General features: G+C 39.9%; 4 protein-coding genes across 6 annotated transcripts; 1 reads left to right on the top strand and 3 right to left on the bottom strand.

Annotated features, from left to right (window-relative positions):
• Positions 1–18,805: 18,805 nt before the first annotated feature.
• On the bottom strand, positions 18,806–31,268 carry parp14rs1 (poly(ADP-ribose) polymerase family member 14-related sequence 1). Its single transcript, XM_036139615.1, is given in 18 exon segments — positions 18,806–19,595; positions 21,263–21,437; positions 21,585–21,721; positions 21,912–22,526; positions 22,644–22,862; positions 23,256–23,432; positions 23,526–23,588; positions 23,797–23,943; positions 24,049–24,142; positions 24,617–24,838; positions 25,002–25,232; positions 25,782–28,030; positions 28,155–28,379; positions 28,460–28,744; positions 30,305–30,335; positions 30,901–30,969; positions 30,972–30,997; positions 31,078–31,268. Coding segments are annotated over 18 exon segments (5,421 nt in total). The 5' UTR covers positions 31,253–31,268; the 3' UTR covers positions 18,806–19,314.
• Positions 31,269–31,415: 147 nt separating this feature from the next.
• Positions 31,416–39,638, top strand: parp9 (poly(ADP-ribose) polymerase family member 9). 2 transcript variants are annotated; one of them, XM_012878234.3, is made up of 9 exons: positions 31,416–31,505; positions 33,405–34,313; positions 35,376–35,594; positions 35,687–35,902; positions 36,103–36,163; positions 36,382–36,459; positions 36,672–37,144; positions 37,338–37,497; positions 38,616–39,638. In XM_012878234.3, the coding sequence occupies exons 2-9, from the start codon at positions 33,420–33,422 to the stop codon at positions 38,924–38,926; spliced, it is 2,412 nt and encodes an 803-aa protein (XP_012733688.2). In that variant the 5' UTR covers positions 31,416–31,505; positions 33,405–33,419; the 3' UTR covers positions 38,927–39,638. The 2 variants fall into 2 exon arrangements, with proteins under 2 accessions (XP_012733688.2, XP_021180017.2); XM_021324342.2 differs by having other exon boundaries at positions 36,376–36,459.
• Positions 39,639–40,942: 1,304 nt separating this feature from the next.
• On the bottom strand, positions 40,943–50,764 carry faima (Fas apoptotic inhibitory molecule a). Of its 2 annotated transcripts, none has more exons than XM_012878253.3 (5): positions 50,629–50,764; positions 47,100–47,230; positions 43,797–44,025; positions 41,998–42,047; positions 40,943–41,891 (listed from the first exon to the last, which is right to left on the bottom strand). In XM_012878253.3, exons 2-5 carry the CDS (start codon positions 47,211–47,213, stop codon positions 41,742–41,744), a joined length of 543 nt encoding a protein of 180 aa, XP_012733707.1. In that variant the 5' UTR covers positions 47,214–47,230; positions 50,629–50,764; the 3' UTR covers positions 40,943–41,741. The 2 variants fall into 2 exon arrangements, with proteins under 2 accessions (XP_012733707.1, XP_021180028.2); XM_021324353.2 differs by lacking the exon at positions 50,629–50,764 and adding an exon at positions 50,509–50,618.
• A 977-nt stretch (positions 50,765–51,741) lies between these two features.
• cxcr2 (chemokine (C-X-C motif) receptor 2) lies at positions 51,742–59,297 on the bottom strand. Its single transcript, XM_012878198.3, has 3 exons — positions 59,170–59,297; positions 56,833–57,901; positions 51,742–52,084 (listed from the first exon to the last, which is right to left on the bottom strand). The coding sequence occupies exons 1-3, from the start codon at positions 59,239–59,241 to the stop codon at positions 52,062–52,064; spliced, it is 1,164 nt and encodes a 387-aa protein (XP_012733652.3). The 5' UTR covers positions 59,242–59,297; the 3' UTR covers positions 51,742–52,061.
• Positions 59,298–62,834: the final 3,537 nt, after the last annotated feature.

The following is a 62,834-nucleotide window of genomic DNA, read 5'->3' as shown; positions in this document are numbered from 1 at the left end:
TGTGGAGTGTTGTGTGTCTGTATCTCAATTTGTGTGTGTGCAGTGGGATTTGAAAATGTATAAATAAAACTGTAAATGTGTGAGGAGATTTGTGTGCCTGTACAACAATCTGTCCAGCACCCTGCTGTTCACTCTGATGACACACGACTGCGTCCCTTTGTACACCACCAATCACATCGTGAAGTTTGCAGATGACAACAGTGACGACAATGACCGGGACTACAGAGATGAGGTGGAGCAGGTGGTGGCCTGGTGCAGAGACAATAGCCTGATCCTGAACATGGAGAAGACGAAGGAGATCATCGTCAACTTCAGGAAGAACGTGCCTCGCCACGCTCCACTGCTCATCAACAGCTCAGCTGTGGAGGTGGTCAGCAGCACCAAATTCCTGGGGGTGCACATCACAGACAACCTCACCTGGTCTAAGTCTAAGAATGTGTAAAACTACTTGTGTGTAATCCGGTTTTCTAATGTGTAAAAATTCCATAAATCTGTGTTCAGATCAAAAAATGTGTGCTAACGTTTGTAAATGTGTACTAAGATTTGCAAATGTGTACTAAGATTTGTAAATGTGTAGATCAATATGTAAGCACACACAGAGAAACTTATGTCTGAAGTATTTTTACTTCAAGACCCAGAAATACAAAAAAAACATTGGTTACAAGTGTTGAAATAATTATGGGCCTGCTCCTACTTATTTCTGAAGGCCCGTCTTAGCCCGGTTTAGGATTTGGCAGTAAACGAGAAACAATTTATCAGAGACAAACATTTAAAATATGCATATTTATTTCATTTAGAATTCCAGGGACAGAGAAAAACTTACAAGCTTATTCTACCCACGTCCTTCTCCCAGGCATTGCAGCTTCTTTGTCTAATCAAAGGTTCGCAAAGACATCCTTTAATCACACTAACTAACCCCTCCCGATTAGGTGGGGGTTATGGGCGCAGACACTGTATCTCCAGGTTGTATCTCTTCTCAAAACAAAGAGGCTCTTCTCTCAAGGTTTCCATGCAGTACGGCTGATTTAGTACCCAAAATGTCCTATCAGGGGGCAAGCCAAATGACCTCGAGAACCATAAAATAGCTCTAAGACCTTAAAACAAACATCCTGTGAGCTGTGTGTTTTCTGCCTCAGAGGGGAGACATAGTTTAGAGGCCAGGAGTACCTTTTATTATTCTCCATACAAATGCCTTATTAATATAACAACTAATGATATTTTCCACAACAATTCCCTCTGTTTAATCTTTTAAAAAAAGATCAAATTTAAAACAAAGCTAAAACTAATTTAATTTCTTGAGCCCCTCAAGCAAACCGTAAATAATGAGATGGAAATTTCTAATTCACGCTCCCCTCTGTAAGTAATTAATAAAACCAGAACAGAACAGAGACCTACGGCCCAAATTAAACACTATGCATACTTTTTTACACCAAATTAAGTTTGAATTTTTCCCTTAAGTGTAAGATATCCGAACCTATAAACTGAAAAGTTACTGTGCTATTTGAATCCTAAAAATATACTAGAACCAATAAAAGAAAGCACCTTCATCAGTGTTGTGTTATCCCATTATATATGTGCAACTACTAAGAGACTGTTAATCTCATACCAGAACTGGAAGATTTCCTTCTGAATGTATGATCCACCATATAATTATGAATTCAGCTAACACGTCAAATGACTATAGGAGTCTTAAACCAGATAAACAAGGATGTCTTTTACAGATAAATTTAACCCGTTAGAATTACTACAATCCAATCAAACCACAGAATAAAGAGCAAATTATTATACAATGAACAACCATAATCCTGACATTACTGGTATTTAACATCTTAGGAATATTGAACTTATAAGAGCAATTGAGTGATTACAAAATTTTCCGTTTTTTTGTTACAATATGTTCAATTGTTGTCCTGATGTCTTCTTCTACTCCCAAAACGTCTTCTTCTTTTCCTTAAAAAGTAGTAGCTTATTAATAAAGTCACTTGGTGCAACTGCAATAAATCTTACGGATAAATCTTCAACACACACAGAGTGGACTATCTGTGGTGTCAAGAACCAGAGGATTTTATTCTGACCCTTCACCTGGTTCTGCTTATGGTTGACTGAGCGGAAACAACTGACGGCCTCATTTAGGCCCTCCTGCTCCTCCTTCAGCAACCTCTAGAATTCTGGTGCTGGCCCACACTGGCTCCTTTCAACCTGATACCAATCCTCCTTTTAACCTTAAGGCACACTCAGTCTGCGGCTGGGGTTGGTGCACCTCCTTCACATTCTTTGGGATCTTCTTGTACTCTGGTTTATGCCTCCAAGACAGTCTGCAACTAAAAGATAATCTTTATATGTCAAATTTTGCGAGTTACCTGTGGATCCTGGTGGTTGATGTCGCGCCTCGAAAAACTCCTTCCAGTAGTAGAGAATGTATCCTGTAGTGAGATTAACTGAACACTCCGATTTGACCTCCAAGCAAGAAACAAAACGTTAGCCCATTGTACTTTTCAGGTTCTTATTAATCCTTTCCACCTTCCCCTGTAACTGGGGATGAAACATCATAACAAACCTATATTTTAATCTTAAACTGGACACCACTCAATGCAGGTCCTGATTCTTAAAGTGGGTTCCATAGTCCATCTTCATCCTGTGTAGTGCTGTCACACCATGGCTAAATTGTGTTAACTGTGACATAGGAAAGGATTAAAATTGGTTTGTGAGCAGAAGATTTTCCAGGCAAGGACGGCCCCTCTCTCAGCAGGGTGCCTTCTGTAAACCATGTGATATTTTTATTCTTGGCCTAATCCTGCTTCGCTACTAAAGGCCCATTTTTACCCCGGTTTAAGATTTGACAATAAAATAAGGAATCATTGATCAGAGGTAGAACGGTTCAAATACATATTTAATTCTTAGAAATTAAATATGGAGACAGAGTACATACCATTACAAGATGTTATTCTCACCGGTGGATAAGTCTGTCTGTCTGAAGTAAGTTTTACCAAGACATTCCTTTTATTAACTTTAAACTCCTCCTGCATGGCTCAGAGGGAGGATGACTGACCCCCTCTCCTGCTGACCACCCCCTCAGGGCAATAAAACTCCATGTTTATCTTACGCTGGAGCAGGAAAGGACAGACCCCACTCTGCTTTACTCAGTAACCCCAACTAAGATATATTTTTAATTCTCAACAACCCCTCTGTTTTGATCCCTCAAGGATCAAACCAATAACTAGGCTAAACTAAGTCTATGTCTTGAAACCCTTAAACAAAATGTAAATAGTAAGATGTAATATTGTAACCCACTGTCCCCTCTGTTGGCGACTTATGAAATCAAATGAAGTTCAAATGTTCCCCTTAAATGTAAAATAACCCAAGTATAAGCTAAAAAGCTACTAAACCTATCTAAATCTCTAACCTACTAGAATTAAGAAAAGTAAGCACCTTTATCCGAGAGGTGCAAGGCTAAGATAAATGTGCAACTACCAGAAACTATTATATGATCTAACTATGACTTTAAGAGTCCTAACCTAGATTAACAAAATGTCTTCTTAGAAATAAAGATAACCCATGAAAGCACTACACTCAGATCAAACCACGGAATAAAAAACAGATTTTCATGCAATGCAAAACCAAGATTCTAACAATACTAATATTGAACACCTTATGAATATGGAACTTATAAGACATATGCAGTGGTTACAAAACTCTCATTTTCTTTTTTTTCTTTACACAATGCATTCAATTGTTGTCATGATGTCTTGCATCTCGGAGATGTCTTCTTCTCGCCTTTAAAGAAGATGGTTTAAAGAGTCAGTGTTCCAACCGCGGTCTCCACAGAACTGTATGTTAATCTTTATTAAAAATAAAAAACGAAAACAAAATAAAATTCCAGCTGCCCCTCCGTGGGTGGCTCTGCGAGATAAGTTGTTCCGGTGATGTCTCCCTGGAACCCTCTGGTGGCTGGTACACACGGCTCCTGGAGTCTGATGGGCCCCTGACCTCTGGCCCACCACATCTGCTTGTCGATAACCTTAGCGTGCACTCCGTCGAAGTCGGGGGTGAGTGGACTCCCGTCACATTTCTCCTAATTTTATGTCTCCTGAAACTTACACGACAACCGTTTAGATATCAAATGTTGTGTGCTACCTGTAATTCCGGAGGTTGACTTCGGTCCCGAAAAGCTCCTTTCAGTCATATGGAAACATATCCTGTAATGAAATTAACTGAACACTCCCAAAAGAAACACACTTCACATCTTTTCCACCCCAATTTCAATGTAGTCTGTGCACAGAACTTTAACCAATTGTGTTTAGAATTTTCCCCATTAATCTGAACCAACCTTCTTGTTGTTTCCCCTCCAGCCTATGAGAAACCTATTTTAGAAATGCAATAGTTAGTGAGACATTTTATTGCAATTCCTCTTTCCTCGTCCTTACGCTGTCCTGTAAGAAAATGCAACGACCACACAAATACGTTACTCTCTGGTGAAGATTCCCCTGTCTGTAAAATAAAAAATTAGTTAATGCAGTTGTGAAATCAAAGTATAGTAACGAGACGCATTTGGGGCCCGTTTGTGCTGGACCAACCTTTTGTCTAAGTTTCCTTGAGACAGTGAGTCTGCTGCCTAACCTTTGACCGTTAAATTTAATCTAGCTTGGTTCCTGGCTTGTTTCCTGGAAGTTAACTAAAACAATGAAAAGCCTCATGTAAGCATTTTTAACAGCGTTATCTGCTCACAAGACTGTCATATGGCCTCGGTGCATCCTGGGATGTACACATGCCCACTGAAGTGTGAATACACCCTTTGTTCTACATACATTCTCATCTGTTCAGGTCACTGGGTTAAGGTTAACATCTATATTACTTTAAACTACATTATTATATGTAAGTGATTATATTTCCATAACACTGTTATCCTGTAAGAATGTCAGAATGCTCTCTGAATTAAAGATTAAAGATTACCCTCTGTTTATCTCTGTTTTATCCAGTTTTTTGAGGTTTATGTAGTTTTTCTGTTTATCCTTCCCTTAAATTACTTGTGCCAAGGGTTGATATAAAGTTTAGGATCTGTATGGCTTTACAATATAGTGTTATCATATAAATGTTTATGTCATATCCCTCTGCTTGGAACAAAATTAATTTTGTTACAAAACATTAACAAAGAATAGTATTAGTCACCACAGGGAATCAATTAACTGCAAATAATTATCTGAATTGAAGTATGAAAAACACTGCCCTATATCCCGGATTCAGATCAAAACATAATGCAATTTCATAATCCCACAGATCTACAAGAAGTCCATCAAAAGTTCAGTGTACCCATTGAAATAATGATTATTCTAATGTGCTCACAGCAAGTTGATGGTATGAAAATGCTGAGTGTTCCAAGGTACTTACACACTGATAAAATATTGGGTTTTACCTGAATAAAACACCTGGTAACGGCAAAATCTGGTGAAAATCTGATAAGTTTTAGCATGCAACAGTTATATTGTACAATAGAAAAATCTCAATACTTGAGAGCTATTTAAGAAAGAACCTAACAGATCCGTTTAACCTATGTTGTTTAAAAACAGAATGTCCCAAGCAGGACACATCTGTGCTTACCGAGAGGCCCATGTAATAAACCTGTCCCCTCAGGACGTTGCAACCCCCCTTGTGAAAATTTATGACATGCAGTTGTCAACCAGAACTCACAGAGACCTAAGTATAAGTGTAGCACATAAAAGTATTCCCACCCCTGTGGATTGTCTGCTAATAATTGTGATGGTAAAATACACCTTCTGCTGTCAATTATGAGCAATACGGTCCTGGACATAATAGAATTAAAACTCATGTTTAAAAGGAACATATCAGTTATATAGTAAAAAAATTTAAGAGACAGTAGTATATTTTTCAAAACCGCAAACCTGTACTGCTGGTATCTGCCCAATTGGCTGCCTTAAGAATTTATCACCTGCACCAATCCATTTACCTGGAAGCTTAACAAAAAGTCTGTTATCAGTCTGTGGTCCTTGAGATGGACTGGACTGACATGTACAGCAGATCAGGCAGAAAAGAGATTGGAGTTTAGACGTCGCACTCACAGCTTCCATGTATGGAACTCCACATTTCGTCCCCCACGTGTTGCAGTGATTCGCTGTCGATGCACCTCAGTGACAAAGTTCTGGTCCACGACTCAGAAACTGGATGAGACATTCAACTCCAGTGTATGCAGACAGTCATTTTTCCTTGACAGCTTAGGATCTGTGCTGTTCATAGGCGTTGGCCATTGTTCCAGGGTGAGGAAACATTGTTCATGGGAGCGTTATCCCCTAGATGGGGCACTGACCTTCTTGAAGGTGAGGTGGTATTGGGACTTCTTGCCAGGATTTAGTGATGTGAAACAGTCCTTGGCCCAGTGTCCAGCGTAAGCAACTGTCCCAGATGTGATGGGTGCCCCACGACACACATATCGGCTGTAAATGCTCAGTTTTATTCTTCCAACCCCAAATCGGCACTGATCTGCGTCTCATGTCAGACGTGTCCATACTCCAGAACGAACAGACCTGTAACAAAATTAAGATAGAAAAAGGAAAACAGGGGGGAGGGAGCTCCCCCACCTTAAATTAAAATAGAGACAGTTCTCAATGGAATCAGCTGCTTACTCTCACTCCTTCCTATATTGTTTTCCAATAACTGTAATTTTACCAACTTTAGTAATTAACAAACTCAAGCATTGTGTATCACCCTTCCTTTGAGTCACAGGCAAATGGTGTATCAAATATTGTCTGAGCGAGCGTATCAAGATTGAAATTCATCAGCTGAGATATTGAAGAGGGCACGTTGTTTTTGTTGTTGTAACACTATTACTCTAAATAATTCCCCTAAATTGGACTGATTTATTTAGGATCCACACCTGTGTGTTAGATCCAGCCTACTGATTTTTTTTAGAAGATATCAAGAGTCCCAGTCAAACACAGGAACCTTCTGCTAAAGTGTATAAAGAAAATGCTGTGTAACTCCATCTATCAAGGAGAAAAAAAAAAGTATAAAAAACACCAAAAGTACATTTTAAAACAGCTCTAAAATCAGTTATGCGCCTGTGTTTAGTAAATTTTGAAGTCAAATTCTGCCGGCCACAAACAATCACCAGCAACTGATGTTGAAAAGTTTATTCACCAGAATTTGCACATTACCAAATGAACAAAGAAAAAAAGATTCCTCGGGCTCTAAATTACTGTGTAACAAGGGCATCTGCATTTTGTGGGACCATGAAAATGTGATTACATATAATGAATAATTTGGGGACCGTCCTGTGATGATCCCGTAATATTGTCTATTTGTACTAGGTTTTGGCGCTCTGCAATATCAGTATCTATAATAAAACAATGCAAACCAATAACATTAGTCATAAATTCCTCAATTTTAGCTGGTTCATTTAAGGATCACTTCAAAACTGACTCATGACTAAATGCAGTGTTAACAAAATCGATCAAATCAACCGCAATATCAGGTTGCACACACTATTAAGGTACAGTTTAACCCAACTTTTAACTCTGTTTAGTTCTGCTTAATGTGGTTTTCCCAGGCCTGCAAATGAGCAAAAGTTTATAGGGTGGCCATTTTCTGCTCCCTATTAATCAGCCAGATTTAAGTCTGATGAATTATATTTATTTATTTATCTATTATAACTAGGGCTATCAAACAATGAAAACCATTTAATCACTATTTAATCGCAAATTATATTTCATGTCTGAAAGTATATATATTCATTAGGCATTTTAAAATGCTATTTTGCAATAGATAATGCTAGTTAAAATTACACTCTAACAGAAGGCATTTTCCCTTTTTTGTGTTTTCCCAATTTATAATGCCTCAAACAGATGTTCAATGTTCAGCCAAATTTTCAACAACTTTTCCAAACTTCTAACCACTTTCTAACTTTTAGGCTACAGTTCAAAATAAAAATTTTCTCCAAAACTCACCAAGATGCAGCTGTTCATGCTCTCCAATGCAACTCACCCATACAGCTTGCAGCCAATCCCTCAAACGTTTTACTGCATTGAAAGTTCTTCTGCACTTTAACAAACATTATTAATGCATCAACCCTTTTTCCAATGATTTCCAAATTCCCCTTTAGTTTTTATTTTCACCCATATTTTTACTTATCACTTTTACTTAACAAAATTAAACTGCACCCCAGTCACTGCTCTTATCTTCAGGCCCATGCACGCGGAGAAATTCACACCCTCATGAAGACACACACACACATATACACACACACCCCCACTCTCCGCTGAGTTGCAGGGTTCAACCAATCTCTCCTTCTCTCAAAACCATGGATCCCATATTACCGAGACATTCAAAACATCAGACAAGACATAACAAATATAACATTTAAGACAGACAGCCTGGCGCGCGCAGAGGGTCTTCTCCTTTTAATACCCTTCCACTCGACGAAACGTTTCCTTATGTTAAAATCTCCTCGTCTAATCGTCGTGTTCTCGAAAAACCCCGTTTTTCTAAAACTAGAAAACAAACTTCTATTGCTTCCCTGGGATCCCTTTTTTAATCTCTTATCTTTCTATAACAGCTCACTCTTAAGGTCTTGCTGCTCTTAGCCTCAACTTAAAGATGTTACGTATCTCGGCCGTCCTATTCCCTGCTACTTTTTGAGTGTCCCTAGTTCTCAAGAGGCAGCGCACACCTCAGCCATAAAATTACCAGTTTGTCAGTCTGGTTGTCGTTTGGCCAATCCTAGAACATATCCCTTTTTTTTGTCTATGTTTTTATCTTTTTTATTTCGTTTTATTTTATTTTTCGCCTCACCATTTCAAGGCTTCTTGGCATTTAGGTTAATATCCAATTCTAAGTTTTTCTGACGTAAACAAACACATAAATCCCATTCAGTCATTTCTCGGTTTCAACATAAATTCCATTCAAACCTAGTTATACCGTTCAGCCTCTGATATTTTGAGAAGAAAGCTTCTCACTTACAGCAACACTTGATTTAGCCTACATCTAATCTTTAGCCAATAGGAGAATCAAAATCTCCTTACTTTTTTTCGGGTCGACCCTGTTTTGCTGTAAGTGATTACTTCTTCGTGCCCAAATTCAAAATGTTCCTCCATCTTAATGTCAAAATCCGGGTCACGGCTAACCAAATTGTGATATTTTTATTATTGGCCTAATCCTGCTTCGCTACTAAAGGCCCATTTTTACCCCGGTTTAAGATTTGACAATAAAATAAGGAATCATTGATCAGAGGTAGAACGGTTCAAATACATATTTAATTCTTAGAATTTAAATATGGAGACAGAGTACATACCATTACAAGATGTTATTCTCACCGGTGGATAAGTCTGTCTGTCTGAAGTAAGTTTTACCAAGACATTCCTTTTATTAACTTTAAACTCCTCCTGCATGGCTCAGAGGGAGGATGACTGACCCCCTCTCCTGCTGACCACCCCCTCAGGGCAATAAAACTCCATGTTTATCTTACGCTGGAGCAGGAAAGGACAGACCCCACTCTGCTTTACTCAGTAACCCCAACTAAGATATATTTTTAATTCTCAACAACCACCACCACAGAAAAAAGATCAGACCCTCACTTCTGACCAGACTCTGAGATGACCACTACTCCCTGGAGCAGTCCAGGACAAAGCTACTTCTTCTGCCTGGGTCAAAGAAGGAGAGAGGCTGGCTTGAGAACAGCCAGCACTATGCGGGCCTCAGGGCCCCAAAAGCCCACAAAGTGCACAGAGCAGCTGTTCTGTTCTGTGAAACTCATCTGCCTACTTTGATGGGGTGGCCCCCCCCCCCCCCCCCGGAGATTCATCACACCGATCGAAGCTAAGTTGCACCCAGACTTCTGCGCAAACCAGCCGCAAAGTACAGATTGCCGAAACAGCTTTGTTTATTTTTGTCAGCCTTTACAGGGAAGCGAACCCCAGACAGAGCTGGAAAGCCGACAAAGCAACCCGTTACCGCATGCTGAGGAGAACCTGCTTGAATCGGGACTGCAACCGGTCGGGGCTGTCTCTAGGACATCGTGCCTCCGATCCTGAACACATGTTGCTAGGCTACAGAGCTGCTAAGCCACTAGCCCGCCATGAACAGACCAACAACCTTTTCTGCTTTTCAGTGCTCTTTCCTTGGATGGCCAAAGTGGACAGAACTCACATGAGGCGCTGACAAGTTGGACAGAGAAACCAGAGAGAGAAGTTAAATGGTTCATCTGGAAATGTTTTGTAAATCGTTTTGCACATGGTGTCTTTGAACAAAGAGCTAACGGAGATAGCTCATTGCTAGCATTCGGTACCATGTCATTGTCAGGGGTGTTTTTTTGGTTATAACAAAGGGTTTCATACATTGATGGGACATTAATGTCAATGTTATCCGGCCCACTCATTATGACTAAAAGAAAACCGAAGCTTTTATTTGTTAGCGCCGAAAGTCCACTAGCCAAAATGCTATTAGCTTCTGGTTTCCGGACATTCAAAGGGGCTTGTCTTAAAGCATAACGCTTGTTTGTTTTCGCTCCGCCGTCGTTAGATAGAGCTATGAGCCTTATTCCCGCATTAATATTGAATATTAATGTCGGTTTAAAGGCAATTTTGATAACTTTAGGCTTTACCCGATTTAGCGACCGATCGCTACAGTGACCGCTAGCGCCCGGAGGTAGAATCGCATAAACAAAGGCAAGCGATCCTAAAAGTAAATGATTTTACTAGGCAAATCATTCCTGAAAATGTGTTTTCCTCAAATAATGTCTTGTGTAACTCAGGATTTGCATTGTGAATGGGTTGAAATACATTTCAAATGTTGTTTTAAATTACTAAAGCTAATTTAACCTCAATTCACATTCCTTAAGATGAACTTTGGTTCTTTGACAAACTAAATGTTATTTAATCAAATAATGTTTGTTTAACTCAGGATTCGCATTGTGAATAGATTAAAAACATGCCAAATGTTTTCCTAAATTAGTTAAACTAATTTAACTCCATTCCCTGCTCTTTGAATCAGATCTGCAGTGAACAGGATTCACTGAATTATTCTGATTATGATCAACCACTTTTGTTTTTTTGTCTGTTTTGCATGTAAATAGTTCCTTAGCTTAGTTCCCTTTTATCTTCATTTTGCTTAGTAGTTTAGTTAAGTTTCACTAGCCTAGTAGAGAGGATTTGTTAATCGAAATACAGCATTACATAGTGATGTTCTCTGGATGTTCATTTTATTTCTGTTATTCAATTTTTGAACTTGAAAAGAAGTTGTCACTCCTTTATTCTATGCGTGTGCAGAGTTTGCTGTTAAAACATCTGCATTGCTCGAATTCATCCCTTTCAACCACTGTCTTGATATCAGCTTAACAGCTGATTGTCACCAGACAATACAGACAGAGAGTTATTTATGAAACATTAAATAACTTTAAACAGTGTATAATTGCACAACACCTGTCAGGAAACCTATGCCTAAAAATGTAATAGTTAATTAGACATTTTATCACAGCCTTACTGTCCTCTCTTTCTGCAGGCCTCTGGTCGTCCTGTAAAAGCATCCACACACACACAAACAAATAAATACTTAAAAACCTCTGATGGGATCACCATGTCTGTGGAATCAAGAATTATTTAATTCGGGTTTGCAATCAAAGTACATTTTTCTTGTAACAATGTTAGAATCTTCTTTGGATTAAAGTAACTACACATCGCACCACTTTACACAAAACATTTCACCATGTTGGATCTAATTGTATGTCACCACTCCTTCAAATTCTGTAACATCTACTTAACCCCACATTTCCTACTCCGTGTGCTTCAGAAAAAAGTTCCTGTTTTAATCCTGGAGGTAACACAATCCTCCGTCAGGTCATTTACAGCAACCTTCCTACTCTAACGCTTCTCTGAAGCTGTTCTGCTCCACAACACCTTCACTCTTCCATAGACACCATCATCATGTGAAAAATCCTGCACTGACCCTTTAACATCATTTGACATGCACTGTTTTTTAAACAAATACTGAATCCATATACATATTCACTTACTTTTCTATCAACTTGTTACAAATCCTGATCCTGTTAGTTCCAACGCAATGTATTCGGCTTTTAATCCTTAACTGTCCTGTCTGAAATAACAACCATCTTTCTAAACTACTACCTCACCTGGGGGACTTCAATAGAGCTAGCTTCCAATTCTGGTCTCACCTTTTGCATCCTAGACACCAGATGCTTACGCTAATAGAATCCCACTTATCTGCACTATGGTCATGTTTTTCTATGTTATCTAACATTACTGTACTTTAACAACCTTCTCTCTCCCCCTTTTTCTGAAACAAAACTCCATTTGCTGCTAGTTTTGTTACAGAAACATCAACAGAAAACAGTAAAAAGTTGTCCGGGAGAGTCAAAACAGCTGCAAATGCTAATCTTTGAGTAGGAAAAACACTTCCTCCATTTCCTGAATCCAAATCAAAACATTATTGAATTTTATTATACCTTGTATATTCACGAGGTCCCTCAAAGGTTGTGTGTGATCAATGTACCCGGAATGTAGTTGCGACTGTAGCCTGTTAGTCTCTTTCCCACTCTGCAGTTCGGCTTTGTGAGGATGCTCTGTTTGTGACTAGAGTAAATACTGGGTGTTCCTGCGGAAATAACACAGCCCAGGAAGGACGCATTTTCTGGCAACTTACAATTCATCTGTACTGACCTTAAAACCATGTTGATGAAGATGTCTCAAAACTAACTCCGTGGCCTGAAGTGAGATCTCAGCAGTAGGAGAAGCCCAACACAGGCCATTACTATACTATATTAGGTTGGTGTTTCTGGGCGGAGGACATGTCTGTAAAACATCTGTTATAATCTGGTTAAAAAATACCTGGTGATAGAGCAAATTCTGGTGGCCGTCTGGTATATCGTAGCCGGCAACCTCTATAAGTACATAAAATATCTCTGCATTCTTCAGCTAATGAGAGATAGCATAACAGATTTGTCAAATCAATACATGTGTACCACTGATGTGAAGGCTCCAAACTGGAAATGGCCACTTATGGATTAAGCACAGAAATTGTAGATATTTTATTTAAAAACAGAATTTTTAGCTCTAAGACCATATGTAATGTGATATTTACCAACACCTTTTTTATTCACTGGAAGAATGAGTACATTCCAGACTAGGGCAGTGGGTCATAAAACTTCCGCTACAAGGAAGCCTGCACTGATATCAGCACCTCTGCTCAAGATTTATGGCTGCACAAGTTAACCCACAGCACAGACTCAATAGTGACCTTAAATGTAACTGGAGCACATGAAAGTAATCCCACTCCATTGGACTTTCTGCTCATAATTGTGATGGCAAAGTACACCTTCTGCCTAATGATGATCAGTATGTTCCCGTCCATAATAACGAATCAAAATTCATGTTTAAAAAGAAACCTATCAGTTACATCACAGACAATTTAATAGGTATTAGTATATTTTCAAAACAGCAAACCTGCACACTGGTAGGTGCTCAATCAGTTGCCTGAAGGGAACGTTTAACCATGCCCCTGATTCATTTGCCTGGTGCTCAAAACATGGAGAGAAAGAGAAATATGAGGAAACATTTCATCTAACACCACATACCATTATAGTTGTTCAGCAGTAGCAACCTCCACATGCTCGGGTGCCACATATATATTCATAGAAGTAATAAAGATTCTTATTACCAGTCTGTGTGGTTGCTGTCATAGAACAGAATAACGTGGCAGATCAGGTGAGGACAGGTAGGAACTTAAACTTTGCATTCAAGGCTTCCATGCCTGGAACACTGGGAGAACACCAGGTGCAGCGGACTCTGTTCACAGTCCCCACGTGTTGCAACGGCAGACACTGTTATTTCTCTGAGAAGCATCTCAGTGACAAAGTCTTAGTCCACAACCCAGAAGCTGATGAAATATGTGGCTCCGGTGTGTGCTGAAAGTTTATGCAGTAATTTCTCCTGACAGCACGGGGTCTGCAGTGCTCATGCTGCTCTGTCATCCTCATCAGGGGTGTGTCAATATTGTTAATGAGATGCAACTGCTGATACATTCATATATTCAATCTTTTGCTTTCTCTTACTCACTTTCTGTTTTGCTTCCAGTAATTGTAATTTTAGTAATTGAACTTGTAATTCCTCTACCTCTCACTTTTTCTTCCTCTCCTCCTTTTGAGCCACATGCAAATAGTATACCAAATGTTTTTCCCAGCGAGCATATTCACAACCATTCATATTAGGGTTTAAGTTCATCAACTGAGATACTGAAGAGGGTACACCTTTTAAAATTGCTTCTCTAAATAACTCACCCAGATTGGATAGATTTTTTTAGGATCCACACCTGAGTGTTTGATCCATTTTTCTGCGGCCTGATTTATGTATTCCTTTGGTTGCTGTTGTGGGTCCCAGTCAAACTTAGGAACCTCTGCGGATGTAGATAAGGAAAAATGCTCTGTAACTGCATCTTCCAGGGAAGAAAGTACTAAAGACAATAAAGTTTCATCTGGCATATGGAACTTTTGAGCATCATTTTCAAAAACAGCTGCAGCAGAAGCGAGCACACAACATCCTAAAATGGCTCTAAAATCACCCAGGGCCAGTTTTGTGCCTTTAGTGAAATGATCTAATTCAGCCAGCCACAATCTACCACTAGCAGCAATGCTGTGAAGTTTATGCACATCACCAAATGAATAAGAAACATACTTCTCTGCTCCTAAATTATTTTGTAACAAGGGCATCTGCATTTTAGTGGGACTTTGAGAACGTGTTTGCATATGATGATTAATTTGGGATTTGTCCTTTAATTTTCCCCTAATACTTTCTGTTCCTACTAATGTCTGCCGCTCTGCAATATCAATTACTGTAGCAAAACGAAGCAAGCAATTAACATTTGTCATTGATTCCTCAACATCAGCTGCTTCATTTGAGGATAACCCCAAAACTGATTCATGACTAGATGCAGCGTTAACAAAATCTATCAAATCAGCAGCGTTATCCTTTTGCCAAACACGATTAAGCTCCATTTTACCTTTTAACCTTTAATCTTTAACTTTTAGTTCTGCTGTCTGGTGATTCCTAGTCCTACAATCAGCAGAAGCTGTTAGTGGGCTATTTCCTGCTTCAATTTGACCAACCAGATTTAAGTCTGGTGTATTATATCTAAACTAGGGCTGTCAAACAATTAAAAATTTTAATCACAATTTAATCCTAAATTATGTTTTATTTCTGAAAGTGTAAAAGCTAATTTGGGGCATTTTAATATGCAATTTTTCAATAAATGACACTAGTTAAAATTATGCTTGTACAAAAGGTATCTTCCTATTTTCTTTTTCAGTTGTCTCAAACAAATTCTAATTTAATTAAAATTGTCTCCCAAATATCCAACAACCTTTTCCAACTTCTAACCTCTTTCTGACTTTTAGCCTACTGTTTTATAAAAAATTTGGCCAAGAACTCACCATGACCCAACCGTTTGTGGTGCCTCGACGAACTTTTGTTTACACTCAGACAGCTTTCCTCCATTCAAACTTTTGCTGCGCTTCAACAAAAATCATTAATGCATCGACCTGTTTTCCCAATGAGTTCCAAATTCTCGCTTCATGATGAACACTTTGTTACTTACTCCTCAACTCAAATGAAATCAAATCCACAGTAATTTTCCACCGTAAAGTCCACACACTCAGTTATGATACTCCGTGAGATATACGCATGCGTACATACACACACACACTCTCAGGAACCGCTGACTGCTGCAGGCTCTGCTTCTTCTAACTGAGACAAAATGGTGGTAAAGACATGACAAAAACAACATACAGACATACAGCTTGCGCGCCAAGGAGAGTCCTCAGCGACCCTTCCATTCGACGGAATCTCTATTTCTTTTAAATGCCTTCTGATCTAACCGCCGTGCCTTCATAACCCCGTTTTGGAGGCTGAGAGACAATCCAAATTATCTCTCTGGGATCCCTTTTTTTTATCTTTTCTCTTTTCTTTTCTCTCTCTTTTGGTTGAATACTGGGTCCAGCCCTTGTTCCTTACAAGGTATTTGCAATTTTTAATTTAATCTTAAATTGCAGCAAAAAGACTTTTAGTATTCAATATGCTGCATGAACCGTCTATTTTCCATCGCAAAATTTATTGCGACGGAATTAAATACTTTTGCATTTCCTGGCAATATCAAAAGTATTGCTGTTTTGTGAGGGAACGCAAAATAAAAAAATATATATATCCCACTTCCCGTTGGGGGTTCCATACTTCCATACTGAAAGTAGTAAATACATTATGTATTCACAAAAAGGAGGTTAAAAAAATAGTTATTTTGTGGGAGCTGCAGGCCTGTAGAAACTCTAACAACCCTTTGGTCCGAAGGGCATGGATTTGACAGTTTTGTTCCTGTCAAATCCATGCAGAGGTGAAGCTGTGTCTGCTGCTTGTGATGGTGAGAGGTGAATGGACTACAGGTGTTGAATTAATGTTTCTTGGTGTATTTGTACATTCTTGCCCAAAGTAACAAGGTTCACACCCACATAGAAAAAGCTATTGTGAGCCTTTTTTCTCAGTTTTCAAAGCATGCCTGTACTATTGGCCTCCAGAGGAGGTTTGGTTACAAATGTATTAGGACAGTTTCCTTCCTTGTAGACGGCAGATTTAATGCCTGCTGAGTGATGTTCCCATTGTTATTGACATATCACTGCCACTAGAAGTCTCTGTGACTCTAAAGAACAGGTAGGCGAGTCTATTTGTTGCTAAAAGACTTGCAGCTCCTCAACTCCTCCTGCAACAAGCTTTGCTTTTGTTACTAATCCCATGTTCACTTTCTTTCAGAGTGCACACCCAACGAGTGAGACACCTTTGTCCTAAACTCCTCCAAAAAGTTGTTTCTGCTTCCAGCTTTTTATTTCATCTTCCTTTGCTTCGTCAAGGCACACATCCTTATTCCCAAAAACATCCTCATGTACCTGTATCGGGAACTTTTGCCTGAACACGAAGGTCCTCCAGCTGTGACAGATCACCTGTTACCAGCCACCTCTGCAGGCTCAAGTAGCTCCAGGTTTTACCAATCCTTGTACTTTCCAGTGACTCTGCCAGCACGTCCCAACACTTTTGCTGTTTCTGAAACACCCTCTGCATTTCTGAATGTCATAGTTTGACCCGGCTTTATGTTGCTGTTTCCAATGTACTGTCTCTCTGCCTCTGTGTTTTCAAAACGAGTCTCTCTTCTCTTGACTGATGTCCGCTGTATCTTGTCCTTTATCGTTCTTATTGCAAATAATCTGTGGTTCCTCTTATTCTGAGTTAATGCACCCAGACACAGGTGCCTCCGTGTCCAACAAAAACACCCTCATCTTGACCTGTGACAACTCCTGCCTGGTCCTTTCCATTCTGGACAGGCCACTCATTTGTAAAATGCCTCGTCTCTGGTTTCATATCGCTCCACTGTGGGCCACAGCTGTCTCTTTAGTGCTCTGCTTATCCTTTCTGGATATTCTGCTTCTATAACATGTAGGGCTGAAATGTACTTTGAATTCACTCTTAGTGGTGAGGGCAGGTTGGGATTCTGGCTGAACACCAGCTGATGAGGGCTATGTCCATGGACACTTTGCACACAGTTTTTTACCTTTAAGGTCCATGGTCAGTGGACCTTTAAGGCATGGTCAGTCCATGACTCCAATCACATCCAGCTTTCACTTTCATTAGGATCTCAGTCAGATTATGACTCTTTAACAGTCCATTGCACCAGAGGATGTAAGCATGTGTTAGCTTCAATATTAAAGTTCTTAGCCATGTCTTTGACTTCCTTCTTATTAAAACTTTTAATAACTTTTGTGGTGGACCGTGCACATTGATCCAATCATAAATAAAATGTTTGACTATCTCAGAAGACCTCTGCACCCCCCCCCCCGCCCCCGCCATACATCCAATTTTTTCTGCCCCTGCCCATCATCATTACACCTCAACTACAGTAACAAATATTGCCTTTTGTGAATACTCGATTCTGATTGGCTGCAGGGTGTCCGTTAAAAAGTGTTTATAGGACACATAAAAAAGTTCTGGTCAAATAGCCTGATTGAAATTATTGCACTGACTCAAACGTTAATTGGTAACTGCAAGACAGTGGATGCTGGTTACCTTGGCAATGCGTCACGAGAGATATTAAATAGTTCTCAGCCTCTTTTTGTGAAAAACATACAATTTAGAATTTTTTTTCATAAGTAAACTTGGTATTAGCATGGTGTAAGCATCAGAAATGAATGGACTTTGTGGAAGCAACAGTTCACGCCTCAGTGTCGTCCATTATTTCTGATAATGGACACCTGGTCGGGCATTATCCCTTACTTAAACATCTGTTATCTAAACATCTGTTTAGTTATCTCCCCTCTCCTATACGGCCCTTAGATGCTGCACTAGTATCTGTACTGATCACTGCACTCTTCTATTCTAGCAATATACTTTACCTATGCAGTTGGATCAAATTCTGTTGTCATCTATAACTGTTGTTTTTATTGCAATGACAGTAAATCACTGATTTATTATATTGTATGTAAAACAAATCCAGTACTGTATGTATAAACTGGGACAGCATAGGGTACTCATTTGTTCTCAGCCCTTGTTAATAAAATGTTTTTCTTCATCTCATTGTTGTTGAACATGTGTAAAAAATACAGTTGTAAATCACTATCAATACTCTCATTTCATCAAGTAAAATTAATTCAATTAGATGGTGTTTCCATGGCGATGGGAACATCAGTAGTTCTTTTTGGGTTAAATTTACAATTGGGCCAACATGACAAGGACACAAGAGGAAAAATAATGGGAGAAAAGAGTCTTTAAAGAATGTTTTATTGATTTTTTTTTTTTTTTTAAGTGTAGAAGTTTTCTAGCAGCTTGTTCTGAAAAATCCCCCTGATTGTTCATTTCACTTTCAGGAAACACCCATCAAGTTTCATTTTCAATTTCTAGAATTAGGAATAAGCGTTATTCCTATAAAACACAGCGTTAAACTTCAACAATTACATGATTTCTAGAACAGAGCAGGTCCTTGTCAGTAGTCTCACATACTGATGCTCAGAAGATTGAGCTATTAAACAGCTCAAAGGCAACAACAAAGGTTTCTATAGCCCTTTTAATTGGATATTTCTATGGTTCCTGCTTTCAGGACCCAATTCTTGTGTATGTATGATACCTTAAGGCATCACATTGAGGCACTTAATCTTCCTTAATACAAACTACTAACCAAGTAAGATTAAAGCAAGTTCAAATAAGTATTTCAGGGAAACAAATGGTTATCAGATAACAATGCTGCAAATATATTTAACATTTTCTGGTTGCCTTACTTGAAAGTAATCAGATACTCAGGATAGGCCTGGGTGTCATGAAACACTATAAACATGCTTGGAGTGGTCATGTTGTCCACCACGCTGTCATACAGGTCAACGCCAGAGCCTTTGGATGGAGGAGCAATCATGTTCTGCTGTCCCAGGGCGTGGTCTCCTGTCAGCACCCTGCACAGGTACATGAACTTCTCTCCATTCTGGTTGGGCCTGGAGTAGGTGTCGCTGGAGGAGTAACTGGCATTAACAGCAAAATAGGCGCCTTTACCATAACAGGTAGCTGAAAAACAAATAACAGACGAATCAGTGTGTAAACTGGTGACATACTTATGAAAGGTCTTAATAATATTACTTATTTTCTTAACAAATACTTCAAAACCAAATAAAGAAGCACAGTGTTTCATAGATGTCCCGTGTCAGTCGATATTTAGTTAAAGCTTTTCTTGAAGGAGTCAGACATTTTTGTACATTTTTTTTAACTGATTTGAGTAATTTATAATAACGCAGTCCTCTTGTAGCCAGGCTTCTGTGAGACAAAATAAATCAATCTGATTATCGGAAATCAGTTCAATAACTAATAATGTCTCTGCAGGGAGAGACCTTATATTTAATGGACCACATTTAATTGTTTTATTTTTTTGGTACAAGTTGAGTCGTATTGATTTTTATGATTTGTTCCTTTTAGATCAGTTTTTGATCTGTTAAGTTTTGGCCGTGGGAAAGACACCGTCTCAAAAGGATAATGGGTGGGTAACAGTACAGAAGCTGCAGAGAGGTGTGTTAAACTACAGCTCTGCTTCCTGGTCTGGACCCTGGGTTGTCAGCATTTAGGAGAACTAATAAATCCGGCCAGATCCCTAGAAAGAAGAGCTGCACCATCCAAAGTGGGATGGATGCCGTCTCTCCAGATCAGGCCAGGTTTCTCCCAGAAAGTTCTCCAGTTATCAATGTAGCCCACGTCGTTTTCAGGACACCACCTAGACAACCAGCGGTTGAATGATGACATGCGGATAAACATGTCATCACTGGTCAAATCAGGCAGGGAACCAGAGAAAATTACGGAGTCCGACATTGTTTTAGCAAATTTACACACCGAAGCAACACTAACTTTAGTGACCTCCGATTGGTATAACTGGGTGTCATTACCACCAGCGTGAAAAACAATCTTACTGTATTTACGTCCCTGGTGTCTCTAGTGCCACGTTTCTGACTATAGAGCTTCCAATAATCAGGGTCGGCTTCTCAGCTGGTGTGTTGCTGAGTGGGGAAAATTTGTTAGAAACGCAGACGGGTTGGTGGTGACCTTAGGCAGCTTAGGCTGCTGGAGGACATCAAGATTCATTTTTCTCACTCTGCTGAGTTCTCCTACTGTTCTCCAATTTGCATTGTTTGTTGTTCTTTTAACTTTTTATTTTCTGTCATTTCTTTCTCTTCATAGAAGGAACACCTGGTCTGGCGTTCTATTAGCTGTGACATCATCCAGGGGAGTCAGATCATCTGCTACTACCATCTACCATAGAAAGTACTCCTGGGTCAATGTGAGCTTCTGTGCTTTCTGTGTCTCTGCTCTGTCTTCTCTAAGCCCCAGTGGGTCGAGGCAGATGAGCGTTCACACTGAGCCTGGTTCTGGTTCTGCTGGAGGTTCTCCTCCCTGTTAAAGGGGAGTTTTCCTCTCCACTGTCGCTTCATGCATGCTCAGTATGAGGGATTGCTGCAAAGCCATCAACAATGTAGACGACTGTCCACTGTTGCTCTATGGAGTGAATGCTGCATGTCAAGACTTGATGCAATCTGCTGGGTTTCCTTAGATAGGAAACTTTTTGATGATTTGATTGAATTTGACTTTGTAGACTAAGAGCCTTGAGATGACAAGTGTTGTGAATTGGCGCTATATAGATAAAATTGATTTGAATTTTGAAAATACAAAAAAATCCCTGAAAGTCTCACCGTTTTTTCCGGCGTAGCTTCTGTTGAAGCCGCGTTCATTGATGATGGGAACCGTGGTTTCACTGGTGCCGTGGAAGAGACGTTTCTCATTGTTCTGATGTTTATTTCTCACCTCCATCTCCTGTTTCTTGATCTGAAGACTTTTCCACAGTGCAGGGTTCTGGATCCTTTCAATCTAAGAGCAGAGATACATGAATTTTAGGCCATTATCCAACGTCTTTATAATCATCTGTTTTCTCATCTCTATTGTTAATTAACAAATAATGTTTCCTTTTTTTCAATCAAAGACAAAAATGCAGAACAACACAACTAATCATCTTACCTTTGCAACAGTACGATTACATGTGGCTTTGAAGAGATTGAGGACCTCTGCGTACTCTGATGACGTAGCCTGGATGGGGACAGCATGGCACGTTTGGCCAGCTGGCATGGTATCCCAAAACTCAGGAACATCATCAGCTATTTTCCCAAAGGGAAAAAAAACAAACAAATAACTGTTATTTCTCTAGACACTTCTGTAAATACAAAATTTTAGTAATTTGTGGCAGAAAAATTAAAGACCAGTAACATTAGTCAAGCCTGGCCTAAAGAAGGATTAAGAAGCTCTAAGGCAGAATGTGAAACAACTTCCTATTTAAGGCTGAAATACCTCTAAGTTTGTCAACTCTTCTTATCTGCAAGATGTTTCCCTTGCTGTCAGTGGCTGGTCCGTCAGGCATCTTCACAGTATAGCTGGAGCCCTGAATGGTAACCTTCACACTGGTTTTTGCCCTCTCCAACGCATGCTCAAGCTCGTAGTTTGTCAACTGATCAAAGCTCTGATAACTAAGCCCGTGCCGCTGGTACTGCCAATCAGCCACAGTGGCTGCCAGCTCCAACTTCTTCTTTAGCTCCTGGTCATCTCTCACCTTCCTCAGCATAACATCTATCTTTCGGTTAGCTTTGAGCACATCTCTACTGAGACCCTCAATGACGAGTGAGGTTTGGCCATTATTGGTGTCATGCTTGATGCTCACACCCAGGTCCTTTTGGATGTCAGCAATGCGCTGACAGTCTGCGGAAGAAAGGTTTAAGATGGCGTTGTCGGTTATTTTCATGCTGTCTTGTTCTTCTGATATCAGGGTATTTATCTTTTTCTTTGCAGCATCTACGTTGGCCTGAGTGTCACCACAGATGTGGAAAATAGCAGGGTCCGCCTTGATGGTCTCAAAATCAAACATCTCCTCTTCCTGGTTTTGTTCAGAACTGTCAGATATAAACAGTGCTGCAATAATAATCATAAATTAGAAAAATAAATGAGAATTGCAGATAAAAAACAGATCATTATTATTATAATATTGGCAAAAACCAAACTATCTCCCCACCCGACCCACATGATTACATTTGATCTTGTGTCCAACACTCATCCAGAATCCTCCTTTATCCTTTGGTTCGGCGGCTTCCCTTTCTTGCATGCTGCTGCAGAAATCTTTTAACATAGGTTGCTGGAAAATGACAATCCGGATTAAAGTCAGGGAGCTGGAGGGGTTCTGGTTCAAGACATCAATCACTGCGTCCAACATGGCGTCGGCCACCTGTTTCGCCTGCACGTTGCCCTGACCTGAAAAGTGACCATGCAAATGATAAATGATTAAAATCTGCAAACTCAAACAAGTTCTATTCCATCAAAAAAGTCTTGATTTAAAATGCATCCTTGGTTGCAGTAAAGGGGGAAAAATGATTACATGTTTATTCTATCCAACTCTATACAGTCAAATTCTTTGGATCCAAGTGAATGATAATCAGATCCATTGTAACGGCTAGTCCATTGACTGGTTGCTTCAAGAGTACAAATCTTTTAAATTCTGAATTATTTGGACTTTAAGTATTAAAACTGAAATAAGCTGCTTGTCTATGCATGCAGGCAACCTAAGATGAGCTCATTTTGGTATATGCAAAAAAAAAAGAAGAAAAAAAAAGAAACACCTTTCGGGAGTCTGTTAGTAAGCCTCACCTGTGCCAATGGCAGGAAATGAAACAGAGGTGTGGGAGTTCTTCAAACACATCTCAAGTGCTTCCTTTACGGCCTTTTGGATTTTTACTGGGTCCGTCTGGCCAACTAGGTGGAGAATCTTTCTGCACTGTAGGTTTCCTGGTACAGTCATTATCATGCCTGGATTGGGCTGGGCACCTGGTGGGGAGTTTCAAGCCCAGTCAGAACTGAGCTACCGAACTGAATTCACCATAAACTATGTTATAAACAAGCAAATGTTTCTGTACTCACCAAGGTATTGGCATTCTTCTAAAACAGCTACACCTGCTGCATCCATAATAGCCTTGGACACCCCTGGGAAGGTGAATAAAGTGAAAGTTAATTTCATTATTAGAAGGTTTCGATACTGGCAACCAATATTAATGGGTTTTGCATAATTCAGAATAACCACGTTTAACTAGACTAGATGTTACACTGATATTTAAGTTTTTTACAATACCAAAAAGTTTAAAGCATTTGTTTAGTGCTTTCTGATAGATACATCATATCTAGATTGCTTTACCTGACTTGAGAGAGAAGCTGTCATTTGAAGAGTTGACGATGACATCAGTGGTCTCCTTGGTTATATCTCCAGTTGCTACTTGCACCGTCGCATTTCCCAGTTTAGTCTCATGCATTCCTGAACTGGAGACAACTTTGGAAAATTTGCCTGCCAGTAGACATAAACCAGACAGAGATAAGAAATGAACCATGAAACGACGCTGTTGTTGGTAAAATCAAGTTAAATAATAACCGAGTGGAAAGATCTGCCCACCTGTACTTTGTGAAGCGCCTGCTGCCGCTGAACGTGGAGGTACAGGAAGAGACGTGGCACTGGGGAACTTCTTCTTAAATTCATCAGTAAATGCCTGCAGAATCAGTTGGATGAATGCTTTTTGATGATAAAGTCATTTTTTGTCATTATAAATTATGTCCACTGGACACAACAGTGCTTTATGGAGCAGCTACAATTATTTGTTACACCATAAGCATCAGTAACGCATGTCTTATATCAGAACCTATATACAGTTTTATTTCCACATAGATAGGCCAGGAGTGGAGACAGAAGGACATTTAAAGTTTAGCAGTAAGCCCAAACACCTTGCGGATACTTCAGAGAAATGCTACATTCTACCTTGTAAATCCACAAGCATCCACACAAATTTAAATGATTAACACCAATAAATACATGCAACAGCCATTGGCTGGCTCAAGAAGCAAAGAACAAAAATGTCCTGACCCTGCCTCTTGGGAATTTGTGTTTTACAAACAAATGTTGTTCAGTAAATTTGAATTTGCTGCCTAGCACTCAAACATTAAACAGATTTTTATTTTCTCATTACCTTAATAGTCTCTGTATCCCCGGGATAAAGAACAACCGAAACTTTCTTAAGGTGTTTGGATTGTCTCTGGCTGCTGAACTCTAAGATCTTATCCAGCATCGAGGAGGCAACGAGATCTTTCGGAAAACCCAAGTTTCCGGTGCCAACTGCCGGGAACGATATAGACGCCAAACGATTTTTCTCTGCCAGGTCCAAGCAATCTTTAAAGATCCCAGTCAGAGTCTGAAAGACAAAGTCTAAATCAGATTATACAAGTAGTTTCTCTGAAAAAAAAATTCTGTGAAAGTAGGAGATCAGAACCAGAAGTGAACTGCTGATTTCACTGAAATTTGGTCAGATTCAGAAAGACGTGTAAAAGATTTTACACCTGATGAAGGTAACGTACCTTTTCAGCCGTCCCTTGGCCTTTGTCCCAGCTCGGAGCAATCGCGTGGAAAACCTGTTTGCTCTTTAGCTTGCAGCTGTCCGTAACAACAATCTCGCCTGGAGCTCCTCCGGTTTTCTGGCTGTGAACCAGCTGCTGAAGCTTGGGTCCAGCTGCACCGAAGATGGCTTTTGAAATCGCCCCTTTGTCCAACACCAGATCCTCCGCCGCTGTGTTCACAATTACCTCTGTCTGAAAATGTTGTATAACACAATTAAGACGTTTGATTTTATCTTACGACGTATGGAACAAAAAGCCAATAACGAAGTGGTAGCGGAATTAATCAGGAAAACATTTAACCCACATATCTGTTTTATCTAACTCTGCATTTCTTAAAGCTAGAAAAAAAGACAATGTTTCTGTAAAGCTTTTTTTCTTTACCCGAGGAAGAAAAAACATCAGGCACAGTTTAAATACAGGAGAAGTCCTGTCAGGAACCTGAGGCTAATAAGAAAACAGCAAAGCAACTAAACTGTAGTCTCACAGGACAGAATAATGGTTTCCTGACTGCTGCAATATTATTGGATCACACCGGCATAAACATTTTCTCTCTGGTTTCTATGGCTGAAATGAGGTTTATCAGGTGGCTCCACCAGGACCGTCTATTAGCCTCACTCTGCTATCAGGATAGCTTCCCTGTTCTATAAGTGATAGATGAATAGAAGTCTGATTGAAGGTGTATTTCAGTTTTAAACATTTGTTTAATCTTTAAGTTGGATACTTAAAAACTTGTATATTTACCTTGGAAGCCTCAATATTTCCCTTCTTAAGAACGATGTTCAAGCCCTCTTTGGTCTGCGCTCGGCACAAGCTTGGGTCAGATGGAGCTAGCTTAAGCAGGGGAGACTTGGGAATAACTTTAGGGACATGACTTTGTGGGAACACACTAACTCCTTGATTTCCAAACTCCTTCTTCACAGCAGCCTCCATTTCAAGAACAACATTGTCATCGTTGCCCACCAGATGAATCGTCTTCAAGGTGTTGTCATCATACCTTTCATCGCAGTATTCCTTAATTGCTTTAACAATGGTGTCTAGGCACAGGTTGAGGGGAAAGTTGAGACTTCTGCTGATGGCAGGAAGAGCCACAGAATCACAGCCACACGTCTCAGCAAGTTCTAAGCTTCCTTTAACAGTTCTTCTCAACTGAGCCTCACACTTCTTTGGCTTAGTGGGATCAAAGAAGGGTCCAACGGCGTGGATCACTTTTTTGCAACGCAGCGTTCCCCCAGCATCAGTTACAACACTATCTCCAGGTCGGAGTTTTCCTTTTAAGCTGACTATTTGATCACATTCGAGCTGCAGCTGAGGACCTGCAGCTGTTGAAAGTGCCAAAGCAAGACCTCCGTTGTGTTTCAAGTCCTCAGTAGAAGGGTTGACAACAGCATCCACAGAGTAACTGCAAATGTCTGCCTTGGAGACCAATATCTCCACTCCATCAGTTGTTTGCGTTTTGTAAACAGGTTTGTGCATTTGAGCAATGGCAAAGTCTTCTTGTTTGTCATTAGAGTCATCAACCAGTTGGACGAGGCAGCCTGTGTCATTCTTAATAATGGCAGCATACACAGGTTGTTTTTCCTGAAAAAACTTCTTGACTCCAGGTTTTGTGACTGTAAAACTATCGAAGAACACAGAAGAGACTAAATCTCTGACTATGGTCTTGCAGTCTTTCACAGCAGATCTACAGCCACTTAGGATGATGTCCTCCTTTGCAAAGGCCACCTCCACCCCACCTTCCAGTTGGTTTAACCAGGGTGTCTGACTTTTAAGGTACTCAATGACGACATTTGCCTCAACATCAACACATTCTTCAACATGAGCGTTTTCTGTTAAAAAGTCTTCTAGTTCACTGCTGACGAGGTCCACGCTGTCCTTCTGACCGGACACTATCACTTGCTGATGACGAGTTATAATCTGAGTTCTCACTCCTGGCGCGCTGTTGGTTTTTTCTAGCTGATGGACCAGCTCCTGCCACTCTGGATTCTTCAGGACTTCAACGTCTTCAACCTCAATGTACTGAGATTTCAGTGTTTGGCTCAGATGGTCTTGAGCATTCATTAGATCCTTATCAGAAACAGCAACAAGCTGCACCCTCTGCGGACTGATTTCCAAGGCTGCGTTTAAACCGTAGGCTGTGAGAAGCGCATTTGTGACTTCCTCTTGTTGTTCTCCCTTCAACATGTCAAGCAAATGTTGATCTAGCTCTAGATTCTGTCGTTTTAATGCAAACATTGCATTGCTTATCACTTTGGTGGCATCAATAATCTCGTCCACAAAGCCAGTTACTTTCACCGCTTTGTTATTTTGGTCATAGGACATTTTGAGTTCTGGGTACACTTGCAAGAGTTTATCCTTAAGGCCATTTTGGGAAAGGATGTGGAACATGCTTGGCGAGACGTTGATCTCTTGGGTCTTACTTAGTTTTGCCCTTCGGGCCCTCTCCCTAATCCCATCTAGAATGTCTGAAACAGGTTTCTGGAGCGTGTCGACGTCATTCACCAGGCCGGCCACTGACAGGACACCACTGGTTTTATCAGAAACCACGACCACGTCTTCCTTCTGGAGTTTCTCCTTAATCTTCTGCTGTGACTCCTCCCACACGTCTGACTCCAGGGGGAATCTGATGGATTTGAATTTTGACACAGCCTGAGCAAAAGCTGACTTCACAGCATTTGGCCACTCTTTGATGGTGGCTTTGTTATCTTTTTGCTTCAGTAACAAAGGCAAGGCACTGAGGCGCACAGCAGACGGCTCCAGGGTTACGCTGCAGAAATGTTTTTCCAAGTCACAACGAACAGTCTCCTGAGCTGCTTTGTTGTTAGCTAGGTATTTTAGGACGGCATTGTCAATGGGTTCAGAGATTGCAGTGGGAAGTTTTGCCGGTGGCTTATCTTTCCCATAAAGTGCTACTCCCAAAGATTTGTAATACGGGTAGACTTTGACTTCTTCCTTTTTTATTTCGTGCTTCTTACTTAGGACTTTCTGTACAGCTGTGGGGGGAAAAATAACAAGTTACAATCCACAATTCAACATTGGTAGACGCCACCTTTGTGACTTCTAGAGCCTATTGTCAGAATAAGCTGCAATAATTATAACGTAGGGCAGCTGAACTACCTTGGTGGTTCTGAAATGTGATGACAGCAGTCTGTTCAGCTTCGTTAAGTTGAACATCTTCCACTTCTCCGCCTTTGCTCTCAAAGTAAAGAGACAGAATGTCTGCACTGAAGTCTGAAGTCCCTTCAACCACAACTTTCTTCGTTGTCTCAAGTGGGCGGATTGATAAGCCCTTCCTTGTGAACATCCGGTTTAGAGGACACCTCTCTATGAACTCGGTGTTATCTGTGAATCGATAAAAATAAAAATGAGCAATTTGAAGCAGTTATAAGTATTTTTTTTACATATATAAACTAAGTTGACACCTTTTGCTCTCTGGAAAGTCACAACTGCAGACGAGATGTCAGGAATGACTTCCAAAGTGTAGCCCTCGGAGGCAGTCGGAGAGCTGAGATCTCTGGAGATGTTTTCCACGAGCATATCCAGGAATTCAAGGGTTACGGACTCTGGGATGTTCCCCAAAACAGCCGAGGTGGAACACGGCTCCTCGTCTGCTGAATCACCATCTCCACCTTCTGCCCGTGTCTGGCCTTCATCCACACGGTTGTGTTCATCAGCTGTCGACTGTTTGTTGGACCCTGCATGGTCCGCTGTTTGTGAGATTTAAAAGCTAAATCAGTAAGAACCTAATTTCCACTGACAAATAATACGAGTCACTCAGAAGCACATTAGTTCCATTAAATATTAACTCTTTGATGATGAGCATAGAGGAAAGCAACTATTAGCTGCCTTATTTATTTATGTCCTAAAACTGCTTCAAATATAAAAGAGAATTTTAGCCCCTTCTGGGTGAGCTTTTGTTACATAAAAGATAGATATTCATTATGAAAATAAGACAAAGAGGTTAATAAAACTGCAAAATAAAACCTGTATCTTTATAGGCTACTTAAAACCAGGAACTTGCATTTTGGTGTCAAAATCATGGTGCAAATCTTTTAAACGCCCAGCCTAGAAGAGTAAAAAAGTCCAGTCTTGGCTTACAGCTGCGGAAAAAATAGTTGCCGTCAAACGTCAAACATTTGCGTGATTTGCTAAACTAAAAAAAAAAAAGTTTCAATTAAAGCCTCCCTCCAAACCTTGACATCAATGTTACAATGGTCTGTTTCTGTCAACTAAACTGAAAATATCCTCCAATGTGTACAGCTACAAGTAGCTAAAAGCTTCAGTTAACATTTACTGTCCATCCGGTAGATTTGATGTCAATACCTCATAATCATAAGTTTTATTCTGTTGCATATAAGACTACCGTATGTTTCGGACTATGAGGCACATTTAAAATCCTTAAATCTTCTCAAAAATTAAAGATTAAAGTTGTGCTTACTGACTGATTTTATGTGGTACAATGCGCTCAAAAATCTGTTAATATGTGTAAGTACGACTCTGGTTAGCAATGAAGCCGCTCCGCTCAATGGATATTGGGAGCATTACGGTACACTGTTACTCACTGAGCTATATAATACACTGGAGTGCTGATTTTGCCGAAAAACTGAAGTCACTGGCCGCCACACATTCCCTTGTTACTGGGGGAAACTAGGGAATACCAATATGGCGGCTGGTGGCTTCAAAGCGACTTGTTCTAACAGCGGGCGATTAGCACTCCAGTGTATAATACAGCTCAGTGGTGTTACTACCTGATAGGACCTCTGAGCTGTCTACAAGACTGCCTGACTATAATGTCTAAACTAGAAGCGCACAGCTTTTGCCGGGGACAGGTCATCCAAAAAGGCGTCTGTCCCCGCAAATCTGGGACATCTGACCCTACTGGAGGGGCGGGGGGATATTATACACTTGGGAAGAATATGTAATATTCCTTTATAATCCCATGGGTCTTATATGATGACAAAGACACACATAGACACATAAACTGATGGTGCGCCTTATAGTCTGGAGCGCCTTATGGTCCGAAAAACACGGTATTCTTGTTAATGGAGATTTATTTATAGATTTTTTTATGTACATGCATGTAGTCTTTTTTTTTTGTCAAAACATAATAACTGTAATGGAGGACAGAACTATACAATGTTATTTGTTTGCAGACTTCTAATTACGTCTCAGGAAAGATTTTCAGAAAAAGTGAAGTAAATCCCATCATTATTTATAATATGTGAATTTCATGTCAAAAAGCAGATATTTCATCCAAGGGTACTTACACTTTTTGTTGCCTTTATCAGATGGCTCCACCTGTTTTAAAAAAAAAATCACAAATATTTTTGACATTTTTGCTCAGGACAAAACTGACAGATTGTACATTCAGTGACTAAAACGTCAAGCTGAGGTAATATTTTACAAGGCAATTAAGAGAGAAGTCTATTCTGTGAATATTTTGCATACCGACAACGTGAAAGGACAAAAGCAAGAATGACACCAGGCAGCTCCCCCTAAGTTTCCTGCTCTGTCATATGACTTCCAGTAGGCAATAGAAAGCCCTGCATGGCCTGTTTATTAGGAGCTCACAGTTTAACCAGAGAAAGGAGGGGCCAGAGGTCTGTGACACGTCAGGTCAGCACAATTATACATTAATCAATCAGATAAGCAAAATCATAAATCACAGAAAACATGAAGGGACTTCAGAGAAATCAAATGTCCACAGCAGCTGTGGGTGCGTCTTCTGGGGCCTTTATTGGTGAGATGCAGGAAATTGACTCAGGTTAAATATTTCTAAAGCAGTGTCCAGTATTTCTCCCACAGGATGCACACCAGTGAGTGAAACAGATTAGGAACTAACTTTAAACATTTTTGCGCTCACCTTTTCCCCTTCTGGAGGAAGTGAAACTTTCATTTTTAACACCCCCTGGTCCAAGGAGATCTTATGTGCGCCTCTTTGACCAGGACATTTCGCTGGTCTGAGACAGAAAGCAGGGTGAATCCAGCAGGTTTTTTTTTACTCTAGATCAATAATAAAAAGTTTCATCCCGGGACTCACCCTCCTCGCTGCGGAAACGCAGCAGCGCAGTTCTGCTGCCGGACTCATAGTCCACCTGGCAGTCTCCTCCGTTAGACTTCCTGCTCTGAAAATACTTCACCAACTTGTTTTTGAGTCTCGGTGCGCTGTTTTCCTCCAGCTCCACCAGAACCGGGTAGGGATAGTCCTCCGCCATGGTTCTGGCTTCCCTGTCGCCGTCTGGCTGCACACTTTCACTTTTGTTTCTCATGAAACGGAGAGAGGCGGGCTTACTGACGCAGCTTTGCGCGATTGGCGCAGAACGACGCGCAGCAGCAGGAACAGAGCTTGTTTTTCTCGGTTACTTTGAAGACATAAAGCAATTCAGCCGGTTTGGACCGGGTCCGTGTCCGCGCCCTGTCACCGTTTACTTTCACTTTTTCACTCGGGACTTTCCAGGCCAGGGGAAGGTGAGCGCTTTGCCTCTCTTTTAGCTTTTCTCAAGCGAAACCATTCTTTATTGGTTTGTGCATAAAGGTTATTAACCTAAAGCTGGACTGGAAATGGTAAAGTTATTTAAGATATACAATAATTACAACGTGGATTCGGCTTAAAGTGTTGTTTGCAGATTCGCTTTGAACAGAGATAATGACCATGAAAACGGCGAGAAGGATTTGATACGATCAGGTTAATAATGTTTGCTAGTTTGCTTGAGATTGTGCACAGAGTGGAGGACACACGTGCTAAAATCTCATCACTTATTCAATGTAATGCTTAAATAAACTTACTTATACGACAAGTCATTTTCAACCGAAAAACATCATGGTGTTTCTGATTAAAGATCACATATTTATGTCTCTGTCTCCCTCTGCTGGACGACGATCACTTCCAGAGCTAAAATTCAATTCAATTCAATTTTATTTATATAGCGCCAAATCATGAAACATGTCATCTCAAGGCACTTTACAAAGTCAAGTTCAATCATATTATTATTCCAGAGCTAAAACAAAACTAAAGACCAGTGTCAAAACATTTGTGCATAAAATTGTAATACATTACTGATCTAGGCAGCCGATTAGGAGTGTGTCTACTGTTAGGCATTTTATTTCTTGCAGGTTTGCTTTTATATTTTTCTGTGCTGCACTTATGTGTTGTGAAGTTAAATGTTTCATAAATAAATCTGGAATGTGTATATCTCTGTTTTTTTTTTAACTATTTAATTTAATCTGATATGAGAATCAAACAGCATTCCTTACTTTCACAGTGAACAGTAAAGACACTGGTGCAGTTTTGTAACCTAATGAAAGACAATCACCATTTTTTTTAGTTTAAACAGAAAACTTGACTTGATTTGATGATTTACTCTGCACAGGATTTAATATTTTAAATTAAGGAAAGGCAAGTTTATTTATACAGGACTTTTCAGTAACAAGACCATTCAAAGTGCTGTACCAGGGATATTTTCTCTACTTTAAGTTTTTACGCACTTTGGGAATTTGAGAATCCTGCTCTGTGGTCTGCATGATGTGTATTCTCCCTGTGCATGCATAGGTTCTCTGTGGGTACTTTGGATTTCTCCCACTAACCAAAAACATGATGACTGATCTTTCTAAATTAAAGTTTGTATCTCTGTGATGGACTGGCAGTCAGTCCAGGGTGTATCCCGCCTCTCTTCCATCGACCACTGGGAGACAGACGATTATAGGACCACTGGATAAGCGATTATAGGCGATGGATGGATGTTAAAAGTGGCGTTGATCAGTAGTTTTTCAGGGCTTCTGAAGGAATCTCAGTGTTTCCTTCCAGATTTTAGCTGCTCTTACTCATTGGACCAGATCTTGTACATCTAAATATTTAGGGGCTGATTGATTTGGCTAACAACTTTATTCTGTAGCTTGATGCCCTAACTTTTGCTTAAAAATGCTTAAATCAAGATCAATGTTGTGTTTTCATTTATCAAACTGCAGAGCTAAAAATGTATGTGTTACTTTTGGTTTTCCTCCATTCATTTTGAGATACATAGATGAAGTAAGAAGCTGCTGGTAGGAGAACTCCTGAAGCTCCAACTTTAATTTGCTTCATTCCTAGGCTGTTGATACAAGTAGACAGTCCTGGCTCGTTCATGTGGTCAGTGTTCAGGAACTTCTCCATTCTTTTTGTTGTACATAAGATAGCTGTCAAAAAAGTAAAAATAGAAAAAAGCCTGGAGAATTATGACTCTTAAAATAACTTAGAATTAGTTAAACTATTAGAATGCAAGATTAAGAAATATGAATAAACAATAGATAACTTCTGAACACTGCTAAAATAGTGAACTAGGTTTTTGTCTCTGTATAGTGTTTAATATGTGTTATATGATCTCTCCACAGGTTTATTGAGTAGCAATGGATGCTAATCTGAATATTCATCTTAACAGAGAGTCAGTCAACATTGTAAAAAAATGTGGAGATGCTCTTTGTAAAGTCCTTTACGATAAATTTGGATGCGTGGCCACCATTAATGGTGTGGAGATGGAGAATGAGAGCAGGACTTCATATCAGAGACAACCATCACCCATTTCTCCAGAGAAAAGATGGGAATTCAGGCTGCGTTCAGGTGTAAAGATCTCTGTGTGGAAGGCTGATCTCACCAATTTCAGTGCTGATGCTGTTGTAAATGCTGCTAACAAATATCTACAGCACTATGGAGGCCTTGCTCAGGCTCTGTCCACTGCTGGTGGTCCTCAAATCCAAAAGGAAAGTGCTGATTATGTTCAAAAGTATGGAAATTTAAAAACAGGGGAGGCAGTTGTGTTTGATGCAGGGTCACTACCATACAATAAGATCATTCATGCTGTGGGTCCAGAGTTGGACAAACATCATTCCCACTCTGATTTTAATAAAGCTGAGTCTTTGTTGGTGAAAGCCATCTGTAGCATTCTCAACAAAGTAGAAGAATATCATCTGAAGAGTGTTGCCATTCCTGCCATAAGCTCCGGATTGTTCCACTACCCACTGAGAGACTGTGCGGACACCATAGCGTCAACTGTAAAACGCTATTATGACAACCTGCACCATCAGAACCATCGTCCCAAAGAAATCTTCCTTGTCAACCACGATGAGCCCACAGTAAAGGAAATGGAGAGAGCATGCCGTCATATATTCGACCCTCAGCAGCACCAAACTTACAGCCAGGCGGCAGCAGGAAATAGCAGAGGTGCTGCCAATACCCCTACACCATCATTCCAGATGGGAAACGTCCGTCTGACGCTGAAGAAGGGTAAAATTGAAGAAGAACGGGTAAGAATTACTTTAAAATATTTATGAAAAAAATTGATTAAATTATATGTTTCAGTGTGAATGATTTAGTAGATTTAGCACCTAATTATTCAAACTGATGTTCTAGCAGGTAAATGTTTTTTTTGTTTGTTTTTTTTTTTGGCTGTTTTGAAATGAAGAAATGCAGGATTTTTTTTTTAGATATTTTCTTAAATAATGGTAGTTTTTAAAACTGCCCAATGAAAGAATGGAGGAGAAGCCATGCAAACATGGCTGCTTACCTGATGGTTGAGTGACTTTATAAATCGGATTGTGGAGGTTGAAATGTGCCAGTTGTTTTAGGATAGTTCGTTTTTGTACTGGAGAGCCTTGTTTTGTCTTTAATACAGAGCATGTTGTACCTGGAGATATTAAATTCAGCATATTTGTATAGAGCTAGTTCCCAACATGTTATCTCAAGGCATGTTACAAAGACAATCCAATCAAATAACCTTTTTTAACCTGCAGTTAAAAAAATTTCTATCCAAGGAAACCCACCAGAATGCACTAAGTCTTTGACTTGCAGCATTCACTCCTCCTAGAAGCGCATAGAGTTACAGTGGATGGTTTCCTGCATTGTGGTGTTTAATTTGCAGCAATTCCCCCATACCAAGCATGCATGTAGCAACAGTGTTAGATGTTGGGACCGAATCAGTGAATAGTAGAAAAAAAGTAAAAAGTTCTGTCACAGAACGTCTTCAGTTTCTGCAGAAGGTGGAGATGTCGTGTTTTCTTGTAAACAGTTAAGAAATGCAGTCCGGCTTCTACGCCTGTCAGGGACGGAGGCTTTGTCTGCGTTGCCTGCGTGGCGGTGTCTCGTCTTGTTCATGAAATAGCACGTCAAGTTCAAAAGGACTTGTTAAATCTCTTGTTTATTTTAAAGTAATCCTGCCATTATACGTTTTAGTCATAAAGTCAGTGACATAAAGAAAATGAGTTCTGTGAAAACTTCACTATTCCAGTTAGTTAATTAATATAGCCATTTGTTGTCTTGTTGAGCTGATTTTAAATTAATAACGTTGTTTTTGTTGTTTGCTCTTTCAGACGGATGTTATTGTTAACACTGCATCAGTCGACAGAAACCTAAGCATTGGTAAAATTTCCAACGCTATATTGCAAAAAGCAGGTTATGAGATTCAAAATGAAATAAGCAGAGCTGTCTTGAAGGGCAGTATCATCCACACACGATCTTACCAACTGCAGTGCAAAGAGGTGTTTCACACTTTTTGCCCTGAAAAAGGAAATGATCCAGCAGCAGATCAGGTACATGTTTGTTTTAGGAGGTCAGTCATAAAATATGTCAAATGTATTAAAAGAAAAATAATTCTATTTTCTTTGATATGTTTTTGTTATAGAAGCTTTACTTTTCTGTGTATGAGTGCTTAATGATGGCTGTCGGACGTCGTTACGTCTCAATCACCTTTCCTGCTATCGGCACCGGAGCCCTTGGGTTTAGTAAAGCAGAATCTGCCTCAATCATGTTGAGTGCAGTCTATAACTTTGCCCATACCTGTTCAACTCTGCTGGAGGTTTACTTGGTCATATTTCCTTCTGACCATGAAACATTCCAGGTAGTTTTCTAGTACTTGTTTTGTGTCTGACATTTATAATTTATCGTGTAAATATGCAAAAATAAATTTTCTGCAAGTGCAGTTTTAAAAATCCTGTGAAAAATTGTCGTGTTCAAAATGTAAATGTTAGCATTTCAACATTTAGTTATTTAGAATATTTGTAGTAGTAATGATATGTTCTATCTGACCTTTGTTTCCAGGCTTTTCAGAGAGAAATGGGACTTTTACAGCAACGCTTAGCGTCTTTCAGCGTTCCCCTCGGTAACAATAAAATATTTTTGTTCATGAAATAGCACATCAAGTTCAAAAGGACTTGTTTATTTTCTGTTTATTTTAAGGTGATCCTGCCATTTTAAGTTTTAGTCATAAAGTCGGTGAGATACAGAAAATGAGTTCTGGGAAAACGTCACTATTCCAGTTAGTTAATTAATATAGCCATTTGTTGTCTTCTGTTAAACCTGACATTGGTACATGTGCAGAAGGGAAACCTGGACATCAACCTCACCAGCATCACTCAGCCCATTCTGGGGAATCCCAATGGTATCCCAGTCCAGAGGGTAAATATAGCACCTCCGGTGACTTCTATGTCTGCATAAAAAGTGAAAATATTTTTATATACTATCTGTACTGTTATAAATCTTAACTATTCAAGTAGAAGAAACTTATCAGGTTCTGAAAAAAATTATGCAATAGCAATGTCTCAAGTGTAGGAAAGGTATTGTTTTCAAACGTGGATGATCATGGAGTTGTGTAATATTTTATCCACCAGCACATGGGCCTAAAGACGAGTCCCACACCAGCAGAGCTCTGACCCCACAGATCAGCCTGGATGGTCCTTCTGAGGAATCAAAATATGAGGCTCAGAAGTGGCTAAAGGACCTTCTCTCTATGGATTCCCACGCCATCAAAATCTACAACAACTTCATCTCGCACTTCAGCGACACAGACCATCTGCGGCTGTCCCGTTTCGCTGAAAAAGGGTTGTTCATTGAGGAGTTTTTCACACAAGGTCATGCATGCATAGAAATAAACGGGGAGAAGGAAAATGCTGCTGTTGCTGCTGTGAAGGTGGAGGCCATGCTCTGCAAAGTCCAAAAAGATTTCATCTCAGAGGAAGAATGTGAACTGCAGGTTCTGGTTGACACAGAGCCGGCCCCTAAAAGACAGACCGTCAGGCGGTCAAGCAGAGAATTTACCAAGCGAGCCGATGCTTTCTCTGGACACGGGTTAAAAGTTAAAAAGGTAGAGTATGTTTAAACACATGAAGATGTCAGTCAACCCACTTCTTAGGCATGTTGCTGACTTCCTAATTAGGAGTTTGTAGCTTTGCTTCTTGGCTATCAGCTAAACCCAATAGATGCTTCTTTTCATTACATACTCAAAATTCTTAATCAATGTTGTAATTTTCTCATTAACACTTTATTTTATTCTTTAGGTGGAAGAAGTTGAGAACCGTGCTCTGAAGAAGATGTTTGAACTAAAGAAAAAACAGCTTGACTGCTTCAAGTCTGAAACAATGTTTCAACGAATCCCAGCACAGTTCTGTGAGATGATCAGTCGAATCGGATTCCAGGCTGAGTGTGCGCCGCCTGAAGGTAGATCACCACACCCAGCAAGAGCTGCAATCATTTCCTACTGTTTTTTTTATGTTGTTGTTTTTTAAAGAGACTGGAAACCACAAAAAAGACGTTTTAAAACCGAGCAAAAGAAACAATACACGATACCTTTCAATGGAATTCTCTGAAATCAGTTTCAACCTTTTATTCGAGCAAGTCTAGACCAACAGTTCTCATTCATTATACGTCAGTACTGAGAGAATGACAGCATGTTTTAAATCCGGGCAAAGAAACCATGGTGACTTACAAATGAAATGAATATTAAATCAGTTATTCATACTTAAATTTTTTTCACCGTTAAAATCATAGAAAAGAGGCTATTTGATCAGAACTTTTTTTTTTATAGGTGTCCTATAAAAACTTTTTTAACAGACACCCTGCAGCCAATCAGAATCGAGTATTCGCCCAGACCAAAAAGAAAGATTTAAGAATTTATGGCAGGAAGCAGATGTTAAATAAAATAGTCCCGAGAACAGAACCCTGTGGAACTCCACGTGTTATTTTAGTCTTCATAAAACACCCATGGAAAAAGTTTGGTGTTTGAACAATGTGAACATTTCTGTTGTTCCTGAAGTTTCTCCCAATTCCAAAGAAAATATTTTTTTGCAACAATGTACAGCAGAAAACAAAAAAATAAAAAAAAATTCTGTTTAGGGCCTTAAATAACAAAACAAATTCATATTGAGTTATTGATATTGATTTTGTTTGTATCTTTGAAAAATAAAACTCTTGGAATAACGCTGCATGAGGCTCTCAGTGCCATCGAGTTCAGGCGATAACCTGGTCAGTAAAACATGATTCTGTTCAAATTTAACAGCGTAAGGATGCTGATTTTCCAAAGAGGGTTACAGTGGCCTCTTAATTTTGTCGACAACTGCTTTTGATTGTTGACACCATAGTTTATGTTTCTCTTGGTTAAAATAGAGCCATTTCCTTTATTGGGAGCAAATGTTTCTGGTATAACGAAGGCAGCACTGAGAACCAGTGACGCTAAAACAGCTTTATTGCTGTGTTGTGTTCATTGATTTCATTCAGGGGTCGCATGAGACATATGAGCCATACAGATAAAATAATGATGGTATTTCCTCTGGTTACAGATCCAAAGTATGGAGAGGGCATCTACTTTACATCCAACATAAAGAGGGCCCTGGACCTGTGGCGGGACCAAAGAGAAAAGTACCTGTACTTTGTTGAGGCCGAAGTGCTGACAGGAGCGTCGGCTCCTGGGAGCCCAGGCCTCCTTTTGCCTCCAGTTAAATGTGACAGCGTCCACGGAGGCTCTGACGTCTCCGTTATCTTCAGCGGTTATCAAGCTTTGCCCAAGTACATTATCACCTGTGAGAAGGTTGAAAGTGTTTCCCTTCATCAGAGGAAGGATTTTACTACTTTCAGCCATGGTTCAGTTTAAGAAACACAATGTTGTCCAAAAATAAACCTGCAGGAAAGTTTCCCTCAGACCTTCATTCATACAGATGGTGTCTTCATTTTGACCCCCATAGAAATGAGTTGAGTTTAGAACAAAAAAGAAACTAAAGTCATTTAACCCGTTAGAAGATACTCTTTATATTATTATGAGCAGAGGAAATATAACAGTAGTGTAGTTCTATCTTTGTTTATAACCACCAAGCACCACTGAGAAAATGAACTGATGCCTCATAAAACATATCACGATTTCTTGTAAATCAATAACTAGAATGTTGCTCTTCTGTCTTTTGCTCATTGTGATTAAAATGCTGGCATTATTATTGTTTTATAATTCCTCTGATAATTTTTTTTTATTGGGGAGTAGATTAGTGTATAGCAACAAAAGTAATCACTTGTGTTCCAATGGAAGTGTTGAATAGGTTGTTCAATCAGAAACATGATATTTGGGTCATGAAAACATTAAATCTGAAAATGTATCAGTATCTCTGATTTCTTATTGTAAATCTAGCATCTTTGTTCAGTAGAAACATAAGCTACATGTAGGTGGGTTGCAGCTTATCTGCTGGTTTATTCCTGGGATCTTTGTCTAAGTTTGTATCAGAAAGCATCAAAACGGGGGAAAAAATCAATGTATGTGCAGGAAGGTGACTGGCTGTGATTCACAATGATCCATAATAAAGGAAGTTTAAACCAAACCGTGTGAGTAGTTTCTGTAAAGCTCAGCAAACTCTGATCAGCTACAGATTTCTGTAAGCTAAATGTTGTTTACTTTTTACTTGCCTCTTAAACTCTGCATCATGTAGAGACAATTACTGGATATTGGTTCAAATATTATAACGCACAATTAAGAAATATGAATAAACAATAGATAACTTCTGAACACTGCTAAAACAGTGAACTAGGTTTTTGTCACTTTGTATAGTGTTTCAGATGTTTAAGATGTTATATGATCTCTCCACAGGTTTATTGAGTAGCTATGGATGCTAATCTGAATATTCATCTCAACAGAGTCAGTCAATATTGTAAAAAAAAAAAAAAATCTGGAGATGCTCTGTGTAAAGTCCTTTACGATAAATTCATATGTGTGGCTACCATTAAGGGTGTGGAGATGGAGTATGGGAGCAGGGCTTCATATCAGAGACGACCATCACCCATTTCTACAGAGAAGAGATGTGAATTCAGGTGTAAAGATGTCTGTGTGGAAGGCTGATCTCACCACTTTCCGTGCTGATGCTGTTGTAAATGCTGCTAATGGATATCTACAGCACTATGGAGGCCTGGCTCTGTCCACTGCTGGTGGTCCTCAAATCCAAATGGAAAGTGCTGATTATGTTCAAAAGCGTGGAAAACTAAAAACAGGGGAGGCAGTTGTGCTTGATGCAGGGTCAATACGATACAAGAAGATCATTCATCATTCAAATCATGACGTAAAACAGACAAACTCATCCATCACAAAACAGACCGACAGTTTTGTGATGTTTGTAAGGTAATTGACTGTTAGAGATTAAAAAAAAAAAAAAAAACCTTGCTGGCTTTGTGAATTTCTGTCATTCACGTCTGTTATCAAAAATTAATGGAAGAAGCGGAGGACGGTTACTTCCGTCCATTAAGTCCATTAATTTCTGATAATGGACACCTTAAAGAGAATTATCCTGCTTATACCATGGTCACTCACGAACAAAATAAATATTAAATAAATTATATAAAACTTTAATGGGGGTTTTTTCCACCGTTAAAATCGTAAATTTTTTTGTAACATATTTTTACCTTCTTTTTATTGACTAATCCTAGCCTTTACCTGATTAAGAACGCTACCCTGGTGTGACACGTATATACATTTTATCAACATCTCTGCATTTGCAGTTTTGTTTCCGTTTTTTATCATTGTGAGTGTTGCTTTGTGCATGACGTGCTATATAAATAAAGCTTGTCTTGACATTTTAAAGGTGTGCAGAAGTTTTTAAATGGGGGATATAAAAATGAGACACCAGACATCTGATCTCAGAAAACACAGGATTAGTCCTTTAATTGACATCTTCCATCAGTTATTACTGGTGAATCTTCTCCAAGGACTGAAACATCCAGACAGTACTGACAACAACAAAAAAAAGTATTCAACCCGGTTTCTCTATAAATACACAGAAAACGTTTGACTTGAATTCTGTACACTACAACATGAAAGCCCGCATGTTTCACAGTTCTCCAGGGACAAACAGCAAGTCTCCACACAGCGTACAGGAGCTCTACGTGTAACTTTCTATGGTCAGCGTGATTGTCTAGCCATCAGCAGGAGAAGACGGAGCCTCTTTTTCTTCAGACACCTACAGCAGCGAAACAGCCGGCTGGTCCGAGAAATGAAGACGATTGTCAGCAGAGGGAACAGGCAGAGAGAAACATTCACAGAAATCTAGGTACATAAATAACTTACAGCAACATTAAACCACGGAGGAAAGCAGGGAAACGGTTCTTGGAGTTTATATCCATCAGAATAACGTTCAACAACAGAAGCTGAAGCAGAACCAGCAGAAGATCGACAGTTTTTCTAACTTATAAATTACATTTAGGACTAAAAAAACCTCAATATTAATGTAAACCTTCTGAGACAGTAACCCCTATGATTGACGTTTCTAGCTGCTCGGACAGCGGCTCCCGTCCTCTAACTACACAGACCGTGAGGCTATGATATCTGCGGCGTGGACGGCCCCCCCGCCTGCTGCCGTCCCGCCATTTTAAAGGAACCCTTCACAGTCTGCTCCCTGCCCAGCCCGGTCAGCGGTGCCATTCAGACGCAGCGGCCGTCACTCGGTGCACTCGGCGATCTCGGTGCCGTCGACCAGCAGGGTGTGAATGATGCCGTCTCGCTTCTTCCCGCTGCTCACGGCTTTCACGCAGCAGTTGTGGTCTCCCAGGGTGAAGTGTGTCTCCGTGCCGTCGTCCACGAACTCCCCCTGCAGGCATGAAGAAACAGACTCTTCTGCAAGGCTTTGGTTCACGGTTTTAGAGTATCTAAATTAACGTTTAGATAATGAACGTTTCTATAATCTAAAAACTCACCGCGGTCTCGATCTTCTCTCCGTTACACCAAACATCCATGGTGTCTTTCTCTGAAAGTATCGACAGTGAAAGAGTTCAGACTTCTGACAAAAGAATGAAGTGTAAAAGCGATGTCTTTACCTAATAATGTAAAAAAGATGACAATGTAAACATAAAGTTAGTCAGAAAACCCCCTCCATGCATAAATTACACACATTGTGCCTCATCAGATATCGCAGCAATGACCTAATCATAACGTTACTTCATCTAACGCTACGCTGTGAGGACCTCAGGATGCTGGAGGCTGTAAACTGAAAGTGAACCGACAGCATGGCCTACTTCCTGATCAACGCCGCCAAAAAGTATCTGAAACTTCATTCCCAGAGGTCAATTAATGCTTTAAAATACAAAAAAAAAAAAAAAAAACGAGACAATAATAAGTAACGTACGGATCAAGACACAGAGCTGTGATTTCCACAGCCCTGATCCCAATATACAGGCACTGTGCTGAATGGAGCGCAGAGTCCCCTTCCTCTCCCCACGTCCTTAAAAACGGCTCCTCACACGGTAGGAAACCTTTTGTCAGCAGAGTTAAAGCGAATAAAGGGAACTGTATTAAACCAGTCAGATCATTTTTAGCTCGGTCATTTATGGGACGAACACCATCCAGTGTTTTACATCCGATTGGGAAGCTTTCATCAGAGCAGTAAGTCGTACGTTTTCAGTTAAACGGACGATGGAGGAACTATTTTATTTAAACTAATCAATCAAGAGGGTGAATTTTGCAGCACTGCATAAAATATGTCAACATAGTACATATAACCATGCGAATGCCACCAATATCTCATTTAAATGTTATTTATGTAAGTCATTTAAATTTTATTCGTTTAAATATTAGTGGTTTCCTAACGTTTGATCAGCGGACTTTAGAAATTCCTCCAGTCAGTTTTAGCAATCTCGAGCGTGCTCTGTGGGCTAAAGGATAATTTGAGCTCAACTGAGAGTCATGTGTAAACCCTGTGATTTTATTGGTGCAGAACCATAAAACATGTATAAGATAAAGAAAACAGGCGCATAAAACATGCTGTAATGAGGACAGAGCAGAAGATTGTGCAGTGCTGAGAAAAAAAAAAGAATAACTTCATCATCATCATCATCATCATGCACCTGTGACCAATCAGGATTTCCCTGCAGTTTCTTCATCATTTGTTTAATTTTTTTTACTTTTAATTGTAATTTGCTTTTACTCTGTTGTTAATTTCCTGTTTTAATCATGTAAAGCACTTTGCGTTGCCCCTGTATTCATCCAACAATTAAATTCGAGGACTTTAGAGTCTCAAGGTATAAAGTAAATGATGCCTAAACTGTTTTAAATGCAGGAGACGATCCAATATATCCAAGGACGATTTAACTGTCACACCTAAAGCCAAGAGAAGCTAGCTCATTGATGAACTTTCTGTTTTATCCCTTGATTTTCCTGCAGTTCAGATACATATTGAGACGTGTGTAACTCTGAGATGACAGGATAACAGCAGCTTAATATTTGTAGATGTGCGTGGATTAGAGCGGCACACCACCTGATCAGCGACAAGCAGGGTGATTAGAAGAGGCATTAACCTGTCCAGCTAGCAGAGGCGGCGGCGGACGGCGTGGCGCTTAGAGCAGCTAAAGAGCTTAGCTTCAGCATTAATAGCAGAGCGTGGTTCTGAGGAGCAGGAATCACACCACTCTGAACATCCGGTCCATAATAATCCTCACTGATAATATGAAGGAAGCCAGACTGGGAGGCAAACATTGAAAAGAGGCCCGGCTGAGCTCACCCAGAACCACTCTGCAGTCAATGCCGTCCAGGTTGAGCAGCCAGGTGCTGGTGACCTTGGATCTGTTCTCCATGTACTGCTTCAAGCTCTTCCCGTTGATCTCCAGCGTGTACTCGTAGGCGAAGCCGCTGACCGCGTCTATGTTGATGGTGGCTTTGGTGTCGGTCTGGCCCACGCTGAAGGTCTCCTTCCCGACCAGTTTAAACATCCAGTCCCGCCTCACAACCTCCTGAAAACCAGACCACTGTGAATTCCCCGGGAACACGTGCATGGATGTTTGTTTATCATGCTTCTACTGGTGAAATGATCGATTCATGAAGTGTTTGAAGTCCAAAACCAAAACCTCCAGTCAGGAGAAACATGTTAGAAAAATTTAAAGATTATTTTAAACCTAAGCTTACATCTACCAGAAGTATGACTAATACTGGGCTTAACCGTACAGAGATAGACGCTAAACCTCATACGGTAACAGCAAAGAATATATTTACACATTTACAACAAAAACAGCCCTAAAAACAAAAACTAAAAGATTTTAGTTTTTAGAGCAAAATTATTAGAGAAAAGTTAAAATTCTGCAATTGAAAATGTTAAGTAAAACACAAAGTATTCATCTTTTAAGAAACACACTTTTGACATTCTCTTTAATTTCATAGTAACATCTATCCAAAGATATTTTATTACTTAAATGCAGACTTTGGTGCATTAAAATCTGCTTTGAATTCAATTACTACAATTGGCTAATTACAGCCAGTCTTTTCAAAGAACAACTGTTCTTATATTGCTAGACCATTAAGAGTAAAGTTTATTATTGTTAAAGTGTCAAATTAAATTATTCAAAATAATTTACAAACTGGATAAATAAAACCAATGAGCAAAACCCGTTTTTACATTTTTGGATCTGCAATAATTTACACATTCATTTACAACAAAAAATCAGACTAATTTATTTATTTAAAAATATCATATTTGGTAGAGCAGGTAAAAAAATTACAATTTTTTGCTTTTAAAAAAATGTTTTTAATTTTTTGGCCCTAAAGCTTCTTTGACTTGACAATTTGGGCCCATGTAGCGAAAAGTTTGGACACCCCTGATCTGGCCGTTTACATGTATCATATAAAATAAACAACTATTTCCAGTCTGGAATTAAATCCCACTCAACGTCTCCAGTTTCCTGAGATTTATATATATATATATATATATATATATATATATATATATATATATATATATATATATATATATATATATATATATATATATATATATATATATATATATATATATATTAGGGCTGGGCAAGTTAACGCGTTAATTTCGCGTTAATTCATTAGACTATTAACGGCGATATTTATTTTATCGCGCATTAACGCATGTTGCTCACATGCTTTCAGTCAGTGTCAGTCAGCACTCACGGCAGCACTCCCGCTCCCCCTCCCCTCTCGTACATGGCTCAGCGGCGCCAGCCAATCAGCACGCAGGCTCAGCCTGGCCCGCCCACTCAGCTCTCACACAAACTTAATACACAAACAGCTGAGAGAGACCGCAGCAGCGAAAAAACATGAACACGGGAAGTAGCACCGTTTGGCTTTATTTTAATACCGTAAATGAAATCAAGCTGTATGTTTTGTAAAAAGCCGGTTCATTTCAGTGGAAACACAACAAATTTATCTAAGCACGTGAAAAAACATGAAAACGTCGAGCCCCAGAAACGGAGAGAGGAGACGAAACTTCTCTCATTGCCCCGACAGACCCACAGACGTCTCTGACTGAGGCGTTTCAGTCCTCCAGGGAACATCCAGGTAGATCAGTGGATGGATGGATGGATGGATGTTACTGGAGCCCACACATAACATGTAATTAAGACCTTGAAAGAACCCAGTACATATATTAAAAAGTGTTATTTAAGATAAGATAACATTAGCTAATCCTTTTTTTATCCCACGACGGGGAAATTTATAGGATTAAAGCAACAGGCAGGTGCACACAACACAGACAAAATTACATAAGGATTGAAATATATAAGAGGTGGATTAGCTAAAAAACACTGAACATAACATTATTATTATTATTATTATTATTATTATTTAATTGTAATAATAAAATAAAAACCACAAAACCCAAAAGGTCAACAGTTTCATGATACATCAAGCTTAGGGACTGGCTAATATACAGCAGGTCAAAAAAGGCTGCAGTGCTTGCTGTTCTCTTATGAAGAAAAGATCAACTAGTGCACTAAATTCAATAGATGGGTTGAAAATATCCAGTATAAAATAAGTGCTACAAATGTTACAACACTTTTGTTCATATGGCAGCAGAACATTAAAATAAAAGTGCTCTTTACACTACTTTTGAATTCATTCTTGGAGTTTGTAAATACAATGCGATTAATCGCGATTAATCGCGATTAATCAGGGCGATTAATCGCGATTAAATATTTTAATCGTTGCCCAGCCCTAATATATATATATATATATATATATATATATATATATATATATATATATATATATATATATATATATATATTTATTTTTATTTTTTTCCCCACATATTGTTCTATCCCCATGAGGCCATCTATCTTATGAAGTGCACCAGCCAACCAAGGCAGCCACACATCATGATGCTGCCGCCGCCGTACCTCATAATAAGAATCGTGTTCTTAGGTTTGGGAGCTTCTCCAATCATTTCTCGAAACATAACAACAGGAACAACAACATCAACTATTAGTTTCATCAGAACACTGACATGTGGCCACAAACTAAAGCTCACGTCTCTGAGTGCATCTGCAGACGATAATCTGCTTTTTATGCCGCTGTGGGAGTAACGGCTTCTTCTATGATGATTGGCGCTTTATGATCAGCTTCAGCCGACATCTTTACAAGAGGTTTCGGTTTTGTCCGACATTCTGTAACTGAACACCACGGCTGGACACAGAACCTGTCTCCTTCCAGAACCCTGTGATTGGTGGACATTATATTAGCATAAAACGGTTTAAAAGGAGGAATGTGGCTCCTGCCGGCATCTGGAAGTTGACCCATGGATAAACCAGACTTAATCCTCTTCCTGATATCTTTGCTTTACTTTTGACTTGATCCTGATGACGTCACACAAGGAGGCTGTGTCCTACAGGGTTGCCTTAAAATACACCCACCTGTACGCCTCCATTTATCTCACATGTTGTGAATCAAACTTATCATCAGGTTTCCAGAACCCTTTAGTGTTATCATAAATAAATTATTTTTTAACGTGTTTCTATCAGGATGTAAACGGGATCCAGACAGAGACAGAACCGGCACCACTGACCTTCCCGTCCACATAGATGACCCTCTTCCCGGTGGTGGTCCCATGTTCAAACTCGATCCGGTGGACTCCGTCGCTCAGCGCCACCTCCCACACCCCGGCCAGGTCACTGGACATCCTGACTGGTTCCGATCCTGCCGAGGTCCAACAGAAGCGGGTTTAAATGCGAGCTGCTAACCGCGGCGTGGGGCTGGAGGCGTTCATGGAGAGCCCCGTACATACAGCGCGCTGTTCGCTGGATCAGAACCTCAGGCAGAAGCCAGCATGAAGATGAATGAAGTGGTCCAGTCAGAGGGAACGCTGCTAAAGATAGCATGCTAAGCTAGCGCTGTTTCAGCTACCTCACTTCCGGTTCCAGGTATTCCATGTCAAAATAAAAGGTTCACCATACTGGGAGTGTGTATATATATATATATATATATATATATATATATATATATATATATTAGGGCTGGGCAACGATTAAAATATTTAATCGCGATTAATCGCCCTGATTAATCGCGATTAATCGCGATTAATCGCATTGTATTTACAAACTCCAAGAATGAATTCAAAAGTAGTGTAAAGAGCACTTTTATTTTAATGTTCTGCTGCCATATGAACAAAAGTGTTGTAACATTTGTAGCACTTATTTTATACTGGATATTTTCAACCCATCTATTGAATTTAGTGCACTAGTTGATCTTTTCTTCATAAGAGAACAGCAAGCACTGCAGCCAAAACATGGCCTTTTTTGACCTGCTGTATATTAGCCAGTCCCTAAGCTTGATGTATCATGAAACTGTTGACCTTTTGGGTTTTGTGGTTTTTATTTTATTATTACAATTAAATAATAATAATAATAATAATAATAATAATAATAATATAATAATAATAATAATAATAATAATAATGTTATGTTCAGTGTTTTTTCGCTAATCCACCTCTTATATATTTCAATCCTTATGTAATTTTATCTGTGTTGTGTGCACCTGCCTGTTGCTTTAATCCTATAAATTTCCCCGTCGTGGGATAAAAAAAAGGATTAGCTAATGTTATCTTATCTTAAATAACACTTTTTAATATATGTACTGGGTTCTTTCAAGGTCTTAATTACATGTTATGTGTGGGCTCCAGTAACATCCATCCATCCATCCATCCATCCATCCATCCATCCATCCATCCACTGATCTACCTGGATGTTCCCTGGAGAACTGAAACGCCTCAGTCAGAGACGTCTGTCGGGGCAATGAGAGAAGTTTCGTCTCCTCTCTCCGTTTCTGGGGCTCGACGTTTTCATGTTTTTTCACGTGCTTAGATAAATTTGTTGTGTTTCCACTGAAATGAACCGGCTTTTTACAAAACATACAGCTTGATTTCATTTACGGTATTAAAATAAAGCCGAACGGTGCTACTTCCTCTGTTCATGTTTTTTCGCTGCTGCGGTCTCTCTCAGCTGTTTCTTTGTTAAGTTTGTGTGAGAGCTGAGTGCGCGGGCCAGGCTGAGCCTGCGTGCTGATTGGCTGGCGCCGCTGAGCCATGTACGAGAGGGGAGGGGGAGAGGGTGAGTGCTGCCGTGTGCCTGCTGACTGACACTGACTGAAGCATGTGAGCAACATGCGTTAATGCGCGATAAAATAAATATCGCCGTTAATAGTCTAATGAATTAACGCGAAATTAACGCGTTAACTTGCCCAGCCCTAATATATATATATATATATATATATATATAGATAGATAGATAGATGTTCAGAAAGCTTATTTCAAAAACTTTATAATATTTTTGTTGTGTACACACCTCAAGCAGGTTTTAAAAGTATTCAAACATTATTTTGCGCTTCTTTTTTTTTTTTCTTGTATCAGCATCGGCCCATGCGTGCATGCGTTCGCCGGTTTATTAGCACATTCAGCAGCCATGCCTTGAGATCATGTAAAAGCAAACACATTGTCGCTCCCTACCTGGCAGAGAGCGGCTGGTAATGCTGTAAGACTGAGTGCCAACAACAACAAGGGTGCATTTACAATGTTTAAGGTAGTTTAAAGCTAGGGTCGGCGATTTTTACAGAAGTCTCTTCAAGTCCCTTTTTTAATTAATTCATGGGGCGTTTTAAAAATCTCCTAAATCCACTCTGGTCTTATTTATTTCTACTGAGGCCTTCCTCTTCTTACAGTTAAAGCTACAGCCTTTACCGACTGTAGCTTTAACTGTCTAGTTGAACTGTATCTGGCCTTTGATAGTCTGTCTCTCGTCTCACTGTGAGCGAAAGGGAACAGCTGCATGTGTCTGTGTCTAAAAACCCACATCTGATCTCCAGCTGCCACCGCTGTACGTGTGTTTGCTCCTGTAATCATGCATGCACATGAAAATAATTACCAATCACTACAGCACCTAACATTGCATAAAATTATGTCCATACACTTCAATTCAATTCAAAAATACTTTCTTAATCCCAAAGGGAAATTAAATAAACTGTAGCGGTGGTCAGTGTTTTTTCTCCTTCTCCAATTGACACTAAAGACGTTCTTGTCTCGCTGTGACACATTAAGTGTGAATAAAGTGCGATCTTAAGAGTCATAATGCATATTTTTACTGTGTACCTTTATATTAGCTGGTTTAAAGGCAATTCCTTTTGTAACATTTGTTATCATTGTGTCATTCTGATAGTTTAAACATTGTGTATGGTGCTGTACTGCAGGGATTGTATTATGCATAGTATTATGAAGTTATTTGTCATCAAATCTTTATTAAATTTGTTATAATTTTCTAATGAGACAAACTTTTTGATTACTGGTGAAACTTTACAGCAATATTTAGATCTAATCACATCACTTTCAGTTTAAAGATAAATATAAGAAGCTTGTTTTCATAAGCTACATGATTTATTGAGGGGTTAATCACAGAATGAATAACTCACTGCAATCATTGTAGTTTACTGAGTTGATTTCCAGTGGAAATATTGGTTCGTGTGTGTGTGGATTTGTATTTAGATATTTATGTGCACTGGTATTGACTGTTATGCTGAAATTATTTCTTGGTCAACTTTAAAAAAAAAAACCACTAACGGGAGACAAGATTGAACAACTGTAAAGCAAACAAACCAACTGAGAAAAACTGACAGCAAAGTAATGGCCAATACAACAATTTATTTATTTGTTTAGTTGTGTATTTATCTATTTATTCATGTTTTACAGAATACAAATTACACAAATTCAACCGTAGCATTGATTCAATGCTAATAATAATAATAATTCAATGCTTTCAAAGTTTTCAGAGCTATTAATTTTATTCAATGATTTAATAAAAATAATAGCGCTGAAAACTATGAAAGCATAATATTATTATTATTATTATTATTATTATTATTATTATAAACTAAGATCTGAGCCCCAATGCTTTTATTTTGAAGCACAAGCGGAAGCACACCTGGCTTACCTCGCGCACTTTGATTCTGTTTTGAGTCCCTCAGAGCGCTAACCTTCGCTTCAGTCCGGTCAAAATAAAACCTGTAAACCCAGCTCAGGTCTGCCATCCATCACTTTACAGCAGGATTACCTCTCTGGCGACGTAATATCCCCGATAACGAACCTTCGGCGGGCCACTTTTGACGCAGTTTGTCTTTTCCTTCCGGAACCTGCGGAGGTTTAGCCGAGCTGTTTTTATGCTGTTACCGTGGAAACGTCGATCGGCGCTACGCACGCGCTTGACTCCGCCCCCTGCAGGCCGAACCGACGAAATCCCGAAGCCGTTTAAACCCAGAGAGTGAAAAGAGCTAAAAACAGAGTTTAGACCCGCTGTCTGTTAAACTTTTAAATAAATAACAGCTCTGATTTGATGCAGTTGCAATAACTAAGGTGAGAAATGAAAGTGTGGATAAAACACGAAGCTAATTATGCACTGTCTAATTTTTAAATCCTTCTGCACACCTACACACAGATATAATAATAAACAAAATCCACCTCAGCCACCATCTTAGTGTGCAGAGTTTGTGCTTTCAGTCCAAGGCCACACAGCTTGTCAGAATTCAGTGTAGAAAAGTCTTCTCTGAAACGGGGATGAAACATTTTAGATTGTCATAAGTCATGTTGCCACAGGGTGCCCTAAGGTCTCTTTAATGTTTGTCAGAAAAGAGAAAACATTCAAGTGAACAGCAGATTTCACATACCACATCGGGAAAATACAGCCAAGCAGGGAAGGCACCAGCATTTACAGGGCTATGTAGGCCTAAACTCTGCGTTTTAGAATATGTAACTTCACCTGTCTTGATATGTTTGTTATTTGAAATTACAGTAGTTAATAGCAGCCCTGGCAAACATGTATAAAACAACACAACATTGAAATAAATCAATCTATTACTGCCAATCTGAGTCAGAGAAGACATTTCTTATGTTGGGTAAAAGCCTCCGTAGTGAATGTTTTAACTCTTCACCTCACACTGCTGGTTCTCTATAGGATCTAGTGCTGGGGTCTGAGATGGCACTGTGGGAAGGTTGAATTTGGTGTACCGTTTCTATTTAGATTTAGTCATATATTTTGGATCATTGTTTAAGTTTACTGGAGTCCCATAGATTATTTTTTTTATTTAAAACATCAAGCTATTTTCTAGAGTTCAAGATACCATGCTGTCCTCTGAAAAGGCCGTTTGGAAGAAAAAAGGCCTATACATGTTTTGTATGCTCCTGGATAATTGAGTATCCCTCGGGATATAAATAAAGTGTTTGTCTGGCTGGCTGCCCACATACTTCCACACGACAGAATTGTTTTACCTATCAGGGAGACAGAATGAAATATTTATTTGTCATTGAAATTCTGCATTCCAGCTAAATTAGTCTTCTGCATTGAGCCCATCCCTTAGGGAGCAGTGCTTTATTGCGTCCGCTGCCCAGGGAGCAATCAGGGGTCCGTCTCAGGAGCCCATAGTGGTAGTCTGCTGGGTTTGAAGCAGGTTCTTGTAGCCGTCTCACAATCCAGGCATGCTGCTTTCATCACTAGGCCACCACTCCCCACGATCCTGGAGAAAAATTCATAAAGAAAACAGATTTTAAGTAGGATCAAAATAAGGAAACACATAAAGTTCAAGGATTAAAATGCAACGATGGGGAGTGTGACAAGGGGTCATCCTATAAAGTGCTGTTAGAATAAGGCTTAATTTTGTGCCGTTTCCCCAAAAAACATCCAAAAAGGTTTGACTTTACAGAGGAAACTGACCCATATGAGTCATGACAAATTTTGTTTGCCTGAGGAAGAATCATTAGCTCATCAAAACCAAAAATTAACAAACATTAACCTTGCTGCTCAGAATAAATCATTTCTAAATTGGGACAAATGTACCAGGTTGAGCATGGGCTCGTTTCTCATGTCCTTGTTGCTTTTGCGTTTATCAATTTTTCTTCTTTTGCATTTGATCAATGAAATTCAGTGTTGCTTCAGTAGTGAATAACTGGATGTTAAAATAATACGTTGCCAGGTTGGTTTTTTGTTGTCATTTTTGTTTTCAACAGTAAAATACTCCAAAGATTACTTCTGCATCTCTCCCTCTCAGGCATTATTTAGGGACACCCATAACTGCTCTAAGCGCACCAATTAGCAAGTAGGAGAGGTAGGCGGGACACAGTGGACCTGTCCCCCCAACTCTTTAACAGGACAAACAGCTGAATCAGAAAAAATTAAATAACTTTCTAACTACAAAACAGGCTCTCATTGTGATCTTACACACATTAGAGCATGCAAGTTTGTATCACAGTCCGAGAACTCAGATTTCAGTCCCTTTGCAAAATATATGAGCCGTTTACCTGGATCAGTCAAGTAACGAGGTATATATACAGGCCCAAGTTCCTGTTTTTCTCTGTGGTTAGGACGTGTTGTTATCAGACATGCTTGTTACCTGAGATGTTAAACATCTGCCAAAACAAAACAAAAAAAGAAAAAAGAAAAAGCAATATTAAACACAGACAAGCTTTGAAACTACTTTATTCATCAAATCCATTAGTCACCAGTAACGTGTGATTATTGCATGCTAACTTCTAGTAAAATAATGCTTTGCATAGCCTGGTTAATTCGCTCCAGACCACTAGATGTAAACATGCCTAACTCGCATTTTCTTTTTTGCAGCATTTCAAAAGTTTGCTCAAAATTTGCATGACAGCTGGGGGAAACAAGGTTAATGGCTTAACCAGAATGTTCTATTTTTAAATGAGCAAAAAAGACTGAATGTGTTTTATTTGGCGTCAGCTCTGCCATTCGTGTTGGTTCTGGCTTATAAATGAAACAGTTCTGTTAAGACCTTCGGAGTAAAACGTGACAAAGGTTTAAAATTCTGTAAGCAAAAATTAAATCCAAACAATCAAGCTTTTGTCGTTTACATCTTCTAGTCAAAGTTAAACCCTTTTTAATTTGCCCTGACCTGATGATGGCCATTGGTTATTCTCTATTTCGGTCGTTCTCAGTCATTCTTCTATGCAGTTTGGTGTAGATTTTGATCTTTGATGAGTTAGATCAAGAATATTCTGTGGTACCAAACTGCTGCCTCTCCTTACTAATCAGGAATCAATGAATCATAAAATTAACATAAATTGTCAAATTTCCAAAGAAGAAGAAAACATGTTAGTTAACTTCCTTTTGTCTATTAATATCTCCTTTTTCTTCAGCTGTAACACAGTCCTGGGGACGTATGGAAATCATGAGCTCCATGCAATAAATACACATGTTCCTGGTGACAAACAGAGTTAATTAATAAATTGGAATCAAATTTTGTCTGTGTTTAACATTCTTTCTTTCGTTCTTTTTTGTTTTTGTTTTGTTTTGGCAGTTGTTTAACATCTCAGGTAACATGCAGGTCCGATAACAACACCTCCTAACCACAAAGAAAAACAGGAACTTGGCTTTAAACTTTGGGGATGAAGCAGCATTTAAGTGAACGTCTAGAACAAGCAGCAACTCATTTTCAGGTGTGTGAGCCTACAGAGATAAATGGTGCGAGTAAATTTGATGTCATTATTTGTTTAATAGCAAGCCACAGTGTTACAGAAAAATACATTTGTTATCGATTATATCTGGAGCCGCACATATTAGATCAATAAAGCTGCTTTACATATAAAAGTGCAAATAAATGTAATTCAGAAGAATGAGGCAATAATCAGACAACTTTTCGTCATTAACAATGAATACCAGAAAAAAAACAAGCGTACATACTTCCTGTACACATGCAGAAACGTTATTACAAAAGGATTGCTTGACAATAAAAAAACAATGTTTTTTTTAAAAAAAAAAACAATATTCCAAGAAAACTGCAGCTAGTGCTACAAAAGTGTGTAAAAATGAGAGTCATTCATCAAAGAGCACAGTTCCTGAGTGGTGAAAACAGAGAGAGACGTTTCACCATCTCTTCCTGTTTAAAAGATTTTTCATCTGATTACAAGATTTTTTTTTTCTTCTTACAGTTTTCAGGGGATGGAAAAAAAAGACAATGTTAATAAGAAACCTTGTAATAGTAAAGCAACAAAGCATGAGGATATTTAAATGTGTACATTCATAGCCCTCAGGAAAACATGCGGCACCTGTGGCTCAAAGTCTGCAGTTTGCATATTCCTTAATGACGCTAGATTAACATTCAATGGGTTTTCCCCCTATTTCACAGAATTTGAAAATAGGGGGGAAAAAAAGTGTGAAGAGCTTGACTCAAAAGTAAAACATCAATTAACAAAATATGATAATAAATGCCAAAGCCAATCACTATATTTGGATTTTGACGTTAAACACCAACGTGAAGCTTTGAAGTGGCTTTCATGAGAAACTCTCAGGGGGAAAATGTGCAACATTGTTCATACCTCTGGTATCAGCTGTATTCTCATGACCTCTAAGCTTAACTGTAAGCCCAGAGAAACTACATTGTTTCAAATTTAGCCATTTTTTCTTACATTTTTTTTCAGTCTATTTAGGTTGTCAGACGTTCCGCTTCCTGTTCATTGGAAAACGTTGCTTCATTGTTTGCATGACACCCATGTTGGGCCATGCTTCAGCTGTCAGACTCCTGACCTACGACAACTTGGTAAACAGAGGAGATAACTGGACTGGAAGCTGCCTCGGTCCTGTGGCTGCACAACGAGCCCAGAGCATCAGCCCTCCACCACCGTGCTTTAAGGTGGCCGTTTTATTGTGTTTCTGGGTTTAGTCAAACATCGTGCTTTGGTTTCTGAAGGAATTGTAGTCAGATGCAAATGTTTTTTTTTTTTTACTTTAATTTCCCTGAGCGTTGCATCTTCTGACCTTGGGGGGGATTTTTCTGGGACATCCCCTCCACTGTTTCATACAGTATTTAAGGTCATCGCTAATGTCTTTCCGCCCCGGCATGGTGTTACTACACTCCTGCATGTTCCACAGCACCTGACTGACAAACTCCTGCTGTTAGGGAGGCACTCTCTGATGATTAGTAGAATTAAAGACCTGGCTGCTCTATTTTCTTCCTAAATCCTGTGGCTGCTGTAGATGTCTATGTTGTCTTCACCGGTGCGATCAGGTGGACCCTGTTGACGTTAAACCTAACCTGGAACTAGTGTTGCACCGATACCGATACCAGTATCGGACGAGCCCCAATTTAGCACTAAAATGGTGGTATCGGTATCGGTGAGTACCAACAAATAGGCCACCAATACCATTTTGATGTTTCTATGTCACTTGAACGCAGCCTTCTCTCTCCCGACTAATATTATACATGTTATATAAGTTCATGAAAGTTGCACTATTTTGGCATTTGAGAGCCAAAACTCAGGGTTTAAAAGAGATTATTCAATTGTTAATGTAATTTTACTGTCTTACTGTTGCACTACTAATATACATGTTATAATTTCACGAATGTTGCACTATTTTGGCCTTTGAGAGCCAAAAGTTTATTCTACTATTGTCACCCATTCCAGGTAGGAAATAAAAAGTTCTACTACCCTAAGTAGTATGCAGTTCTTCATATACACACACACTCACATCAATTTCAAACAGATATGGTATCGGTATGGTATCGGTATCGGCCAATACTGCACAGCCAGGTATCGGGTATCGGGGCTAAAATATGGCATCGGTGCAACACCACCTGGAACTGAAGATGGCCAGTTGAACTCCTTGTTCCGGCAGAATTTGCTCCATTTGATCAAATCTCCTCCAGTTATCTTTACCAGTGGTTCCCACAGTCAGGCTTGGAGCTGATCGAGTTGTCAGTCAGTTGTACTGGTGATTTTTTTATTTTTTTGGAAGAGATGACATGATTGGTGAGACGTTGATTTAAATAACGTGGTGTTTTTATCGAGGAGTCTGAGGGGGAGCTACAGGAACCAAAGATTCAAGACATGGACTGAACTCCTAATATGGCTATGTCTCATTACCTCGCCACCTTTGCACATTCTTTGTTTTAGGACCCAAAGAGACAAAACATCCCAATATTTCTCTTTGTAGAATAAAAATGTTTCTGTCTGATTGCACAGTTCTTGGGAGATCTCGTCAACGTTGGAACTCAGAGAGCTATCTGTGACATTTAATGTCCCGTTTCCCCCCCTTTGCTCGAAGGTAGAGTCGGAACCTGAAGCTCCCTTGTATTCCGACATCCATTTTTTCTGTATTGGGACTAATAAGGATTTAACGAAAACTGTGATTTTGTTGGAAACATAAAGCTTGAGTCAGATTTTAGGCTTTCTGACAAACACTTGAGTTTATCTGGGGGTTTTCTTCTAAACGCCTGTAACGATCTAATCCCTACATCCTCCATTTACCTACCATCAGCATTGACCACTGACACAGAGGTGTTCCTTGACCTGAAGCTGGCCACGCTGCCCGCAGAGCCCTTCCTGTAGGACATCCACAGCTTCTTGCTGATGATGCCCTGCTTGTACAGAGTCGTCAGCAGCTCGTTCCGAAACTTCTGCCCGATGAAGGCGTAGAGGAGGGGGTTGACCATGCAGTGCATGAAGGCGAGAACCTTGGTCACCTGCAGCGCCGTCTCCACCCTGTAGCGGGTCTCGCAGGTGTCCGCGAGCGAGCCGCCTCGAATGAGGGTGTCGGTGAGCACGGTGACGTTGTACGGCAGCCAGCAGAGAATGAACGCCAGCACCACCGCTATGATGACGCGCATGGCCTTGTGCTTCTGTTGACTGCGCATTTTGAACAGCGAGCCCACCGTCCAGCCGTAGCAGAACACCATCACCACCAGGGGCAGGAAGAAGCCCAGCGTGTGCCGCAGGACCCGGAGGCTGACCCGCCACTGGTCGCTGCTTTCCCCGGTTATGTTCTCGTAGCAAATGTACTGCTTCAGTTCGGGGGCATAGATTTTCTCTCTTTTAATCGCCACAGGTAGAGACAGCAAGCCGGCCATTAGCCACACGACGCCGCAGATCACCCTCACCAGCAGGTGGCGCGAGGACAGCACTCGCTTGGCTCTCACGATGGCAAAGTACCGGTCCACGCTGATGCACACCAGCAGGAAGACGCCGCAGTACACGGACGCCTCCTGGAAGGCCGAGAAGAGCTTGCACGAGAAGTTGCTAAAGACCCAGCCGAAGTGAAAGTCGACGGCCCAGACGGGCAGGGTGGAACAGAAGAGGAGGTCCGCAAAGGCGAGGTGCATCAGGTAGATGTCTGTGCTGTTTCTGCCGTTGCTCATGGAGCAGATCACGTAGACCACCACGCTGTTGCCAATGAGGCTGAACAAAAACACGACGATGTAGACGATCATGATGGCGAGCGAGTTAAACTCAGGCACTTGCAGGGAGCACGGAGCGGCAGATTCTGGATAGTTAGAAGATGTGTTGTCTTGATCAGGATATTCGAAGCGTTCCAACATCGACTCCTAAAATTAAAACAGAAATGGGTGAGCAGCAGAAGGAAAGGCCGTCATCAGTGTGTACACCGTGAAAAAAGCAGGAGCAGTTTTGCCAGTTTGGGTTGAGTTCTGTGAGTTGATGACTTACTGTGTTGGAAAGACAACAGCAATGAGCTTAGAGAAGAAACTGCTGCTGCCTGTAAATCTGGGAAGGTTTTTCTGGTTCTTTGAAAACATCTAAAGGTCATCATTCTACAGAGAGAAAGGCTTTTTCTGCCATCGTTCCCGAGAGGGGACTTCCTAACAAATCCACTCCAAGATCAGAGCGTGCAGCGTTGGTTTGCAAATATGCATCTGAACAAAGTGCAAGACTTCTATATTTCTGGGGAGAAGAGACTAAAGTTCCTACGTTTGGCCATAATGCACAGCGTCATTTTAAGAGAGAGTCAGAAACGGCATTTCAGCTTAAACATAGAGGATCGACTGTTGGGCACAATGATGGAGGGCTGATGGGAATGTTGTAGCTATGGGAACAAGGCCATGAATTCAAATAACCAAGTCAAATGTGAACCCATTGGTCCCAACAATGGGTGCAATTGGCACATTTTATAAAACGGGGGCAGCGGGAAATATCACTACATAAAAGACATAAAATTACTTCTGAGAGTTCTTGTTGCAAAACGTGGTTCAACAAGCTGCTAGATTAGGAGTTGTACTTAGTTTTTAACCCACATAGTTTAGTCTGTTGTTCTCTGAGGGTTTGATTTAAAAATACATTCAGAACCTGGTAAATGGCCGGTCGTGTCAATGTTTTTGGACAGGTAAGACCTTAGACTTTACAGCAGGAATTGTTTTCTCTTTACCAATGTCTTTGCCATTGCCTGAAGAAACATGAATAGATGCCCGAATAATGAGCATCGTCTCTAAAAGGAGTTTATTGTAATATTTACGCCGTAAAAAGCTTTCCACGGCATATGCAGATGTTCTGCAGTAACCGCTGCAGTTACCTGGCTTAGTGATGAGATGAGTCACTGATGATTTAAAGGGCTGAAATTAACTGTTTTATCTAAATATTGATCTGTGAATGAAAACAAACCTGGGATGACATTTTTAAAATGTATCCATGATGAAATATTAATTGAATCTTTCATAAGGCACAAATATTTAACTATTCTGAAGACTGAAAAGGTGTCCTAAAACACCAGCAGGTAAATAAAAAAAAGGTATTTAGTCATATGCTTCCATTAAGGAAATAAAGTGTAATAAAAAAAAGGCGTAATGTAAATATTCCATACCCATGACTGCTCATCTTGACTCGTCAGCAGCAGATAACCCATGATATATATGAAGAAAATGTAGAGCTTCATCCTTCCTGACTTGCTGTGCACAGTTGAAAGAATAAAGCTTCAGCTGTGGAGAGATGCTGTCGTTACCTCACGCCGGAGTCCTGCTGACTGTTTGTGCACGGAGTGGTGAGACCGACACTATTAGCAAACTGTGGCTGCCTCATCTGTGCAGAAAAAAACCACAGATATTATCAGAGTCTGGGGAAAAACACACCGTGTTTTGTCTTAGCGATCTTCAAGTCTGATCTCACAGGTGGGGAACAAATAAAGAGCATCAAAAACCAACTTGCAAAAGAAATCTATGTCGATTTCTGATTCTTTTTAGTTTTTAATAGCTTGGAGACTTTGGAAATTAAAGAGCAGCAAAACAGAGGACACTCTCTGATGCAATGCAGTCTGAGGATGAGTTCCTCTGCTACTTCCTTCATGAAATGACATTCATTTTTCTGGCTCTAATCGACCTTCTTATCCAAGCCTGCTGGTGTTCTGCTGTTGGAAGCAAGTCACTGTCTCCATTTCTGAGGAGCTGACTTGTGACATGTCCTCTATCAACACAACAGAAGCATCATGAGGTTCGTGCAGCAGCTCCCAACAAGGCAAGGCAAGGCAAGGCAAATTTATTCATATAGCACAATTCAGTACAGAGACAATGCAAAGCGCTTTGCATGATTAAAATATAGGAAAATAAAACAGAATAAAAGCAAGTAGGGATAGAATGTAGAAACAAAAAAGAACATTAAAAACAGTAGAACAGTTTCACTAGAACAGTCAAAGGCAATTTTAAACAAATGTGTTTTTAATCTTGATTTAAAGGAACTCAGGCTTTCAGCGCTTTTACAGTTTTCTGGAAGTTTTTTTCCAGATCAGTGGAGCATAGGAACTAAATGCTGCTTCTCCATGTCTGGTTCTGGTTCTGGTTCTGGTTCTGCAGAGCAGGCTGGAGCCAGAAGATCTGAGTGGTCTGGAGGGTTGATGGCCTGATAACAAGTCTGTGATGGATTTAGGTGCTAATTCAGGGATTTATAGACTAACAGAAGGATTTTAAAGTCTATTCTCTGAGATCCAGGGAGCCATGGAAGGACTTCAGAACCGGGTCCATGTTCTCTACGTTCTTAGTCTTAGTGAGGACTTCAGAACCGGGTCCATGTTCTCTACGTTCTTAGTCTTAGTGAGGACTTCAGAACCGGGTCCATGTTCTCTACGTTCTTAGTCTTAGTGAGGACTTCAGAACCGGGTCCATGTTCTCTACGTTCTTAGTCTTAGTGGAAGGACTTCAGAACCGGGTCCATGTTCTCTACGTTCTTAGTCTTAGTGGAAGGACTTCCGAACCGGGTCCATGTTCTCTACGTTCTTAGTCTTAGTGGAAGGACTTCAGAACCGGGTCCATGTTCTCTACGTTCTTAGTCTTAGTGAGGACTTCAGAACCGGGTCCATGTTCTCTACGTTCTTAGTCTTAGTGAGGACGTGGACAGCAGGGTATTAAAAGCTGGACTCTGCCCAGATTGCTGCTTAATTTGAATGCCGCCCTGTCCTCAAATCCAGCCATGTTTTGTGAATCGGCTCATCCACCAGGATATCCTCTTCCACGTCAGTCCCTTCTCCTTCCGTTCCCATTCTTACCTTCTTTCTCAACCTTTGAAATGCTGGGTTGTAGTTAACGCTTTTTCTTGTTATATGTACATTTCTTTGCAACACTCTACTTTCATCCTAAAAACAGGATCCAGGAGCTTCGGTGTCAGGTTTAAGAGTAGAACATGATGGATGGAGGGATGGGCGACCATCTGGGTGGGGTACATTTAGGACCATTAACAATCATTTAGTCACACAGCTACAGGAAGAGGTTCGAAGACTTCCTACAGTCTTCTATACAGAGCACCTCTCCTCACCTCCTGCTGATCGTAAAAGACTTGCAGATAATGTTTTATTGATGGCATCAACCTGGAGGATGTTTTGCAGTTGTGCAGGTCGACTTTGTGTCAGTCGCTGCGGAAACAAATTGAAGCTCTCACTGACAAACCTTAGCTAGTCCTACTATCCATCCATTTGTTTTCTAACACGCCTAACCCATGTGGGGTCGCGAGGAGCGCTGGTGCCTATCTCCAGCTGTCCTAGTCCTATTACTTCCACTGAAATACATTTCTTGCATTAGGTTGGACCCGGAAAAAAAAAAAAAACTTCTCTTAGAGGTGAAAAACAAAAGTAAGAATGTGACACTGTGTGGGCAGAGTTAACTCTGTGTGGTTAGGCTGAAACAGATCAAGCAAGAGATTGACGTTTCCTGTCCCCTTCGCACCTTTTTAAAAAAAAAAAAAACCTGTTTGCAAAATGTAAAAAATCGTCATGTTCAAAGAACCAGCTCCCTGTTCTCTGAATAAAACTGCAGTGGGATGAATTGGTGGTTTGCTTGAATCATAACAGGATTGGGTGGACGCAATCGGAACTCCCATTCTATGGAAACACATCAGGCCTGTGTATCTTTCAGTAAAAAAAAAAAAAACTAAATCACGGCAGGCAATAAAATCAGATCCCAATTTACAAATCAATATTCTATTCTGACATAAACTAAAAGGCTAAATAAAATATCTGTTTCAACATCAGCCATCTTATTATTGGCTTATTTTCTGTTAAATTGTGTCTTTAAGGTTTTGCCACAAATATTGTCAGTTACTCGACTTTGGTTTCATTTCCTTTTTCCTCTTCCTCCTTGAGAAAACAATTCAAATTTCGAGTTTAAATATTTTCGCACCTGAATTCCAGTATTGGTTTTACAAATCTTGACACCTTCACCAGTAAATCTTGGTTTGTGCGACCAAGAGTTTCCTGTACCCTTAATCGCACAAAAGAAGAAAAATAAATTTCAGCTGTTTCAGCTAGGAACCACTGATCAGGCCTGAAACCTGGGAGTAGTGATGGACTCAGACCTGAACCTCCATCTAAAGAGAACATTTCTAGGATTAAAGGACTGATGTCTCAGCAGGATCTGGAGAAACTAATCCATGTTGATCTTTAGTAGAACTGATCACTGCAGTGCATTAACCCCCCCAGCCCTCCCTCTCTGCAGAACCAGAACCAGACATGAAGAGGCTGCATTTAGTTCCTATACTCAACTTATCTGGAACAAACTTCCAGACTGTAAACGTGCTGAAGTCTGATTTCCTTTGAATCAAGGTTAAAAAACCACATTTGTTTAGAATTGCCTTCAAATGTTAATATTTAAGTTTGTAGTCCAACTTATATCTTAACCTGCTGCTACTATTCCACTGCAATGTGCTTTCCTCTCTAATGTTTTCTTTTTTCATGTTCTGTACAAGTACAGCACTTTGAATTGTCACTGAAACGTTGTCATACAAACAAACTTGCCTTGCGGTGGAACGCTGGTGGACGCAGTCCGTGTCTACTGGACCTTGTTTAGCCTTTCAGCATTTCCCGTCATCATTGGATCATTTCCTGTTGTTTAAACCTTCTTTTGTCTTCTACACACTCCTTCAAATATAGACATGTTGGACTTTCTTTAAAATAAGATGAAAAATAAATGAGTGCACCCTACAGTCATGGAAAATACCAAAACCCACAGCAGGATGCAGCAGCTGAACCTTCATCAGCAGTGGGGATCT

The sequence above is a fragment of the Fundulus heteroclitus genome, chromosome 7 (assembly GCF_011125445.2).
Source record: "Fundulus heteroclitus isolate FHET01 chromosome 7, MU-UCD_Fhet_4.1, whole genome shotgun sequence".
NCBI lineage: Eukaryota > Metazoa > Chordata > Actinopteri > Cyprinodontiformes > Fundulidae > Fundulus > Fundulus heteroclitus.
This window is presented reverse-complemented; position numbering and strand designations above follow the sequence as displayed.

What these genes read in the sequence shown, in the direction of transcription:
- faima (XM_021324353.2), bottom strand. Translation starts at nt 50,605, where the DNA reads ATGGCAGACCTGAGCTGGGTTTACAGGTTTTATTTTGACCGGACTGAA. An exon ending in ACAGAATCAAAGTGCGCGAG is followed by an intron (nt 47,231 to 50,508) that starts GTAAGCCAGGTG and finishes GGACCTCGGCAG; the next exon opens with GATCGGAACCAGTCAGGATG. An exon ending in TGACTGCAGAGTGGTTCTGG is followed by an intron (nt 42,048 to 43,796) that starts GTGAGCTCAGCC and finishes CGATACTTTCAG; the next exon opens with AGAAAGACACCATGGATGTT.
- parp9 (XM_021324342.2), top strand. Translation starts at nt 33,420, where the DNA reads ATGGATGCTAATCTGAATATTCATCTTAACAGAGAGTCAGTCAACATT. An exon ending in GTAAAATTGAAGAAGAACGG is followed by an intron (nt 34,314 to 35,375) that starts GTAAGAATTACT and finishes TTGCTCTTTCAG; the next exon opens with ACGGATGTTATTGTTAACAC. An exon ending in ACGGGTTAAAAGTTAAAAAG is followed by an intron (nt 37,145 to 37,337) that starts GTAGAGTATGTT and finishes TTTATTCTTTAG; the next exon opens with GTGGAAGAAGTTGAGAACCG.
- cxcr2 (XM_012878198.3), bottom strand. Translation starts at nt 59,241, where the DNA reads ATGAAGCTCTACATTTTCTTCATATATATCATGGGTTATCTGCTGCTG. An exon ending in GTCAAGATGAGCAGTCATGG is followed by an intron (nt 57,902 to 59,169) that starts GTATGGAATATT and finishes TTTTAATTTTAG; the next exon opens with GAGTCGATGTTGGAACGCTT. An exon ending in GTCAGTGGTCAATGCTGATG is followed by an intron (nt 52,085 to 56,832) that starts GTAGGTAAATGG and finishes ATTTTTCTCCAG; the next exon opens with GATCGTGGGGAGTGGTGGCC.